At 39.3% G+C, this 54,733-nt stretch overlaps 1 protein-coding gene across 1 annotated transcript; it reads right to left on the reverse strand.

Moving 5' to 3' along the window:
- Nucleotides 1-2,232: 2,232 nt before the first annotated feature.
- Nucleotides 2,233-40,949, reverse strand: rxfp2a (relaxin family peptide receptor 2a). Its single transcript, XM_068716515.1, has 20 exons — nucleotides 40,865-40,949; nucleotides 34,699-34,842; nucleotides 28,751-28,834; nucleotides 28,299-28,404; nucleotides 24,311-24,382; nucleotides 22,170-22,241; nucleotides 21,255-21,326; nucleotides 19,785-19,856; nucleotides 16,199-16,273; nucleotides 15,982-16,053; nucleotides 14,397-14,468; nucleotides 13,250-13,324; nucleotides 10,521-10,592; nucleotides 10,354-10,425; nucleotides 9,948-10,177; nucleotides 7,995-8,140; nucleotides 6,938-7,033; nucleotides 5,150-5,318; nucleotides 3,146-3,364; nucleotides 2,233-2,997 (listed from the first exon to the last, which is right to left on the reverse strand). The coding sequence occupies exons 1-20, from the start codon at nucleotides 40,947-40,949 to the stop codon at nucleotides 2,732-2,734; spliced, it is 2,271 nt and encodes a 756-aa protein (XP_068572616.1). The 3' UTR covers nucleotides 2,233-2,731.
- Between the last annotated feature and the right edge of the window lie 13,784 nt (nucleotides 40,950-54,733).

Consider the following 54,733-nt stretch of genomic DNA (forward strand, 5'->3'; position numbering starts at 1 on the left):
CGACTACAGGATCATATCCGTGGCCCTGGTTCTTTGTTTATGTGATGTATTAATGGCCTGTTTTCATCAATCCGTCTCGTCTCTCTCTCCTCCGGGAGCCGTCCGTGCCGCCCCGGCTGACAGCGCTTACTGCTCGGGATGACAAGGGCCCCGCCCCTAGCAACCAATTAGATGGCGAGGGTCTGGAAACTCACGTTTCCTATTGGTTGAGCGGCGGTGTCCGTCAACGGTGTCGCTAAGGGGCGCGACATGGTCCAAGGGCAGGACACCTGCCACGGAAGGATGCTGAGCGCCGCAGGTGCGGTCAAATCAAGGGACGAGAGGGCTGTAGAAAAAGGAAAAGGATGTAGGTTGTAGAGGAAATAGCCAGTTTCTCTTTGATAATACATTTGTGCTCATCTCTTTATTTTAAATACCAATAAAGAGGCTTAGTCACACATCTAAATAAGAACGTTATTGCATAAGGTGAGCACTCTTATTTTTTTTAAATCAAACGCCACATATTTTTCATACTGTAACTCTCCTACTATGTGTAGCATAGGGGTGTTTTCTTATATGTTTCAAAAGTATTCAAATTGATCAAACCAATTAATTAACACAATGTTACTGATGTTCCTTGATACAACAACATATCTTAATGTGTATTCAGTTATCTATTTAGCAATGTAAACATAAAATTTGCTCATATTCTTAACCAACGATAACTCAGATTAGGTTTCGGTAGCTCATGGGAAATGTAGTGTTGAGTGACAATAAAATAATGAGTTTTATCTGGAGTGAAATGACAGCCAGCTAACTTATTTCTGTCTGCTTTAGTTTGGAATATGAATATAAAACTATTCTATTGTGTTTAAGCTTTGCAGATGAAAAGAACAGGGAAGTGGGTCAGTGCTTCAGCTCTCTATTAGAGCTTTATAATTTTAGAACAGAATTGCTTGCACAGCATATCATATTTAGAACATTGTGTGTGTGCATGCTGGTGTTTCATTTGTCAGCTTGTTCCATTTTGGCGGTGTGACATGTAGCATTAATGAATCGCTTATTGCTCACACAAAGGGGCAAAATGTTCTTCAAGTTTGTTTTCTTTTTTTTTATTATTAATCCAGTCAAAGGGCGATATCTGTGTGGAATCCCATAAACAGGAAATCACCAACCTGACTCCAACAGACACAATACATAACATACACTGACAAGACAGTCTCCTGTACCGAATATTATACAACAAATATAAACCAGCACAGCATAATATGATAGTCCTTATTTTATGAGAGTGAATTGGCAGAAAATATAGAAATCTGTACACCTGTATAACATTCCTCGTCTTGTTCCTCTTTCACCATTATCTGCTTGTTCATTTTCATTGACTCAAAGCAACTGTAAAAAGGCAGCAAAAACAAAAGTATATTGCACAGTTTATCAGTATAAAAAGTATTAATAGAGACATGAACTTAAGTCCAGGTGACGTCTCACAAGCCCATGACAAACAAATCTGAATTGAGCAAAATCCTCAAGTATGGATTAGTGAATTACGTAGCATGCTCTAACCAAACGTTTTAATCCATGTTCCGGTCAGTCACGCAATCAGGAGGGCTGAACAATAAAAGTATGATTTAATGGTATCAGGATGCTGCAGCATATTGGTTCAGGTTTACATTTATTCAAAGCACATAGTGTACTGTATTTTTATTTTTTATTTTTATTGTGCTATGGACCCCCCCATGAGTTGTGTCCTTAATACAGTTTAAATTGAATTGTACATGCAGATGGATTGCACAAAATGTCATGTAACAAAGACAGGAAAAAAATCACATTACACTCATTACATCAGAACAACACAAATGAATATGACAAAAAAATGGGCATCAGTTTACATTCAGTGGGGAGCCAGGAAGCTGCTACACAGAACTGATGCACGACATTCACTGATCGTCGATGGTGGAGACTCTCTCACTCTCACTGCCTGGATTCTCTCATACTTTTAAGTGCCTTACATGTAATTATAATCCTGCCTTAATTCAATAAACTTCACATTGGCAAATACATTTTGACATAATTCAAATGCAGAAGTCCAGTTTACATTGTCATTGTCAAAACACTCATGAAGGGTAAAATTATTTTAAATGTCTTTGTTATTATCAAGTAATATCAAGACTTGTGATTCAAATGGTAATTTAATGTGCTATTGAACATTTAATTTGCAGATTTGTTTCATGAATTATAATTTGTGGAATATATTTAACAATTTTGCATGCAATACTGTATAATCAAGAAAGCTAATCAGGCAATAAAGCACTTCACTCCGTAGAAAATGGAGTCTGTGAGATAGGAGAGATATTTGGCTGCTTTGCTTGTTTTCCAGCTCTCTCTCATGCTCTACCTCGATAATCTGACCAAGGGGTCACTAAAGTACATGTATTCTAGAAAAGTACTATAAGCACTTTCCTTGCTTGATTTAAGACATTTTAAGTTCATCATGATGGTCCTCAGGGTGGCAGTGAGATGTACAGTATCTGCTGTTTATCATCCTCTCATCCATCTTCTTTGTTATTCCTATCGTCGCTGAACCACAAAGTACTGTTCCAGTGTGTATAACGTGTCTTTTTTTAACAAATGTGGAGCACATCAGAGCCTGTGATGGTTAATCTTGTTCCGCCAGTTTCATTAAAGCAGTGCTAGTGAAAAGATAAAAACCAGCAGGTTTGCAAAGCGCCAGGAGAGTCCCTGCCTGGCCTCAGGCGTTGCGGTGATCTGCACCGGTCAGTGACAACTGCTGGAGATAGGCTGGTGGCTGGTAACAAGGAGGCCGAGGCGTCTCCATGAAGATTGTGGAGGAGGTGAGGCTTTTGCGGTCTTTCTTCGAGATGTGTCTTCTCTGCCAACGACAGAGTAAGACTTCCACCTGCTCTCTGAAGAAGCTGGTGGTCAAGGTGTACAGGATGGGGTTCAAGGCGCTGTTGATGGGAAGGATGAAGATGACTATCCAGCTAGAGATGGTGCCTAAAGGAAAACGGGAGCAAAGTCGTCCACATTTTAAAGCAGTAAGTGCCTGTGGATGTTTTTTATTCCATAAAAGTAAAGGGTTCAAACAGTAGATCACTGATGTGTGGCAGCTGTTAAAGTAATGCAACACAGAATCATTTCTTACCAGGTATCTCCACCTCCAATAGTGAGAGGACTTTCACCAAAAATATGGGAATCCAGCAGAGGGCATCAGAGAACACGATGAAGAAAAATCTATTGGCCACAGCCACATCTGTGTGCAGTCTGCTCCTCAAGTCTGTGGCATTGATGCCAGTTTTATAGATGGAGTAGAACATGCTGGAGTAGGAGAGGGCAATCACCAGGAATGCCACCAGGTTTAGACCTAAAGAAATGCACATGCTATTCACACACATAAACGCAGTGGGGGGTATTCACATCCTTTACTTTAGTAAAAGCACCAATATATTAATGTAAAAGTCATTAAAAGTAAACGTCCTGCATTGAAAATCCTGCTTAACTAAAAGTACAAATATTATTATAAAAATATACTTAAGTACACATTCTGCACAAACAAAGCCCCTTCCACTGATATATTAGGATAAATTACACTATTAAATTGTTAATAGTGATGCATCAATGATTGCGCAACATTTGAATGTTGTAGCTGGTGGAGGTCGAGCCAGTTTTGATGACATCATACCAGTTAGATAGTTTAGTCCTATGGTTCCCAGCCTAAGGGTTGAGCCCTCTGCTGTCTCAAAGGTTGTGACATTATTTTATGTTTCAGGGAAAGAAAAACAAACATCTGCTTCACATATTTCTATTGGTTTTTGGACATTTTATTAATCTTAGCTTATTTTGTGACACAGTAAATAATTGTACCCCTTATAGGCCTCAAGCAATTGTATAAATGAAACCATCTGAGATATTTGCTGGATGTATTACGAGAACTGGACACAGCGTCGGAGGCTGCTCCCTGTTCATTCCTGTGAAAACTGCTTATTGGCACATGAAGCAAAAAAAGTTCAACTTCCAAACACATAATTCAGAGGAACCTTCTGTATTATGGGGCCCCGAGGAAGCACACAAGCATTTCTTTAAGCCCCACTTCCCATTGCTCGGTCTAGCCCATAGAGTGTAGCCTCGTTCTCAGGCTCATTCACATGAACGGAGGAAGTAAAGTCGCGTTAATCTGCTTAGATACTCCGCACCACTACATACATGTACATTTTTTCACCCACAGGTTTTTATGTTCATGTACACACACACACACACACACACACACACACACACACACACACACACACACACACACACACACACATATACAGAAAGAAAAGCCAGTGACGATAAACAGCAAACTGGCACCTCATGAATTAATTCACATGATTATAATTTAACAACCTAGTGATGCAAATGCCGGCACCCTTTCGGAGAGAATAGCTCCCGAAATTCATTTAACATTGTTGCCAGACTTCCGCTGGTCCTCAGTGAGAACATTGAGTAATAAGAACCCAGACTAATCATGCATTGCTGATGGAGCGGGTGTTTGCTGTGTAATAGCCAAATCTAACATGCAATGCTGTTCCCTGTTCTGTTAGTTGGTTGGTACACAGCGACATTCTCTCAAATTTCTCATATGTGTTCTCTATATTTTCTTTTAACTGAAAATATGAGCAATGTCAAATCCACATGCACCATCTGCTCTTACACAGGATCTGAATAATGAATCCCACTTGGCCATAAATGGGAGGTATGTGCCAATTGTTTATTCTTGACGTAATGTTCTTCTAACGCTTTTTTATGAGATCAGGTTGCTCTTGAAACTGACAAGATGAAAAAAATAAAAATGCATCATATTCAGCCACATCCTTACAAAATAATAACAATATAGAATGTTTTAGTTTCCATGTCTTCATGATGAGTGAGAGAATGGCTCATTTGATTTAAAGCTCAGTATTTTATCCCAGTGGTGATCACTCTACATTGTCTTTTTCATCTTTGGGGTAAGAATGTTTCATTAGTTTTATTGGTTGGTCCAAATTGAGACTACCAGTTTGTGCCAAACAACCTACCAAGATATTGATTCATAAAATCAGCATTCACTGTATAATGAGTTTACAGGAGAAAAATAAAGAGAAAATAGATTTGTTTTTCTTCAATTTACCCAGGAAAATCCCTGTTGAATATCCTTTGGCGGTAGGTTTTTCTTGCCTGTCAGAGTGCAGGGGAAAGCAGACCCCATTACGTCCATAGTAGTTTCCAAACACATCCTCATTCATCAGGGGCACAGCAGCAATAATGAACCCCAGTAGCCAGATAGAGGCCAGCACCACCTTGCAGCGGGACAACAAACATGCTGTTAGGATTTTACTTCAAAGACCACGATTAAAAAGGATTTAAGCAAATTTCAGTCAGACTTACATCAAGGACGAAAGAGCATTACTAGCAAATGGTTACAGTCACATTAGACTGAAAATGCTCTGCTCTTTGAGGGAGCCCTCAAAGAATCCCCCAAAACAAACAAACATGATATTGATCTTAGATAAATTGACAATAACAGAAATGTAGCACATAAAGAGGAGGCTGGGGTGGTGGAGCTGCAGCAGCAAAAGGCTTTAGCACGATTATATCAGCAAAGTAATGGTGAGAAGTGTTTAAATGGCAAATAACTCTGGATTCGGCTATTAGTGGATTTTACAATTCGTAGGGCCTAATGATTTAAAAAAAAAGAGCTTTTTGTGTGCTCATAATGGGAAGCTTGCCAAAAAACAATTTTCCGCTGAGGTACAGAAGCCTCTTGATCAATGTAAGTCTATGGGGGAAAGTGTTTTTGTATAAAACTGAAATACTGAAGCAAAATAGCAGAAAAAGAAGTAAAGTCGCATTAATCTACTTAGATACTCCGCACCACTGCATATATGTACATTTTTTCACACACAGGTTTTTATGTGCATGTACACACACACACACACACACACACACACACACACACACACAGAAAGAAAAGCCAGTGACGATAAACAGCAAACTGGCACCTCATGAATGAATTCACATGGTCAGCCGGTAACTACACAGCTGTGAGTGAGGCAGTGCTTGAGAAGCATCAATGAAAAAGCTAATATTCTGTTGTTGTTTTTATTTTCTCTACGTTTTTAATATTTGGATTTGTAATCTTTATGTGGCTATTATGTTTTTCAACACAACATTTGAAGAAGTTAAGATAAACTTTGGTGAACCTAGAAGCACTCTAGAAGTAGTTGTTTCCTCCCTGAACAGGTAAAAGTGTCAAAAAGCAACAGTTTTTTGATCTCTTTAATCTTTTAATCTCAATCTTAATAAAGAATTTCTAATTACTTGATTTGAAGGTGAGTCAACTGGCAGCATGTATCTGTGGCTTAGTTGTAATTATTGCTTTGTGACCCAAAGCTGAAAGGCTGCACCTCCACGCGTTGAACATGCTTTCCTGGAGCTCTACTTGGCTGCTCTGCCGAATGATTAGTACATTTCTAAACGTAGCTACAGCAAAGGCTACAAAATGTTTCACACTAAGTGCACTGGCTGAGGACTAAGCAGAATAATAATAATAATAATAGTCATTTTATTTGTATAGCACTTTTCAAGCTGGGAGCACAAAGTGCTTTCCTTAGACAGCAGATCATTGCCCACACACAATATCAAGAAATAAAAACAGCAACATAAAAGCACACAATTAAAAGACCATATAAAATACATTTACAGATGAATCATCCCAAAGCATATAAAGTAGGACAGGTGAAACTATTAAAATAAACTTAATATCAAGTGGTTGCACAACAGAGCTATATTTATGATACAGGACGGCAAATCCAATGCTTTCACACCATAAGGTTGAATGATTATTATACACACTACACTGAAATGTTAAGACACTGAGCAGTCCTTATTTCAGTATTAATATTATAAAGTAGCTCACCACAGTTTGAAGTTTGCCCGGGCGCAGGTTGCTGAAGGGGAAGACAATGACCAGGAATTTCTCCAGAGTCAGGTAGGTCAGGAGGAGAACAGATACCTGAGGGAAAACATTCACTCTAAACCTCAAAGGACCGTGATTTAACTCATAAACCACTTGCAGTAACTTTTCTGACGACCATTTTTCCAAAGCATACCATAAACTTGTAGACTAAATTGAAGAATGCTTAAAACATACTTCAGATTAACATTCATAACTTAATTAATAACATCAATCTGCTTCATTGTTGTCACACGTGTGCTGATGCAGTTTCGAGCAAGGACTTATTGAAAACTCTGTTTGTGCATTCAAGTGCTCTTGTTAAAGCCAAGTAGAGGCAGCTACTGAAAGCAATTTCTTCATTGCAAAATTAACTTTACCCTATAAACAACCTTCATGTTTGTTTACTGACCATGTTCTGTAATTTTCCAACAACTTTGCTCGTGAATTCAAATTTGATTTGATTTATCCACAATAAAAGGTGCCTTGCAGAGTTTTCTGACAAAAATCAAGTTTGCATTCTGTGTTTCTTACCAAAACACTGTGTGTCCTTAAAGTCCTTCCACAGAAAACATTTGCAATCACATTCCTATCGTTGGTGTCACAAAATCAAATTGTCCCTTGGGAAAACTATAATCAGACATGCAATGGCTGGATGCTGAAAAAATGCAGTAGCAACAGCAGTGGCTGATATGGGATCAATGCAAAAGCAGCATCAGCTGAAGAAGAGTAAGTAAGTGCAATCGACAGCTTGAAAAGAATATAGATACTGTATGTACATGTATATATATGTATATATTTCTTGGATATGTACTGTGGTGAATACAACATGTCACAGGCAGTGTTGTAGTCAACCAAGTCTTGACCAAGAGTTTATTGAGAACGAGACTTTCAGGGGTTGAGACCGAGACAAGGCGAAATTGAGGCCTCCAAAAAAAGGTCTTGAGCTTGAGTACTTTAACTCAAGCTTAGGTTCATCTTCACACAGCAGATTAGCGCGTGTGTATCCACAACAACTTACCTCTGAGGAGAGCATGGCCAGGAATCCAATGGTCCGACACTCAACGCTCTCCATCCAGAGCAGGGCGTTACGATTGTACTGCCCGCGGAATTTCACATCAAACACTCCAATGAAGAACAGGTACACACCCATGAGGCAGTCTGCACCTGAACGATAGGAGGTGATGACAAAAGTAAATTTACAGAGGTGCTCTGCGTGGGTTTGTTAGAGGAGTCCATCTGTTAGCTGCTGGCACCGCAGACCCAATGTTTCTCACTAAAATACATTATTTCTACCCTCCAGGGCAGGCAAGACTCATGAGGTGAGTAACTGGGTTCATTAAGACACCATGACTCGATGCTTCAACCGCTTTTTAAACACAACATGGATGAAAATAAGGATTTAAGGAAATAGGGATGACAAGAAAAAAACCCATGTCATGTCCTTTTTGTCCTCAAAAAAAGAAATGCTCTATCCTGAAAAAAAGGTGAGAGAGCAGAGAGAACGGAGTGAAGCCTGGGTTATGAACAAAATGAAGAAAGAGAGGGAGAGTCAGAGTGAAACAAGTAAAAGTGACTGAGGAAACAAATGGTGCACAACAAGAGAGAGAGGTAACGTCAATTAAAAGGCAGCTTGCAGACATTTTAGAGAAGCTCTTTTAAAACCACTTCCATCCCTTTTAAATATTTGAAATGTTTTGGCGTGGTTGTCATTGATGTATAAAGAAAACCTCTGTGCCTTGTTAAAGCTGAATTTGTCAGTTTTTTATGTTTAAACTTACCCAAGATATTAAAAATGAAACTGAGATTGATATTACTTATGGTCCTTGTACAGCAGTGGACAGGCATAAGCAAGCCTGAAGATATTTGCATTTACTGTAAGATCACTCTGTGTTTTGTTAGACGTTACCTCCCTCAATCTTTATTATGAGGTGCGTTACTCCAGGCTTTTTCAAATGTTTATGATGATGTAGATGAGATGTGGGTTAGCTGTATATATAAAACAGCTAACCCACATCTTCCCCTCTGCATTCCATTTTACACTTCTCTATAAAACTAAGAGGATGCACTGTGACAATAAATGTCTCTGGATAAAAACAAAACGAACTGCATGGCAGCCGTAACTATGAAGATCAAGATCACTGCCTTCATCTCAAAGTATCTATTAATGTTAATACTGCTCACAAAATACTGCCTCACAAAGGCTCCTATTTCGTGGAAATTGTCTTCTCTGAGATTTGATACACATGTAAGATTTCACAGGATCTTGATCACATTCAGGATGTTCGACAGACATTACATATTAAATCTTGCCCCAGAAACAGCTGATTGATTTGCCTCGATTTACTGCACTATGACCAGCTCACTCTGCTACCTGTGTGACAGATCATTTGTGCAGTAGTGTGACCACTGCTTACAAAGTCAGGCTTAGATGTCCTCAAGTCACCTATTCCCTTTTTCCAGGCCGGATTATTGCAATATTACAGTAATGCCAAGAACTAGCGCAGCAATGTTTTTAATTATATACAAACACGTGGATAATCTTGCACCAAAGCTGGCCAACAGGACTTTTATTCCTCTATAAACTCCATTAGATCCCTGCTACTGTTTTAGCTACTTCAGGCTGAAGTCGTGACTCTAGAACAGCTTTCCCTTAAATATTAAAGTATTTGCCTCCAGACCTGATTAACAGTCTGAACTGTGATTATGTTTTCAACTCATGAGCTCGTGAGCATTGACTCAGGCTACTTGACTCCATCACTTTTTTCATAAGAACAGATTCACTTTTATAGATCTGCTTTTTTAGTTTCATCCCTGTGATTTTTTAATTCCACATTTACTGTTTACTTTTTACCACTGTTAGGATAAAGTTTACCTCCACCCTTACATGCACAGCCGTATGTTACATTTGTATTTCTGTATCTGCACACTGTAATGTAAGTATACCTGAATGGACAATGGTGTGGTTACTCACAGCAGAGGACCTTGATGCAGGCAGCATGCAGGTTGTTCTCTGCTCGTATCAGTGACCTCATGCCGATGACAAAGAGGTTACCGAAGCAGGTAATGAAGGCCATGACCCAGACAGACACCCGCAGCACCATGTTAGCCAGCAGGTCCTCAAAGGAAGAGATGCCATCTGTGTTGGGCTTACAGGACCTGACATGGGGCGCATAGGAGCAGTACTGGAACGTCTTAAAGTAGCTGGCAGAGAGAAGGAGCGAAGGTGGTAGCAGAAGAAACGAGTGAGAGAGAGACAGAGTTAGACAAGCGATGACACATGAAGGGGGAAAAAAACGATTGAGAGACATCATGTTGGGTTTTTCAGTAGTGACAAGACACATGTAAGGATTGTGATACTTGTGTAAGATGGTACGCACATGTGGGAAAGGTTCTTCATAGGCAGGAACATCTTAGTTTGAACATCTGGGATCTCTATCCCCTCCAGCGCCCTACAAAAAAATAGAGCATATCTCAGCACTGAAGAGAAAGCAGCAAAAGGTTTGTGTGTGCGAGTTTGTGTGTGGGTGTCTCTGTGTGTGCTCACAGAGACTGAAGATGTGTCAGGTGATTGAAGTGGCTGGGGTGAATCCGGAGAAAGGGATTGTGGGAAATATTTCTGAAACAAGAAACAGATTGTAATGAAGTCAGTAAAGCCTGCCTGGGTAATATGTAACGTGTGGCTGAAAGATCCAAATGTCCTTTGTCTTTTGCGAGTATAAGAACAGGCAATCCTGCTCCACACTGCATACAGAATGCATTATGTATTTATGTATTTTTACACTAAAATTACACTATGAAGTTATACCTGTATATTAACCTACGATGAAAATACAAAGTACTTCCATGTTTCATATCCCGTCTCTTCCTCATGTTTCTAAAGTAATTCACACCTGACTATTTTTGAACTGAGAGCATTTGTGCCTCATTGTTATATAGTGCATGCACGGCAATAGAAAACCACAAGGCTTTTAAGCAGGGTTTGTCTGTGTTTGGTTTGACCCCATGGTCGCTTTAATCTATGTTTTTCCCCCAGTTTGGCCACAGATGGACAAACCTTTTTTTATAAATAAGGTGTCATTAAATGTCCCTTTGCAAGACAATATGAACATGCTATTGTTGTTAATGTGGCTTTAGAGACATTCAAACCACAAACTTCTGAAGTGCTGCTGGCATAAACATGACGCCTGCAGACCAAACTGAAACTCAAACCCACATACAACCTTCAAAGACACACGTTATTTTCTTTAATGAATATACCAGAAGATGACTGTACTAAATATCAAAGAAACACTTGTGTTTCAACTGGAGTTTCCCCTTCAGAAATGTCTAGTAACACCAAAATGGGCTTTTCTCTAATGATTATTTCTCACTGTAACATCTCGTTATATTTGTTATATGCTGAGGACACATAACTGCACCTCGAATGGAACGGCCTCTGAGCAGGACTGTTGGATACAAGTTAATAACTAGTAGGGCTAAATGCTTATGCACACACAATCTAACCAACCAAAGTGTATCTGCCTATCTCTCTACTTATTCCTATTTATTTATTCTTTCTTTAAGCATGTTGTAGCCTACTGTGTCAGTCATAATTAGTTGTGATGTTATTGTCATCTTTATTCCCCTTGGGTTATGGATCTTCTATAGTAGTCCTATACCGCTCCAGTAATATCCTGAATGAAACATTATATGATGAGGTGATGTTTGTCACACATAGTGTTAATACTTAGTGCTTTCCTGTGACATTTGTAGCTTACATAACCGCTTTATAATATATTATAGGATGCCTATAGGCTGGAATCTACACCAGTCAGCCAGACAGACAGGTATGCATGCAGAGCTGAGGTGTGTGAGATAGTCATGCAGTGTCCCAGTCAGGATACTTGAACATATCATGCAGCAGGATAAAGAGACACATTTTGAATTTCCACTGCAGTGAATAAAAGATATGGGGTTTGGGGGATCTCCTTCAAGACAATTTCAAGGTATTAAACTTAAGACTATGCCGTTTTACATAATTTCGGACCATTATTAACTGTAAAGCCCAAAAAGCTTTAAGACAAAATCTGCTATAGATGAATAATCATTTTAATATGTACACATAACACAACCTTCATCTGAACATTTGATTCTTCTGGAAATGTTTGCCTTGAGAAAAACATATTCTGTGGATTAAAATGAGCAGATTCAGAAAACTTTTAAATAATGTTTCATAACAGTTCCCAAAAAAGACGTGAACGTCAAACCGATAAATCACAGCAACCTTGTTCTCGCCCCTCTTCCCCCGTAGCGTGCGGTGCGTCGGCTCGTCTAAACGCTCTCCACGTTGATTTTAGTTGCGCAGCAAAAAAACGCTGCTGCTGCTGCGCCGCAGGGAAGAAAGAGTGATGGCAGCTTGTGAGAAGTTCCGGGGCGCAAGAAAAAAAGTCACAATACGCCAAAGAGTAAAATGTAGAAGTGCCGGTATGCGTTCCGGTGAGTACTGAGTACAGCTGTTTCTATTGGAATGAAAATATATTTGTGAACGTATTCTGGGCATCAGTAGCCTACATTACATGACCTGGAAATTTTGACTTTGGCATCTATAAAATTGCTGCACTGCCTGCTGATGTTCCTGAGGCCGTGGTGTGTAATACTATTATTGATGGCTGCAGGTGTGCCATTTCCCAGGTCCTGGTGAACATGCTGGCTAGCTAGTGAGGCTTTACACTTGAGCTTTGCCTGAGGTGAGTGAAAAAAGTCTATTTATATTCAAATGTTGAATCCTTGGTGATGTTTTCCAGACAAGCAAACAATCAAAGTTGTTTTTAACACATTTCTTGTCAAAAACATGTATAGGAGGCTGACATTTCCATCACAGACAGCCATCCATCCACTTTGTTGTCCCTAGTACTGTTTCGAACTACAAGATGCACATCTGCTCTATGTTTGGTATTTCTGTTCATGGCAGCTTATACCTTTAACCAGTGATGGAAGGAGTGTTCAGATCCTTGGCCAATTCTAAATGGGCTTTCAAATGTTTTGCTTTTACAACACCACAATAACATCTCTGACCACAAGACTAAAACTTTATTTGTCTATTTGTACTTTAATTACATCGAGCTTCTTCCCTGTGGGAGGCATTAACAGTAAGATGAAAAGTTGTTCTCTGAATCCAACCTTAAATTTAGAGATCCCCAAAGTGTTTTTACACTTAATATGCCATAATCCCTCTCTATAATCCTCACATAACTACACGCACCTGTCCGCAAAGCCAGACGATGAGTTACTCACAGTTTAAGGAGGGACTTGGAGACGCTCTTAAAGGTGTTTTTTGGCAACTCCCTTATCCTGTTGCTGGACAGATTTCTAGATACAGTGAAAGACAAAATCACATTAAAAAAAAAAGAAAATGCAAATTCCTTATTAAAAAAAAATGAGAAACATGCAAATATACTTATATTTTTTTGTTTACTCATTCATTTCCAAACATTGATTGTAGAAAGTATTGACCAAAGCATAGATAATTCTTGTTTACAGGAAATTGACCAAAGTTAAAAAACAATTAGAATAACTACTGTAGCAGTAATTAAATTAAATTAATGAATACTAACCAATGGAAATAATTTCAGCATTTCATTCCAAAACGTTGTTTCGCAAGGATTAATCAAAACATCTAAAATCTCAGCAGAACAAAACTACATGGTTTCCTAGACTGATTCATTGAATCTCCATCCATTACCTTAACTATAAGACAACACCCATAACCAGGTTTTATAGACCTTTATGTGAATTCTTGCCGTTGCTGAAAAATGTATTCAATGTCTTTTCAATACAAACCATGTTTTGGGTTTGCATTTTATGCAATTCTTGGATGTTATATTTCTCCTCTTATGGTTAATTAATCTTTATTGTTACAGGCTCAGAATCCTAACATTTAAAATGTTTAATTCAAAATTAAATTTTAAATAAATAAAATAAATAAATATTTTTCATGATTGGGTCTTTTGAAAGAAATGTGAACAGCTGATAAAGATCTGCTGATGGGAAATTTATTACATTTGATAAAAAAAATATATCTATCAGCCATAAGAACCTCCACCACCATCAAAGAGTCTCAAAAAAAATAAATTACAGTTTTTTAGCAGACGCTTTTATCCAAAGCCACTTACAATTCAGTATCTATCAATATACCGTAGGCACAGCTACGGGAGAAATTTGGGGTTAAGTGTCTTGCTCAAGGACACATTGACATGAGACTAGCGGAGTAGGGATCGAACCACCTATCCTCTGATTGAAGGACGGCCATGCTCTCCACTTAGCCACGGTCAATACACTTCAATTCCTACTGAAACTCAACAACTGCTTAAACTAAGCTCTTATTATGATTATTGAACGTCAACATTACCATAGAGACACAAACTAATGGGCTGGAACTCACAGTTCAGTCAGTCTCCACAGAGACTGGAATGTGTTTTCAGGAATGCTTCTGATCCGGTTGTCCATCAGTAATCTGAAGAAGACAGAACTGCTGTCAGAAACTGTGTGCAAATTGGTTTTTCAATCTCATTTGTTGCAGTATCCGGACATTGGGCTCCCAAATATCCAATGCATCATTAGTTAACAGTCGATGCTGACTCAAACAGCTCTGCCTGAAAAAACAAACTGGAGTTTCTGCATTATTTATGAAACTTACAGAGCAACACAGACAGACGGCAGATAAATGCCTTGTTCAAGGACAGGGCTAATAAGGCACAAACAAGCATTTACTTCATTGCCGACTGTAATGCAGGATCAAACGAACAAGAGTTAGAATAATCAACATAATACCTGAGAACAAAAAAGTGAATGGATTGACCAATGCATATATTATTCTCATTCTGAGGCAGAGCGTTTCTAATTAGGTTTGAGTATGAGACGTGATAACAAAAACAAAAAACAGCACCGGATGGAATGAAAACTACAAGCAGATTGAGATCCTTATTCGTGGAATTAAACTGTGAATGAATGTTTGCAGGTGGTATGCTCTCAATTGATAGTCCGGCAAAAGCAATCTTCACAAAGGTTTAAAAATACTAATCTGTCATTAACGCTGGAACTCAGTTTGGACATCAAAGCTTGTATTTATGTTTGGCTATTTAGGTAAAACCTGGCGTGTCTGTTAGACATTAATTGCTGGATGTCTTTGTATACCGTCCGTTGAATGATGTCAAATTCTTTGATTTGTTCCTTGTAACACTATCGACAGCCTCAGGTCTAGTCTGGATGCCTTTGTCCCTGTCTGATGACTATTATTTAGGAGTGGGTTTAAGATTTTGACTTTTCATTTGGTGTTCATGTGACAAGGTTGTACAGTCATGTTGAGACATGGTGTTAAAAATCTGGTTACATTGTCATTTGGGGAACTTGAAAACGTCAGAGCAGACTTCCGGCCAGCCAGCATACACTTGAAGCAAACTTTGATTTATGTAATTCTCCTTATTAGTCCAATTGATAGTAACACACAGAAAATCCAGCTGACCAAACTGCATGTTGAAGAATAGTTGTTAAAAGTAAAGTCATTTTTTTGCTTTTCAACTAATTACCTGAATTTAAATTAATACTAAAACTTGTATTGAAAAGTTGATACTACTTTGAGATATATTTAACTTTGATTATCGCACAACCATACAGAGGAGTAAAGAATGTTGTATTGAATGAGGCGGAAGGTAATTGGAAGATTTTGACATAAACCACATTCATGCTCAATTGACGAAGTTTTGTGAAATCATTGATAGATAAAACACAATTGCTGAATAAATGTCTAGTGAAGTATGGATTTCTGATGTAGCTACACTCAGGACACCCATTCATGTAAGTCAGTGAACAGATGGGAATGCACTGAATTTGGAGTTTATGTTTTGGGAAACTTCAAAAGTTCCCTAAATGGAATGGAAACATGCATATGAGTCTATGCTCCAAAAAAAGCATTGTGTTTCCATAATTTTTTACTTTTATTACGTTCAAAAGTGAAGTGGGATACTCACAGAACTTCAAGCCTCCTGCAGGTCTTCAAGATAGAGTAGTCGAGAGTCTGAATCTGGTTTCCCTCAAGATCCCTGATAGCAGAAAAAAAATGGGGAACTTAACCCTCCTGTAATCGTTGTCTACCATCTGTGTTTACGTATGCACACAAGCACAAACACACACATCGGTGATATCTACTGAATCACAAACACAAGTTTACTGTCACAGCAGACTCACAGCCAGTCCAGGACGGGCATGTGTTGACAGAAGCTTGGGTGTGGAAGCTGCTGCAGTGAGGTGCCCACCATGGATCTGAAGATGAGAAGGAAAACATGTTATTGCAAATAAAACATTCAACTCACACACTGCAGGAATTCCCATCGTTACAGAGCGGAGGTGATGCCCGGTTAGAAACAAAACTTTTTTGTGGCTGCCTAAATTAACATCTTGCACTGATGTCTACTCCGGGTAACTTCAAAAGCTGCAAATGTAAATAAATAAATCACTGATATGGAACCATTGCCCTGCAAAAACAGGGCAGCACATCAGTAGTGCATAATTAAGATAATTTCATTAATATCATACATACTAGTTGAATGACTATTACTGCAAAATCTAAACGTTTACTGTGCTCTTGAGTTTTCTTTCTGATGAGATGCCTGAACCACCTCGGATGGCCCCTTTACGACGCAAAGGAGCAGCAACTTTCCTCGGAGCTCCCTCCACATGTCTGAAGTCCTCATCCTATCTCTGAGGCTAAACCCAGCCACCCTAAGAAGGAAGCTAACTTTAGCTGCTTGTAGCCACAATCTCATACTTTCGGTAGCTACCCAAAGCTCATGACCATAGGTGAGGGTCAGAACAAAGGTGGACTGGTAAATCGAGAAATTTGCCTTTTGGCTCAGCTCCTTCTACACCACAACGGTCCGATACAATGCCCATATCACTGGTGACGCTGCACTCATGAACAAGACCCCGAGATACTTGTGCTTCCGTGCTTGGGGCAGTGCCTTCAGCATCTCAGAGCGAATCTCATCCACCCCTGGCACCTTGCTACTGGGGAGCTTTTGACTAACTCAGCGACCTCTGCCGGGTTATGAATGAGTCCCCCCCCCCCCCTCAAGTCTTCACACTCTGCCTCCTCAGGGAGAACATGTTGGTGGGGTTCAGGAGTTCCTCAAAGTGATTTTTCCACCACTCGACAATATCCTCAATCCGACTCCACAGTTCTCCCTGGCTGAACACAGCCTGAGCCAAGCCCTGCAAAACTACATTCAAATATCTTCCACCATTGCTATGCTTCTCATACTTTCCCTCAGGTTTCTCAGGAAGAACTTTTCCCCTTAGTCACTTAGATCAGTGCCTTTGCCTGTGCCCGCCTCCCAATGCACCGGACCACAATGTCTATCCCTACGAGTGGAGGGCCCACAGGGCGGCGGCTCCATGTAGACTTTTCCCCATGTGTCAGGATAGAGCTTATCCTGACACCTCTCCCAGGTCTGGCTCCAGAAGGCCCTGGTTTCCCTTTTCTGGGCAAGTTTCTACAACTCTTTTCTTGCAGATCCATGTAGGGTCAGTGAATCACTCTTAGTCTGGCCCCTCTCCTGCTATTGCCCCTAACAACACAGCTCCCATGGGTCACTGGGGCACACAAACCCCTCCACCATGTTGAGGTGGCAATTCATTGGAGAGGAAGTCACCATGTTATGATGTCTGTTACACTTATTTATCCATCTAGTTTTTTTTAATTTAATTATGTGTTTTAAACCATTCTGTAAAGCAAAAAAGGCATTACCTGTTGTTTTAATTGTGCTAAATATATCATTATATTTGACATGACTTAATTTGTCACAAGGACATTGTAGTCTCTTTGTTGTTTTGCCCGGCCTAGCTCTCTGGCCCTTGATGCTTTCAGACTCTCTTGCCAGTTCTGCTCCCCTGACATACTCTCCCACACACTAACCTGGGCTGCAAGGATAAAGGCTTGTTGAATTCTCTAAATGCTCAAGGTTTTTTTTCCTTTCTTATCTCCTTTGGTATTGGACTATCCTTTATGAAAGCAAAGAAGAGAATGATGTTCCACAGTTAATTGCGGCAGCACTACGGCAGACCCACAACAATAACATCCGCTGTCGCATGATTAAAAAGCCTAGTGTAAGTGCAGTCAGATTCTCTAGCACAGTTGTTATGAAATTCTCCTTCACATCTTTTCTTGACCGTATGGCATTTTCCAAGGGGGTGAAGGAAAAGTGGTAGGGAAAAGGCATAGGATGTAATTTTTTTACTATTCAACTCATCAGCCCGGCCGTTTAAAACTGAAGCAGAGACTAGGGACAAGGGACTCCACAGATGAATGGAGAAACCAGAGGGACATGTGGTCACTTCTGGCTAAGAGTAACTACCGAAAAGTACAAACATTCTTTGAAGAGGCAGACAGAGTGCATTTATAAAAGGCTTTTATCTTTCAACCATAAACATCAAAAGGACATTTATTGAAGTGGATACCTGTTGTGGATAGAAAAGCAAACAGAGAGAGATTGAGTCAAGTGGAAAGATGAATTGTGGGTTGACAGGTTTGAAGCAGAGGACAGCAGTCTTTCAGTGAACAAAGACTGGGGTAACAAAATTGTAACCTTGTGTGGTAGTGGGCATGGTCTGTGCTCAGCTGCAGGGGGGAGATCTGTGGGAGTGGTTTAGGGGAACAGTGCCAGGATTAATTGGCACAGCTGTAACCTGTTGCTAATTATCCCTCATTCTTTTAAGCAGTAGCAGGCTGAGCTCTGGGGGCCGGTGACACACTTATAGGTGTGTCTCAATTCAGGGGTTGCATCCTTCGGAGGCTGCATTTGTAGACCGGTTACGTCACAGCGGTTGCGACTAGGCTGTCCCATTTTGCATGTTTTCGAAGACTCCTTCGAATGCAACCGACGAATGCAGCCTTCTGGTCCCAGATTTGGAGGACACAACTGATGTATCCTTCATGGCCCACCATATCCCGAGATCTTGGGGCGGGCAGGTCACTACCGGCTGTTTATTCCCAACTTTGCGGACCTAACCAGCGCCCCTGACCGACCTGACCCGAAAGGGTGCCTCAGATCCGGTCCAGTGGCCACGGTCGCCCCACAATCTCCACAATCACAATTTCCTTTACCACTGGACCAACCTTTATGAAAGTAAAGGAGATATTGTGTCTGACAATTAATTTTAATTGCTGTGTTGTCTGTGTTTCCTCATGTCTGTTACTTGTAACTTGGCTGCTGAATATTATTACCACCTGCCTGTTTGAACCTCTGCCTTTTGACTTTTGACTTCATTGCCTGCCCCTCGTCGGATTTGTTTGGATTGCCTTCCTGGTGTCGATCCTTGCCTGTCGCACAGTTTTGTAAGCCTTCTCCTAATAAAACCTTGGAATTTAACAGTCAGTCTGCATTTTGAACATATAAATTGCCAGGAGTGATTACACTTTGACACCCTTTTTAAGACTCCACTAACTCCATTCATTCTTGTCCACCTTCATAATACAAAGACTGAGCATGAGGCGTGTAATCATAGAGTACAACTAAGCAGACATTTGACAAGCATGAAAGCTCTTGATCACCTCATGTGGAAAATGATAATTTCCCATATGGAGTTCTTCAGCTTAGCAATTACTCTCAAAGAGTAGGCGTTGGTTTTATGTACTGTACATACAAACATGTATATGCACAACTGATATCCAATGCATTTCTCATCTCAGACTCAAATGTTGGAATCACTTTGAGATTAGAACTCAGTCAACAAACACTAAAACATAAGATTTTTAAGAGAAAACCATGCAACTCACAGGTACATGAGAGACTGGAGCCCAATGAAAGTGTCCTGGGACAAGCTGCTTAGCGGGTTATGATCCAACATCCTGGCACAAAGAAACATTATTTATTGTTTTCAAAAGAATAACTCAGCATTTTGGGAAATACACTTAATTGCCGTCTTACAAAGAATAAGACAAGACAATCAATGTCTGTACACTAAATATGCATCCAGCAGGGATTTACTTTCGAGCATAAAGACAGGAAAAGCTACAGAAGCTGAGAAATCTTCCTACCAGCACCTCTAAATTTGACCAATGAACACATTGTATCTCGTTAGTGTAATGCAGACTCTAGCTTAACCTTTAGCATGTAGACATGACAGTGGTATCAATATAACCCTCGGCAAGACTCAAACTTCCCAAAATGTCAATCTATTTTAAGTATTACAATGTTACCATACACTCACTGACACTATATTCCAACTTTTTCTGAGGAGTACTAGTGTGAGGTCACTAGATGAACCTCACAAAAATCCTTCTATATCAAGACCTGATGCGATGAATGCAGAAGACCTATAGGCCTAACAACAGGCCTAACAAAAGATGCAGTTTAAACTCTGGACCAATTACAAAATAATCCACTTCCACAAAACTTGGGAGTATTTCTGTTTCCTCTCAACAGCTCTCAACATGTTGACGGCGAGAGAGGGTGGGCGCTACGCCTCAGCATCGACTGCGTCTGTCTGGACGGCATCATCAGCTGTAACCTCCATATGAGGGCAGTGCAGAGCAGCGGCTGTCAGCCAGCCAGTCGGGGCAGAAACATGCACGAACATGCACTAAAAGCATGCGCGGTGGGCTCGGCTATGTACACAAAGCAAGAAGATGCTCAGATAACTACAAACACAGAGGGAGAGTGACTTCATTCTCTACTCAGGTAGACATTACTGTACCTTTATATAGCAAATAGTTGTTTGATGCTTTATTAATGTTTACAATGTTAAATACAGCTCCTTTAAACTCTTAATTAACAGAAATTCTCTTTTGTTTATTGGTGACTCAAAATCTTTTTCACAGGGAAAATAAGACACACAGCTGTACAAAATGTATGACCCCTATGGTCACTAACTACTCTCCCAGCTCACAAAAATAAATTCAACTCCCCCAGCTTTCAATACTGCAATCCAGATGATATCAAGCACGTAGAGAAGATTTGTTTTCAGGACCCTAAACCACGAAACCAAATCTGAAAATAAATTCCAGACACCTACAAGGATACCCATGTGTGGATATATCCACTTTAATAAAACCAGGCAACACAAAACAGAGCATGAGTACCCCATACAGACACATAAAGACTGCCACAAGTGTGTATGAATATACATTACACAGTGTCCCTTCAACTAAACTAATATGAAACCACAGTGGAGTTCACAACACAATAACTTCCTCATGTGTAGGTGCGTGTGTGTGTGTGCGTGTGTGTGTGTTTGTGTTACTCACAGCCACACTAACTGATGGAGATCCCTGAACACACCAGGACTAAGGGAAGATATCAAGTTTTCGCTGAGAAACCTGAGAGACAGAGTGAGAAGCAGAGAAAGAGGAGGTGATCGTAGTTTCTCTGACTCTCAAATATAATATAATATTTCCCGCAAAAATAGTCAGTTCGTCAAATGTGAGGATTTGCTGCTTGTCTTTGTCATACATCATAGCAAACTGAATATCTTTGGGTTTTGGTGAGATAAAACAAGCTGTGATGACCATTGTTGACATTTCATAGACTAAACGACTAATTGATTAAGTAGAAAAAATAACCAGGAGATAAATTGATAACGAAAAAATATGTCCAATTCTAGAACACAGTTACAGACTACAACATAAAACCTGTAAAACTTCATTGACAGTTATGCTTTCTGACCTTAATATACTTTTTGAGTAAATCTGAACTACTTGCGATGCCTGGCTTCCTCCTGACATTGACCATATTCCTTTTCTTTGCTGTGTGTGCTGTCTCACATTTGCACAGGGTCAGAGGAGCCTTTTTCAATACCGTCAGTATAAAGAACTGCTCAGTGGAAGATGGTCACCCCATGAATTTAAAGTGTTTGCAAGAGTTTAAACGTTGATAACTATTCGTGCCAGAGTTCAGGGTTTCATATATTTTTCACTTTTTATTCGTTCTGTGAAAATCCTTGAATTCCAACCTTTATAAAAAGGCTAATTGAGTTGATAAATACTACAAACAAAACATATCGATTTATTATTTCCTGCCCTTTAGTTCTTCATTTGATACCTGATATAAGAGATGTGCTCATCAAAGCTCATCAATGTGAAGATAAGGGAAAAAGACAATAAAACCCATGTAGATATTTCAGGAGAGATTACCGTCATTAATGAAGTGAGCAGGGTACTTACAACTTCTTTAAACTGTGCAGGCCGCTGAAAGCATGTTTGGATATGAACTGGAGGCTGTTGTTTTGCAGAAACCTGGGAACAGAGAGACAAAAAAATCATCAGAGACTCTACATCTCTGACTGTTCATCTCTCTTATGCATGTAATCACTCACAAATGCCATTGACTTCATTAGAATGTAAAAGAGATTAGAGTAATCATCATTACCATCTGCTGCACTATCATCCATTTCCCTTTTACACTTCAGTAAGAATGACAGGATAATACTCTAATCAGCATATTCTCCACATCAACTCAGAGGACAGTCAACTGCAGGGAACAATCATTTGCTCAGATGCAAATTATGACCAGACACACTAATAACAAGCCAGCAATTACTGACCTTTAGTCCGTGAATATGTTTGTGAAGGTGTGTGTTCCCTACCAATTACATTCTGCAGGCGAGACCAGCTTCATGAAAACTATAATTATAAGTCATTATTCATTTTGGTAATACATGCAGGACAGGAGGACAAAAACCTCAGATATAGAGGTACTGGACTGGAGTGAATGTTGTGTGCTTGCCTTGTGCTAACCATTACAATTCTTTAGTCTATTTACGGTTTGCCATTTGAGTCTCAAAACTAAACAAATACATTACGTAATTTCTTGTTAACCTATGTTGTGCATCGCTCTATCTTGTTATGTTATGGATCTTGAAGAACAACAATGCCAGTTTGCGAGTGTATTACATTATATGGGAAATTAAATCTAATTGAATTCAGCTTGACGGTTATAAAAACGTCAAATGTCTTTCGTCCATTATTGCACCTTTTTCAGCACCATTCCAAATTCCCAACAAGACTTTAGTTCTTCACCAACAATAACTTCTTCACCAACGTCTTAAACTGATACAGCATATTGTTAGACACTCTGTATCCGCCTCTTATGATACCAGGAAACAAAGGATGATTGTTTGTAGTGTGAAGTCACAGTCTGTGATTTAAGCCTGGTATAAGCCTAAGTTCAAATGTGAAGTTTAAACTAAGCAGCAAAAAGTTTGGCACCTGAATCCATATACAGGATAATATCAGATATGAAAGCAGGATGATAAAACAGCATGAATAAAAAGCATTTGCAAAATGTGTCTTTTTTTGTCAGAGGTATTAAGTCAACTTGATTTCTGAGGCTTTGGTTTGTAGTTCTGGTAAATAACTATTACGTTAAATGTCTTTATGTCAGTGTGGGCGAGGGTCTAGTTTTTTCAGGTGGCCTGTGCTTACTTAAGTATTCGTCATGATGATTTATGAGGCCCGTCTTCCTGTGTTTTCAAAAGTAACATGATGCAACTCACAAAGGCATAAATGGAACCAGAGATGATTCAGAGGAAATAATAAAAGCTGCATTAGCAAAGAGCTTCTGTGGCTCTCATACAGCTTACAAAACAATCATAATGTGCATTTATGGAGCATAATCTTTAAATTATTATTTGAGCAACCACTAGATAAAACTGACCCTCTGGTTGCCAGCATTACATTATTTACTAAGGCTTTGTCTCACATAATTTTATCAATGCAATGTAATATAATTGATTTAATAAAATGACATCAGCTTCAGTTCAGTCTGCAGAGACATACAGTAACTTTTACAACAACAACATAACCACAAATTATTTTTCAAAGTACAAATGTCAGAAAGAGATTTACTGTGGCACAGTGAAATCATGTCTTGCACAAAGCATTAATACTGTCAACTAGTCAACAAATCATTCATTAATGTTTTCTTTTCTGTTGTGAGACTGATGTTTTATCCTCTAACACATTCTGAGGATATAGCCACATTACATTACATTACGGTCATTTAGCAGATGCTTTTATCCAAAGCGACTTACAATTCAGTATCTATCTACACCGTAGACGCAGCTACGGGAGCAATTTTGGGGTTAAGTGTCTTGCTCAAGGACACATTGACACGAGACTAGCGGAGAAGGAGCCGGGGATCGAACCGCTGACCCTCTGATTGAAAGGCGGCCCTGCTCTCCACTTAGCCACGGTCAGCCACATTTACTGTGCTTCCACACTAAATGCATTAACATAAATAATGAGTAAACCAACCAAAAGCATATATTGTGAGGATGTGGAAAGCAGCATAAATAATTACTCACAGTTTCCCGAGGGAAGAGTATTCTGAGAAAACTAAATCGGACAACACTCGGATCTCATTGCTCTTCAGCGACCTGTAACAGAAGCCATGACATGCCGCAGTTAGAAAAACACAACACCTGATTCACACAAATAGAGTGCAGATAGAGGTAGAGAGAGGACAAAGTGTCTGAAGCATTAGGATTTATGAACAGTCACATAAAGACATTACTGCTGCCATTTTATCCAGACATTGCTTTGAAAGAGCTGGAGTCACACTCCCACATACTAGAAGCACCATTAGTTAGACTAAAGACTTGAAAAGGTTCACTGCTATTTAATCTGAAAAGGTTAATACAAGGGACATAAAAGTAGCAGAGCACAAATATATTTACTATCTACCCACCCCCACACACACACACACACACACACACACACACACACACACACACACACACACACACACACACACACACACACTGTTAGCGCCTGACATCTCAAGAGGAGTTAAGGTCTTAGCAGTAAAAAAAGAATTATATTAGAATTCAAGTAAACCTTTTTTGACTGAATCCCCAATGGGAATTAACTTGTTTTCAGGTCACACCATTCGTAGCAAAATAACTTATTTAACCAAAATATAACTTACGTATGCCTTAATTATACACACACCCACACACCATTTGATAAACAATAAAACACATTGGTAATAAAATCTAAAGCGCCTTTTATTTGCACAATACAGAAGAGGGCAACACAACTGAAACACTAAATCAATGCCCATATATATATATATATATATATATATATATATATATATATATATATATATGTATATATGTATATATTATTGTATCTTTATTTGTTTTCTTCAGAGGCCAAGTTGTGTGGTTAAAGTGTTGCTCCGGCTGAGAAAGTAATGACATGTATTATTCTGACATCACCAGCTCGGTGGTGAATCAGACTTTGTTTTAAACGGATTAAGCAGGAAAGATGGTAAAGGCAGAGAAGATAGATGGAAATGGGGAAACAACATTTTTAATAGGACTACAGATATTTTGAAACAATAACCTTTTAATGGACATGATCATCATCTCTCCATCTACTGCATTCGCAGGTGGTGGAATCATCTCATTTCAGCTGCCAGACTGAGTTCAGGCAAATGATGCAATAGCCATTATACTGTACACAGCCATAAAATGGTTATATATTATAAAAACAAAGGAACTTTGTGTTTTCTTCTGATCAAGAGAGATTATTAAAGTTCAAAAAGGCTTAAACTTGGTAATTACTAATGCAGATGTGTATGTCTCATAGATCAACACCTAAACCACACAAGTTTAAGCAGGTGGTGTGGAGCTGAAATGAAAAAATCGTGTCCACTTTAACAATAACAACTTCATATTTTCATCACAGTCATCGTCATGCACAAATACTGAAACAGTTGACCTATTGAAGGGGCACTCCAGCAATGTTATATTGCACTGTTGGGGGACTTGTGAATCTATTAGATTTGTTGAAATCGATTCTAACTTTTTAAAATTAATCATCTCCAAACGCGACGCCTCGCTGGCTGTCAGAGTAGACAAAGCCTCTCCAGAGACACAAGACCGCCGAACTGATTTTGATGTGAAAAATCTGTAAAGTGATGGCAATACTTTACAAAGTGCTTCATATTCGCATCCACTGAGAATAAATGACAATTAGACTCAAATAAGTTGCTCACCAACTAAGAAAAAGCTGAATAACAGAAAAAACGAAATCTACGGGAATAAGATTAAGCATCAAACAAATAAATGTTAACTAAACAGAAAATAAACACAAGTTATGTGCTCAACGCATGTGAGAAACTAACTGCAAATAAGAGTGTCAACTACAACACACACATCTACTGTGTATACAGTATATCTGATTTTATCTTGCTGGTGCAACTATGTGTGTGCAATCATGGCAAAGAACCTTTTGTGTTTGGATGTCAGATATTCAAGTAGTGGGCTTAGTCACAGTTCAATTTAAAATCAAAATCGAAGCTAGGCCAGAAAATGGCTTAAAAGTTAAACTGTGGAACTGATTCTGTACCTACTGGAACTTGGAAACTGATTTCTGGCCGGGGCGAGAAAAGCATTTTTTATATAAGAATTTAGAAACTGCATGACAACGCATGACATCTGGCAGAAAGAACACAACTAAATGCTCCAAAACATCCTAATATTAGCTTGTGATTGTCTATCAGTTACAACGTCGAATCTAGACGACCACAACAAGTCTGGAGAGTTTGTTAGTGAGCTCTGGCAGTACAAGCTGATTAATCAGTACAGAGAGAACAGGATATAGTTTTACTTTCTGAGAAACCAAATTGAAAAGGAATGAATTATTCAATGAAGCAATCAGGCCACAAATTAGAACCAGTCTTCAGACGCAGAGAAGCTGAGACTGAGATGAATGTGGGGACACTGCAGTATATGAACATGTCAAAAATAAAATGTATACACTCATCCATCTCTGTGACTCTACAAGTGGGTGTAGATAATGATTGATGGACGCAAATAAATCATGGATGCTCTTGTAGTCGGAGTTCAATCAATGATTATTTAGTCAAAAGTGGTGTCACTTCTTTTTGTTCAGGGAGTCCTCTTTACTCAGAGGAAAAGAGAAACGCCAGAGGCTGCTGCTGGAAAATGTACTTTCAACTATTCACACTAAATAAAAGAGATAAGTGAGACAATGAATGCATTAAACAACAACACTAAATAAGTGATTAAACAAGTTATATAATGAAATACGTTTACTGCTGGAATGCTGAAATCAGATTAGTCCTGAAATTGGCAACCAAAATAGGCTAATTAGCATTTTAATTGATGAAAGGAGAGAAGCGAGTTTAAGTGAATAGTTTGAGTAGCATAACAACTGGAAACTGCTATGCTACTATGCGGTCACCAGAGCTCAGAAAAAAGAGACATTTTTCACAGCAGACATTTGGCTTGTCATGGCGTGAAATGCAAATTGGTGTAATCTATAACATTGAGAACAACTGCAGTCTATATAGGAGAGCTAAAGATTTAGGAGAGCCGTGCTGGCTCACTGGCTGTAGTTTCAAACCACATACTTCTTCTTTCATTGCACCGTAAACTATGACCCTCTTGCTCATATAGCCGCTGCACAGAGAATTGAGGGTCAGAACAGCCAGAAAAGCATGTTTGCTTGCACACTGCAAAATGCGACCGAATGTAGTAGAACATTGTTGTATTTTTGTCATACTGCATTTGAAATACTATGTATTTGGACATACTAAATATCTTTCTGGCATATCACATTGTATGACTAGTCTGGACATTGGAACATGTCTGCCATGGAAAAAGGTTTATAAGCACTTTGTATCTTGATTTATCAGAATACAAAATCAGGTCAATGGAGTATTGCAGCTGCGGAGACACTGACCAGCAGAGTGTCTGACTTTCTTTACTAAGTGTACTGGGGAAAAAAATCACTTAACTCTATTGTTTTCAGCAGATGAACACCAGCAAGGCCAGGGAAGATGGTGTCAAAGCAAAACATTTTTTTCTGTTTGTGTTTCTCGTGTGATCTTGTGATATCGTGAAAAGCCAGCTGCCATGCGAGGGAAGCCATCAGTCAAAAATAAGGAGGATGGTTGAAAATCCTAAAATGGCTAAGCATTTAAATATAGCTGCAAAGTCTAACAAAGGGCAAAGGAAACTTTGGAAATAATTTCAAGAACAGCCTCGGTAATTGGTTTGGGCTTTTTTCCGTCTGTTCAGCAAGCCCTTTTATAAGCAACACACTGATTCAGCACATCTAATTACCACTTACAGTTATCATCTTGGTGATTTCAAATTGATTTGTGTTTATTTGATTTATCAAACAGGATTCAATGTTCTGACCATCAAAGCCTCTACATCTCCCAGAACAGAAACAACGACCTGAAAACAGCATCGTCTAACCCATAACAGCTTCTTTAAGAAATGAGGGAATGAAGACTTCTCACTTTGAACTTACAGAGAGGTAACATTTGGAGAGAGAAGTGGAACATCCTGCAGGTTGACCTCCACACACACCACATCCATCTGTATGCAGTCACAACTCTCTGGATACTCCTGCAAGACTGTACACACACACACACACACACTCATGAATTCTAACTATAGAGGCTTATTACAGAATAATAACAATTGATAGTAGTCCTTTGGGACACAACATGAATCCTTTGGTGGCTATTAAGGTTACAGTTAATGATTATTATCCATTATCGAACAACTGTTGAAATTAAAAATGCCGGTCACAATTTCCCAGCACTCAACAGTGATTAAATTAACGATGATTCTCTCATAATGATCCTCATCTCATTAATGTCTGAACACACAAATATACTGTACACACACACACATGCTAAAAGTAAATACTACTTATACACAAATACAATACACACACGCACACGCACACACACTTACAGCACTCATTCCGGAAGTAGTTGTCCACATCATTGGCATCTTGTAGTGTTTTACCAATTAAGTCGGCCCATCCGATGTTGTCCCCTGCAAAGCCAGACAACAAACAATAGTTATCTGTACAACACAGAAATGACCATGAACAGCACGTTAAAATGTTGCTGAATGTAATAATATATCATGAGGCTATTGGTATGTCTACTGCAAAACAGATATATTATACTTACAAAGTTTTGACTAAGCAACTGTCATATATGTCAAAATGAAGCACTCACCACCTTACCGGTTTGAGTCACTTTTATGTCTATAACCAAGCAACCTAACGATGGCAATAAACTAGACTACACACTCATGTTTTAACTCAACAAGAGGGGATCATAACCCATCCATCCATTATCTTCATCCTGTTCAGAGTCATGGGGGGACTGGAGCCAATCCCAGCTAGCATTGGGTGAAGGCGAAGGCAGGGTTCACCCTGGACAGGTAGGGTGGAGTACTTTGTTAAATAAGATGCAATTGAGAAAGTTCTCTTCTTCACTTCCCTGGAGTAACACGAGCTGATAGACAACTCAAAGCAGAATGAAACCAGAGTGTATTTCAGTAATGTTTCCCACTTAAGTGTGTTTATACCCCCTGAATGAGACTGTGTTTTCACGGCTTGTGACTTGAATTCTAACTTACAACGCTAATAAGGTACCTTCCAGTGAAATATCTCCGCTTAGTAAATCCATGCTCTTCTTTATACCTGCAGTGGTTGTGTCAAAGCAACAAAGTTATAATACGCCTGTTTGGAAATTACCAATGTTAGTGTAATGTTTCTGTCTCAGGTGTGTTTTTTGAGGGGTGGATTTAGTGATTAGAGGGCACCAGGCCAACACTGTCTTCTTTGAGTTTTCAACCTTCCTCTAACTGGGAATGTTGGCATTGGCAATAGTAGAAGAAGTACTCTAAACTATTACCTATTAATGATAAAACTATTAATACTGCACAATGAAAGTCCTGCATTCAAATGTTAACTTCAAGTGAAGAGCCTTTTATTAGTTATTAGTCCAGGTACATTTTTTAAATCTCAGCATCATAATAAATGTCAACCTGTTAGAGACCCTTAAAGTTGGGCCCGCAGGCGGTAACTGGTGAAGTCTGCCCCTGATGATTTTTCTTGAACCAAAGTGAAATTCACTGACCCTGAAGAAGTCACGACTTGGGTGTGTGACGAACAGGTGTATTGCTTTTGGCTATAGAAAGTGCAGTGTTGAGCATAAAGGTGTTTGTACTAACGTTTTTTGAGGAAGCCGCAAGCAGCAACACCACAGGCCAAGAATTCAGTTTGTTCTGAAGAGGCATGTGTTGAACTGGAACTGCACTACACACCAGTGACGTGCGGTGAGGTTCGTGGTTGGTGAGGCACTGACTCTTTCAGAGTCAGATTACAAATATATGAACCCAATAGAGCAGCTTAAATCACCAATCAATTGGCAGCTTGCACATTGACTACTGGTTGTTTTTCATATTTCATATCAGCATTCTTTACACACACATAGGTAAGGTACATATTTGATTCCACCGAAGCGCGTGCACCGTGATCCGGCTGCACATGGTGTTTTATTTTGAAAAATCACCGGATGCTCTATCCCTTATCGGTGTTTGACTTCCTCTCTGGGTCGATCTGCTCTGTGTAGATTGATGCGACAAACCCGACCCGTGGGCTCTCGCACGCCCCCTTCAGTGAGGCAGAGATACTGTTTGCCTCTGTGCTTTTTCACTGTGATTTAATGTCAGATCAGCAACACTAAATATGTTCTACACAAACGTGAAATACATTACCTATTCTATGTAAAGAAAGGACATATAATAAAAGTGTCTACAGATATTACCATGGTGACAAACAATGAGAAAGCAAAAGGCATGCGCTCTACCCAGTTAGTGAGGGATTCACAATCTGAGGTGAGGAACAGCTCGTCACTGCCTCACCTCACTGTCTCCTCTGTTTGAACAGGACATGCGCTAATTCAGAGATTTTGATCATAAAAATGCTTGAAATGATTGGAATCATACAGAAATTACATTTATAGCACAGATCAGTAGAGAAATATTAATATTTATTTGATCATTATTTGCTTTTTACTTTTCATGATGGCAGGTGAGGCTCAGCCTCCCCTGACCACACGTCCCTGCTACAAACATCTCAACGAGGCTCCGTCGATGTCTTTTAATGAAAGTCAAATTTGCACCGGCAGAATAAATCAGAGCCGATTGGAGCTGTCAGACATGTATGTTGTCTTTGACAGGAAGCCAGCACATTCTGTGTGCACACCAACCACAGTTTACAGTCAGCTAACATTTAGTGAACGTAGATAAGAAACAGATTTGAAGAGTCACAGCTGATTATGAGCAGATGTGATGGAGGGATATTTGTCTTTGCTTAAGGAAAGCCATCTTTTTAATAAACCCTCGGACTAAACCTTTTGTGTAGTTCACTACTATGCAAGTGACATTTATCCTTTTAAGTAGTGAAATGTGCCAGGAGTTAGGTAAGCACTGCTATTGAAGCTCAGTGCTGATGTAAAATGATGTTTTGACAGATCAGTCGGCCCCGCAGCTGATGTCAGCCTTGGCTGTCATAAAATCTACTGAGCTCTCGTGAGACCATTCTCAAACCGCATCTCTTTAAGCTTCACTTTCAATTAAGTTTCCAGATTGAAGCGTTGCCAAGTTGCTTTTCCACAGTTGTTGCTTGAGGAGCTGGCTGACCCGTAGAAGAGCAGCGCACTCCACTTCAACAGCTAATCATAAATGTCACCTAGAAACTGTAGTTTAACAGCAACAACAAGGCCGTCCTTTACCATCTGATATTGACACTGATCTGACTCAAATCCATCCAGCACATTGGTATAAACAAAGCTATGGCATTACCTGTGTGTATTACTGTTTAAATATGCCTTAGACTGTCTTTGAGCCATTCATTGTCCATTGATCATCTGATACCTGGTCTGCAACTTCTCATTCCCACTGACAGGGTTGTTCACTCCAGCTTTCAGAGCACGCTGTAGTCATGGCAGCTCCTGGAGGACTGAATGTAACAATCTATAAAAGCGGAAATATTCACACTTAAATCTACACCTGTGATTAAAATATAAGACATCTCACTGGAAGGAGCTTGGATTAAAGAACAAATTGCAGGTGCAGCTGCTAACCAGTCCTGCAGTTTTACAGACTACACGCTGAGCAACTTGCTTTTATGAAAGACATTCAATTAAATGAAATTCCCTTATGCAGGTTTATGCAGGTGTTACCGAAATCAAAAAGGCATTCATTTAAAATAACTGCCTACTCAAAGATACAAGTGCATGCTTTCAGACTTTCATACTTTCAAGCTGAATGCTGAACTCTGATAAAGATGTTTGCGTACAGATAGATCAATGCTCAAGTATCTGCCGTTTTGGCGTCTGACTAGATAAGTGCCCTTTTTGCAAGACATTTTATTCTATTTTTCTAACTGTAGATTTAGTTTTTACATTCGGCATCAATCCTCAATTAAAAGTGTGTTATAATGCCCGACAACTGCATTTGAGTTGTTATTCAGCAAAACACAGCCAGCTAACACAGTCAATGCATGCAAATTGAGCATCATAGAGGCAGAGCGCAATAGAGTCCCGCTCCCAACAGAGAGAAAAAATGGGAAACTGTGACCCTGACACTCAATAACTCAATTGACAGTGTGCAACTTCTGTTAAATGTGGATAGCGTTACAACAGAAAGCTATGCAGTTGTATATCTTGCCCAACAATTATCTACTTAGGTTAACAACAAGCAAGCTAGTCCAACATAAAATTGTGCTGTCAATGAAAAAGAGTGAAATCTGGTAGGCTAGCTACTTCCTTTGTCGGGCAACTGAAACAGGCAAAGATGCATTAGGTGGTTAATACACAGCTACTTTTGTGTGTGGACTTTTTGTGTCAATCATTAGGCATTATATTCACACTGTGTATATTTTAGGCAGGTGTTGGAAGGAGAGAGAGCATAGCAGCTGTGCTCAATGTGAATCTCAAAAGTAACCGCCTGGGGAGATGTCCAAAGAGGACTACAGGTGTGATGTGTGGAGAGGAGAGGAAAAGAGAGGAGAGAAAAGGAGAGAAGAACAAAGTGAGGAGAGGAGGACAGTCTAGGAGAACTAAATGAGACCAGTAGAGAACAGTTGATTTAATTTATTCTATAAATGTGTTGATTTGAGTGGTTATTTATTTCATAGATCTGTATGAGTGAAATAAATATAAGTACAACATGTTCTACAGTATGTAACTTAATTTTTTAGAAATAATTAAAGAATGCTCTGTTTTTGTTCCCCACAATGGCTGTGAAGATGGTGCCCATTAGGTGAGTCTCTCTTTTCAACTTCTTGTCACTATGGCAATGTTGGAAAAGAGAAGTAATACAGCAGAGAGTGGGTTTGTGGTTGTTGACTGGATGGCACTACTGACACTAATTTGTGCATCCTCTTGATCTAGCTGACAGGAGAAAATATATTTTTAACCCGCAGCAATTAAATTGTTTTTCAAAATTCCAACTCTTAGACAGAGGAAATTAGTCTGATCTAGCCTCCAGTGATGGATGATGAAACACGTGGTGTAAGCAGTTCTATTAATTGAAAATGGCTCTTTTTGATTAACTTGACTATTGTGTATTCAATCTTAGTGTTACTCTGACCTCATACTTAACAGTCTCTTCTCCTATACAGTTAGTTAGACATTGTAGAGGATAAAGATGGTGAGGAGGTTTGTCCAGTGGTTCATCCAGATGAGCACGGAGCTGGAGACGTTACAGGAGAGCAAGGCTCCAGTTGGTCTGGAAGCCTGTCATCTGTTTTCTTTTTACCATAGTAAGAGAACCGTGTTTGCTCTCAAAAAATAGTTGCATACATCACATGAAGTATTGCTCAAATTAACTTACAATATGTGGTCGCATGAAAATGACTTTCAAAGCTCTGGCTCAAACTATTTAATGAAATCTTTCAACAAACAATATCAAAATGAAACAGTCTTTGCTTTTCAAAATGAAGACATGTGGAGTATCATGATCATGAGGTTACTGTTACCATTCAAACCTCAGTAGAAAGTGAACTGGCATTTAATACTGAGCCAAGTGAAAATCTGAAACTTTTTCCTTTCCTGCTTGGCTGAATCTAGCAAGACACAATGTCTGTAGCGAGCACATGCTCAGTGGATAATGATTGCATGCTCACGCCTTTGATTAATAAACAAGCATGTCATCCTCAATTCCTAATATTGTTTAACATTTAAAATGGGAGCTATTTGGAAAACTTCAAATAATTACTTGATCACCTCCTCTTATCGGCTCACTTGCAAACGACAGTATAATAATAATACAAATTAACTTTATTTATATATTTATTATAAGCACCTTTAAAGAGTTTACAAAGTGCAAGGCAATAATAACAATAACAGAAAGCTCAGTGAGATACATTACGATTGAAATAAACTGAGAAATGAATAAAATAAAATAATAATAATTTAGTAAAATAATTTAGTAAAATCAACAAATAAAAATAAAACAGAAAAGTGACGACATCACATAAAAGCCAGTCTATAAAAATGTGTTTTAAGAAGTGATTTAAAAGTATCAACTCTCTTCCAATGGTGCACATATTTTCTTGGCGTTTTTTGCTTCGTGCTGATCCCTAAAACATTTTCTGGAAAGAACCGAGGCCACAATGTGGTTGAGACTCAAAACTTATTTGAGGCGGCAATTATATTTTAAACCTTCATCCTTTGCCCTGCACAGTTAAATGACGATTTCTACTTTTGTAGCCGTAATGACGTTAGACAAATATAACGTCTTTCACTTGTGTGGATGCACAAATTCGAACTTGCCCACATTGTGAAGCGGTGCATTTGTCATATGAAGCTGCTATGACTTTATATACACACACTTACCACAGCGCTGCTCGTCAGCTCCATTGGGGCAGTCTTTGTGTCCGTTACACTGCAAAGCCTGTGGGAGGCACTCACTTATGTTCCCACAAGGAAACTGGCCGAGGGGACATCTAGCGTCTACTTCCAGCCTACTGGCCAGCAGCGCTGAGGGAGGAATGCAGGAAAGAGAGTGAGATCACATGGACCATTCTCAAAATTAGCACCAAATTTCAGCCGTCAACATTTTTCTTTGGCCTGACATATCAGGGGAAAGGGTCACTTGGCAAAAAGCCTGTCACATTATTAACAAATGTTAATGTTTTTTTGCAAGTTAAAGCAGGTAGTTGAAATGGGAGGATTATTAGACTAACAGTTAACAATGAAGCTACTGCTGTTGTGTCACACGTGTAGATGCGCAGCTTTGGAGACATTCATAGCTGCAGGTATTGAATAAATTCAGAGACTCAAACGACGTTTTGGCAAAACCCGGATTACATTCAGTGGCATGAGGAGATATTATTTGTGATACTCATCAATCTGACCTGTTACTGACTCTGCCTTCATTGCATTTAAAGTTATATCTTTATGGACATTTCAATTTCTAAAGCTCATCAAACTGTTTCTTTTGCGCTCTCTTTCGAATACAGTCTGATTCCCACAGCCGAAACACCCCATCTCTCCCAAACAGATGGGAAAATGACCCGTTAAGCTTGTCTGGTATACCTAGTCCCCTTCAATACAGATAATCCATCAAAGCCGTCATGTCTTGAAACCAAAAAACTTCACCTTTTTTACTCTTACTGCACTATTACTTTCACCTCTGTGCCACCATTTAACACATGACCCATATCTTGAAGCATGCGGAGCTTGAAAACGAGGGTGACCGAACAGATGATTGATTTATCTCAAAGTAATTTCAGGTTTCATTTCAAAAGCTATCATATAGCACAGCTTTGTTATTTAAGACCAAAATACGAGTTAGTCACCAGACACTTAAGCTGTCATAAAGACTTTTTTCGGCTGTGCACTAACTCCAACCTGTCATGTCTCTGGCTTGAAAAACAAGCCAGGAACAAATCTGTCATTAATGCCTGCCAGATAAAATAAATGCACAACTCACATCTGCAATACTGCACATGAAGTATTTCTCTTTTCTTACTGACACCCAAAATAAAAGACCTAAAAAGCTCTTTCTTGTACTTGTCGTACATAATCAGCAAACAACATTGTGTTGTAAATTAGCTGTTTTTTAGTGATATCACAAAGGGAAACACAAGTTTTAGATGCTGAAATGAAAGAAAAACAAGAAGATCAAAAGTTTGTTGATTGACATGCTTAATTTGTTTGTAATATCTTTGTACACTAGGACCTGGTTAATTCACTGGAGAATGATTATTATAATTCTTTGTATTGTGATATTAGGGAGGAAGAGCTGATTCACAATGTAATTCAGAGCATTTTTTATTCCCATAGAAGTACTCACACTGTCACGTTTTCTCTTTTTATAAATCCCAACCTCTGTGTGGAAAATGTACATCTTTAAGCACAGTTAAAGCTGCCATTTTTGCATGTGTAACATTTGAATCTGCATTTATAAACTTGCCCTACGAGGCACAAACGTTGCAAGAAATCCCACTAAACCGCATCCCAATCAAGACCAATCAGCACCACTGTTCAGTTTATTGAGGAATCCCCGGGAAGATTCAGAAAAGCAAACACAGGGAACATGTTCTCAGGTGAACAGCACTATCAGGAATGGCTACAACTGGGAAGGGTCACTGCTGAATAAGAGAGGTGTGCAGAACAGGGCAGCTCGCTGAAGGTGAGGAACACAGCATTTTGTTTGTGGCCGTTGTATACATGTTAACATTAATGTTTCATGAGGCAATTTTGGTATATTATTTGTCTCGTGAGAATAATTTTCAGAGGTGGTCATTAAATAATATTTCCTTCACTAAATTATTAAATTGCATTTATGCCAACTGCTTACAGTCCTGTAAAAACACTTAATCGGAAAAATCAGTAGCATAACAGGATTTAAATGAGTCATCCGTTTTTAAATTGTGGCAACACCGCACTATCAGACTTTGGAATAAGGATCAAGGTTTTATCAAATCAACACTAAAAATGAGGAGGACAATTATCAAGGTTATCAAAGCAGGGCTTCGCCTCCCCAAACCCATTTAATATTCATTGAGAAAGCTTTTAAGAGATTTGAAAGGGCTCTTGTTCCTCCTTAACATCTGTTGTGCTGGCATCATGGTGAGGAAGAGAAAACATACTTTATCCAGAACTGTCATGTGTTGAGAGTAAACATACAATTGGATGAATGGGAGACAGACAGTGTGAATACCAAAAATCCATTACAACACTATTTAAGTAAGCAATGTTCTGTCTTTCATGTTTTGTCTCTGATTTATGTGACCTCAGTGGACAGTGGTTATTGCAGTACCTTCTGTCAGGTGTCGCAGCGAATGTTCCCCTGAACACAAAGCCCTCATGAAATTTCATGACATTACCTGAGCAGTGCCATCTAAATCAAACTACATTCTAACACACACATGTTGAGTCACACAGCAAGTTTAACAATTACCTGTCTAGATTGTCTTGGCACAGCATTGCATTCACAGTGTAACCTTTGAATCCATTCACACGAACACACACTCAAATTCAGAACATTGAGATTTGCCCTGAGATGTGCCTGGAGGACTATAAAGCTATAAAAAGAGACGACATGCCATGTCAAAACAGACACAGCAGGAAAGTACAGTGATGTTGAGAAGTGATTTATTGTTTAACTTTTTAATAATCTAAATGGAAGTCAAGAGTGCATGTGCAAACACACACTACATCATTTATTAACTCGTAGAATTTAATAAACCTATTAATATTAAGGCATTTTAAGACCATACTTGGCAACTTCATTTTCTGAAGTGCCCATTTTGGCATAGTGATTGAAAGTACAACGCAAACTACTTCATGGGCATTTAGACAACATAATGAATTTTAAATTGAACACAGAGTACGAGGTCAAAGATCAACTAAAATGGACGTAAACATCCTCAGAACTGAGAGTCAGCACGTCTCCTCTACAATCAATGTTTTATTTCAAACCCAATGTCTTGGAATCAATTAATTAGTTTGTTTTTATGAGCTGTGTCAGCAAGAGCCGCTGTGCTGAACAGACAATACATCGGAACTAAATAAACCTCAGCAAACACTGTTTGCCTGAAATGAAAGTTGACCCACGATCTACGAACAGACTGAAATAATAAAAACAGGCCGAGAACTGATCCGCCTCAGGCAATATTTTTTCCCCTGGACACATAGGTGTCTCTCAATTATTTGTTTGCGTGTTTTGTCTTTCTGGTTGGCAAGTGGTTCTATTTAGTGAAATATATACAACGCCTGCAATTTTTACTACAGCGCTGTCATTGAACACAACTTTGAGCTCAGTTTAATAAAGTTTCAAAAGAAGCTTCCTGTTAAGACCGGTTCTTCTATGTTTAGAAAAATAAATACATTAATCTACAAAGTCTTCAAATACTACTGTTGGTTCATTACAGACAGATGCTGAATTGTATTTTTATTTCAAATCTAAAGGTGCCCTGTGGAGTTTTTGACCACTGGTAGCACTATGGAGCTGTGATTTTACAAGTGAGGCCGTGTGTCGTTTGTATTGTGCACACAGGTGCATGAAGTGTCACACTCTTCTGCTGATTGACAGCTGGTGTCAACAACGTGCCAAAAAGTGAAGGCAGTGAACAAGACTTCTTGCAAGAAAACATGGATGTAAATGGTGCCCCACTTTTAAAAAATTGCTTTGCAAATATAACACATTTGTTAGACCTCAAGGACACATTACTCACCATGTGTTTTAGTGAGACAACCTGAACGTTTACAATAAAACTCCACAGGGTACCTTAAATATGCACTGGAGGTGAGTGTTTGCTATTCATCATCTGATTTTAGCAAGCAGGTGGTTAAATGTGATGAATGTAAAAACATCAGAAAACAGCAACTATTGGAATGTGTTGAAACCATGTTGCTTGTAATGACCATGACTGAACATCTACTCCTGCAGCCTACTGAAGTCAATTAGTGGATTTGTCAGGTGCTAAATATTCTATTTATTTTCTCTTATATATATATATATATATATATATATATATATATATATATATATATATATATATATATATATATATAGAAACAAATAAAATCTGTAACCAACCAAAGGAAATATTAAATACAGTATATTAAGAACCTCTGGCAAAGCTCCCCTACTCTGAGGCAATGGTAGAAAATACAAGAAGCGGGCCCAGTTTGACACAGCACCTCTCCCAGAGGCAGGGAACCTTCACACATGGAGACTAAAGCAAAGAAATGACAAAAACTGACATCATTCCACCTCTGTGGCGTCCAGTCTGAAAGATGCTCGTACCACATCTGGGTGTTCACTTCAACTGTATCTATTCAGTGACCAACGGGACAAATATATGTGTACTGAATACATTTGGAGACTACCAGCGGCAACCAGAGAACCAGAGAACCTCTAATAATGTTGATGGTTGACTGAATCCTAAATCCTCGCTCCACGGTCTCTGCTCCACTGGAATCTCTACTCAAGGTTCAAAAATGGAAATTGCCTGTTGGTGCGCCAACTGCCCCCTCTCCCTAAAGACAGAAAAGACTCGATCTGACAGATGCCAGCAATTATCGGTGTAATTTTCTGTTATCTGACAGGAATTCACTGTTTGAATGCTTTGTAATTGTCTAAGGGATGATTGTCTGAAGACTGAATGTCTTCCTCATTTCCATTCCTCCGCAAGTCCCAGAACATTTGATATAATTGGTGACCGATAGCTCTGTGAAGGATACAACGTCCCTGACCCTGAAGCTCTGCAGCCCTAGTGGAAAAGTTTGATTCATTGCTTGTCAATTTCTCTCAGAAAAATATGGAGTCAATTCTGACTGCTCCTGACTGAGGTAATAGGATGCAGTAGAGAGACACTGAATTGTTTGTCGTGTGGTTGTTGAAATCATCCACTGTCTGCAGTTTACAGCTGATGCCGGTTTTGTAGATTTTGCTCTGTCCCATGTGATACATTTTTTTTTGTTATAATCTTTTATACTTCTTGAATGTTCATTGTAACTGTCAAGTGGTATTAAAAAGCAATAACCCCGGTAATATCAATTGGCAAATTGAACAAAATCAAAAACATGTGTGGAGTGATCATTTTTGCATCTCATTGTGCCAGCTATCACAAGTAATTTCACAGTTTGCAACCAAACAACAGCATCATATGTGTCCCGGCTCATCACTTGCACACACACACACACACACACACACACACACACACACACACACACACACACACACACACACACACACACACACACACACACACACACGCACACATCATGCCAGAACTCATGCAAATATTTGGACACAATAAAAGATCCGAAGATGAGTCGCAGACTGGGAGGTGGAGGTAGTGTGAGTGGGCATGCATGCATAAGACGTGATCCGGATATTTAATTGTCTGATCTTTAACAGCTCAACCTCCCACTATAAAATCCCCCATAATACCAAATGACCAACCATCTGACTGATTGAGATGTGACAGTTTAGAGAAGAAAAAAATGTTTGTATAATTTACTATGTCAAATTCCCTGACTATTTTCACCTATATTATTGATTATGAATCTAAGTAATACTCTTTAAGCACAAGGAAAAAAGCATCCTTAATTTTAGGATTCTTTCCTTGTGAGGACAGTGGTCAATCGTGAAGCCTATTTCATGCCTTTTCGCCTCCATCTGCAAAACAGTGAAGACAATTCCCCAAAGAAACACGATTTATATCCAAATCATATAACTGCAGGCTTTATTTGGTGTTTAAAAAACCCGTTTCCTGCCCAGATAAGTATTTTTAAAACAGGACAAGCCCACAGCTTACGGTGGAGATAACATTGATTCATTATGTGTCACTCATGAACTGTCTCTTCAACTGTGGATGTCAATGTTCATTCACAAAAGCACCCTGAACAACTTGTGATGAAAGCAAATGTGAGAGGGAAATATAACAATTAGAAGGCTAAGAGAAATTATGAGAAACACGGCAAAGAGACTCCAATCAATAAAACAATAGTCATGTAACCTTCTCCTCCCTCCATGTTTCTTTACCTCTAATCTCAGTATGAGTCAGGTGGATGAGCAAAATGATGACAGGCACGTCCATCCTGAGGCTCAAAAGTTTTCCTGCGCTCATGTCGCTCAGCTGTAGAGCTTCACATCAATTAACGATAGGTTGAAAAAAAAAACTGCCAGACGACAGATAAGTGAGCCGAAGTCGCAGTCAGTCCGAATGTTAGAGCGTGTCCGACATTTAAAAACGACCGAAAGGGCGAACTAAGCCATTGGAAGGATATGTAGAAGTAGCTACGCGGTGTGCAAAAACATCCAGAGATGACAGAGACATTCTCTCCATGCTGTCGGCACCGTGTGTCTCTCTCTCTCTCTCTCTCTCTCTCTCTCTCTCTCCCTCTCTCTCTCTCTCTCTCTCTTTCACACATGCACGTGGGCGCACACACACGCAATCACAAGCACCCGTTGACATGGTCTCGAGGTGCGCAAACGCTTCCACCGCTCATCGCTCTCTTTCTCTCTCTCTCTCTCTCTCTCTCTCTCTCTCTCTCTCTCTCTGTCTCTCTCTCTCTGTCTTTCTCTCTCTCCCTAAAAAAACATCTGTTCTTTACCTGCAGAAGCTCATTTCCTGTCACTTGTGCCAAGCAGCACAAAGTGTGAAATGTGGAGGTGCAGCAGCCATGTTACATGGACCTCCTCAGGTCTGAGGATCCAGGCTACACATGAGTTTAGTTAGTGGAGCTGATAGCAGTAGGGGTTTCACTGTGATTTATGTCTGTTATACTTGCTAATTGTAGAGCGAATGATTTTGTTTTTCCCAGCGTGAGATGGTCCACATCTTTTGTTTTGCAAATAAAGGACCAGAACTCATTAAAAAAAAACAGCTTAGACTCCAAGAAATCACTGCATCCAGCACATAACTCCTGCAAAATAACTTGCCTTTTACACTTTGTTTTTAGTACTGACAACATACTATAATATACTATATATAATAAGATACTATAATATGTGAATTAGTTAGGTTAGAGGTGCTGTGAATTGGATTTTTTTTAAAGTTGCTGAAAGTTTCATTACTGTATTTCAATCACTTTACGTTGGATGGTCTGATATGCAGATAGGGCTGAGTTCAACAGAGGAGAGTTTTGAAATAGTCAAAGAATCATCCAAAGCAGCAGGGAAGGCGTTTTCTCAACAGAGGTTTTCATGCACTCTCTGTCAAAGTAGGATATGAAGCAGCAGCCTGGCAGCAGCAGCAGCAGCATGCCATTATAGACGCTGAGCACATGTTTCAGTGCTGCTCTTTGTTTTGCATGAAAAACCCAGAATCGTACCATTTAGGCAACATGCCCATGTTTACACCCGTGAACTGTGCCCTTACCTATCAGCCGCCAGGAGAGAGCAGCAATTTTCTTGTTTGGCAACAAAGAACGACAGAGTTAAGGTTACAAATCTTTCTTTTGATCTTGGTTTTATTGGCTAATATGTCCCTTTGAAGCTCATCTACCTCTAGTTAGAGCCTTATCTGGAAATAGATCACAAGCTTCTGTCTTTCTTTATTAACAAGGACATTAATTAACATTGATTATGGATTACGCAAAAGGCTATTTATTTTATTATAAGAATAAGAATTCTAATTCTAATAAATAATAAAGAATATAAGATTGAAATTAAAATGGCACACATAACACACACATAATACACATAAGAAAAGGGAATATTAATGTAAGCAAAGATATTATAAAGGTCGATGCTGTGTTTGTCCTTGTTTTTGCAACCTTCCATTGAATTATAGATCATCTGAAATGGAAAACTTATTTTAAAAAATTCACACTAACTGAATTCACAATTACTGGTAATGTTTGGTTTTGTTATGTAGTTGTTATGGAAAAAGGCTGAAAACTCAGAGTCAGCCCCAAGACAGCCTCATCGACTGATACTGATGCTTCTGAACCGACAGCTGTGTGTGAGTCTAAGATGGTCTTACACAGATAAGATGGTCTAGATCATCTACGATGGTCCCAGTGAGCTACGAAACATTTTCACGACATTTATTTTCTTTTTGAAGTGGATGATTCAAAGAATCCAAAAGTAACTCAAAAAACTTCACAATTATACTTAGAAAAACCAATAATGAGATGATGAGATAGCATGTCCACTTTCTATAATTTCATTAGAAAAACATTACCCGAGGAGGGCTTTTTTTTCTGGAATACATTTTGTTGTTTCATCAGATAACATGGCAGCTTACGCTCCACCAAAAGCATATGGTGACATTGAATTTGATTGCCATTGTCATTTAATTTATCAAAATTACAGCTGCTGTTTTGATGCAAAACAGAGTCCCAAAGAATTCAAAATATAGACGAAGAAAATGAGAGACTCAATGTCCCTGAAAAAAAGCCTTCAAGTTACTTCTTAGGAGATCGTGTGTGTGATCCAGAAGTTAAATTGGCCTGGTGCAGTAGTTCCCTGCCATGTTCCTGTCTGGAGCAACAGTTGTTGTTTTTCCCGTCACAGCATGAGCCCTGGAGATACAAATGAACCTCATGACATCTTTGATCTCACACATTTTGCAACAGTTCAAATTAACGCATTGCATTTGATGATGCTATGCAAAAGATGATTGCTTTGGACTTAATCCATGACATGCTTTTTGACCACAACAACAACGTTATCACCTTTGAAATGTTATAGTGCAATCGTGTCTTCAAACAGTCATACATTTACACACCCAGCAGGCAAACAGAGTAACATTCATTGCGTGTTTGCTTTTGCTTTGTATATATATATATATATATATATATATATATTTTTTTTTCACCAGTAACTTTCATCAAGGTATAAAATCATTGATTAAGCTTCCATTCACTCAGTCTGCAAAAATACAGAGAGGGGAGCAGTGAAAATGAGAACACACTAAAGGCAATTGGTTTGCACTGACTAGCCTGAAAGCAAAAACCGACTGTATTTAATAGCATTGTTACAAAGTTGTCTCTTTTTCATTCACAATATTTATATAAGACAGTCTTGAACTTATCTTAATAGAAAATTCACTTAACCTTGTCATCCCCCTATACACACAAATATATTGGCCCACACACCAATCCATCATCTGAGGAACATCTCATTAATGCACAAGCTAGATGTTTTCAAATGTAGCCATACCAGTGTGTCATAGAACACGACACATGGAGTTACACATTGAAAAGGGTTTATCCCAAAGGGGAAGTAAATGTTTCATAGCAATCTGTAGATATTTGTGGTAGTCGTTGTTTAAAAGTTGATATAACGGAGTTAGGGTGTCCAAAATGTAGAGGGTTGATCCTCTGAGGAGTATGAATCTGCTAAGAAAATTAGATTACATTTAACCTATTAGATTTGAATGTTTCTTGTGTACAAATAGGTGGTGGAACACACGGGAAAGGTCAGGGAGGCCCCAAAAACCCCCCTCTAATCTGGGCATCAGTCAAGATGTCTTGTAATGGAATGAATGAGGCGTTGGTCAAGAGCTAGACAATAGATCAGGGGGTTATAAATCATCCTCTGGGGACCATGAACAAACACAATTTCATCACAATCTTGCCAATGGTTGTGATAATTTCATGTTGTGATTAATCACAATTTCCAAATTGATCAAGTATTTCAATGCAAATCTATTCCAAAAGGATAGCAGTGCTTTGTGTAGGAAGTGTCATGTGAGATGGAGTCTCCACTCTTGCCAAGGATGCTCATGTCCATAGAAAAGCACTTGATCTCAAATGTCAGATCCAGTCAGTTATGCTGCATTAGTTTGTACATCCCTTCATATTCTTCACCACTATGTCCTGAATTTTAAGTGTCTCTGTTGAACTTGCTACGTGGTACACACCTCTGGATGCAGGTGAATGTTTTGCAGTGATTAGTGATGATGGAGATGGTTTGAAGTCAGGGAATTGGCTGATGACGGCGGAGGGAAGAGGGGGGATTGGGGAGTGGCAGGCAGAGGAGGCAAGCATTAATACATGGTGCAAGAACCTGAGGAAAATTATTTTTTAAAATTCAAGAGCTGGAGGCCTGAGAGTACCACTGTAGCTGAGTCAATGATCTAGTGGTGACGAGCAGGAGAATAGCCGGGCTTGATATGCAGGAGAGGTGATGAGCAGATTTTAACTAAGTATGTGGTGAGCTGAAGTGGGAGCGGTGATGTCCGATTGCAAACAGGTTTGCTGTTAGGCAGAGTCCAAGTGATTGGCAGGACGAAAACAATACACACACACAAACACACATGCACAGAGACAAGCCGTGGACATGGAAGACACAAGAAGAGTGAGAAACGAATGCATTCATGCATTAAAAAAACATTGCATTTGATCAGTACCAGTTAAAGCATTCAACGGCTCAGAGACAATAAAGAGACCAGAGATATCACAAAAGGCCCCGGGTGTCTGCTCAGAAGGGAGCGAAAACAACCAAATTAACTTATACCAGGCATCAACCCTCACCATCTGCAGTGCAGTCCTACATTTGGAAGGACGAATGTGCACAAACACACAAATACACACACAGACTAAAACACAGACAAACACAGCGACTCTTTTCACTCACAGCATCACAAAGGTGTTTAAGGATTAAAAAAAGCTAATGTTTATGCATGAGGAGTTTGAGAGCAGCTGGGAGGGCAAACCATTTGGCTTTCAGTTAAGAGACACAGTTGCAGTAATCAACATTTATGAACTTCATAGAGCTGAAAACAGAAACCATCTCATCTTATTCATCATCATGATTTAATAATTTCTGTCATCTTTTCAGTGTTTTATTGTTACTGTTACAAAAACAATTCAAAGTTGTTTTTTATATGAATATTCATATAAATGTAGTTATTAAAGATTGAAAAATAATAACCTAAGTCATTTACAATATGCTTATTTCATTATGGTTTTCATCACCAGGTTTGTGTAGTATGGAGCCTTGAAACTGACAGAAATATAAAGGAATATAGCAATAAATAATACTATAAGATACATTATTCAAAACAAAGCCTGGGAATTTTTCTTTGACCAATAAGCTACTATTTATTTATTATTTTGTTCCTTCAGCACTAGTCAGTTGATAAAATGAATGTAATCTACATTTATGTCATCCTTCTAATCTAGGCCTATTTGTCTTTCAAAAGCTTGTTTTATTTTCATCTTCTTGTTATTTTCTCATTTTGGGTTCCTGGATCAGGGTCTGTCTTTACCATAAAAGGCACACCCAACTCCTATTTGGAAAACTAGAAATGTGGTGATTAAAATAAGAAACGTTGCTTGGGGGATATGGGAAATAGATAAATGATTAAGAATGTATTCACACTCGTTTTAACCATTGATTTTTCAACAGGTTCAGTTTGTTTGGGGATATGTGAACACAGTAATTACTTTTGAATACAAGGCAATTGTCGTGAGAGTGTGTGGTTGTATGCACCCGTCAGAGCCTCTCTCTGATGGAGAACTCTTGAAGTGGCACGTCTTTTAATAGGACACATCTGAATAGTTCTTTGAACCACAAAAAGGCAATCTACTATCTTTGAGTTTTTTTGTTTATTTTGTCTTTAACAGTGTGAAATACCTTTACATTTTTCTTTCAACTACATGCTTTAAAATTGTATTTCTTTAACTTATTTGTGATTTGGGGAAAAAACAAACTGGTTCTCAGCATAACGTATTAGTTGTCTGAAAAAAATCAACATAGATACAGGTCAAAGTGCTACTTTAAGAACTTTCTCTCACACAAAGCAGTCCAGTTTCACTACACTTGTTGGGAACTTGAGTACATTCCCTCCCTCACCTGTGCATTTCACTCAAAGGTCAAACTAGCTCGAGGGACAAACTTTCTCTGATAATGTGACAGGAATTTGATGAAACTATTTTTTTGTTAGTTTCAAACTACCAAAAAAACTCCTTCAGAAGAGTTTAAGTTGTCAGAATAAATCTTTTATCTTATTAATGTATTCAAACTAAATTAGTCTAACTCATCAGATGTTGTTAAAATTGAAACTTTGGTTTCAGCTCCACAATGGCACATTTTGCCTCCCACCAGGAATAGAATAAACCTATCGCCTTGCCTTTCAGCAAGCCCCCTTCTCTGCATGTGCAGAGATGTGTGTCAATGGCACTGAGGTGGAGCAAGTGAACAGTTTAATTAAAGTTCCTGACAATCAGCATCACTTGATGCGATCATCAAACATCTCCATCCTTGTGAAAAAAGCTCTTGAATGGCTTTATTTATTGAGGAAACTTAAGAAGGGAAAATTCCTGTGCAAAGTATTCGTTTAACATGGAGCAATAGCAAGCATCATGACTGGAAACATTACAAACTGGCATGGCATGTGCACGGCCCAGGACAGGAGCGCTCTACAGTGTGTGATTAAAACCGCCCAGAACATCATTGGTAGCCATCTATTCAGCATCAATGATACTGGTGAGAAGAGGAGCCTGTGAAGAGCCCAAAAGATACTAAGAGACACTACCCAGCCCAGCAACAGCCTGGTTCCCCTGCTGACCTCTGACAACAGATACAGAAGTTTCATCTGCAGCACCACCAGACTTCAAAGCAGCTTCTTTTCTCAGGCTGTGAGACTTCTAAATTCATCCTCCACCCTCCATCACCATATTATAGTTTTGCTTTTTATGTGTGTTTTTCTTGTGTGGCAAAATGGATCTACAACTACATTTCAATGCTCAACCCTATAGTACAATGACAATAAATTACACTTAAACCTTGATTTTATGTGTCTCTCTGTTGTGCCCCCCACTGGCTAGCTGACGGTGACTGCTCTGCACTGCGCTCATGCGGCGGTTACTGCTAATAACTCCGTCCAAGCCCAGGGCATTGTCAGGGAAGCGTCGCACCCACTGTTCAGTTCCTCCTCAGGTAAGCACTGTAAGCTCAGAATCAGAACCGTTTATTTGCCAGGGTATGTTGCACATACAAGGAATTTGACATGGTGGGTGGAGCATAACATTAAACAATCAACACAGTGCAAAAATAGAAACATATTAAAATATATATATATATATAACATTTACAATAAAATATAAAATATAGTGCACAAACAAACATATACCAGTACTTTAAACAAGTATAATGTAAGTGTAATGTAAAAGTGTCAAGTGTATTTAAATATAGAAACATAGAGGGGATGTGCAGGAGGGGAGTGTACCGGTAGGAAATTGTCCTGGGGATGGCAGAGTCAGTGGGGGTCCCTGTCAGTCCCTGTCAGCACTGTTGCCGTTGTTTGCACTGTTTGCACCGTGAGCTGCAAGCAGTGTGGAGGCAATAGATATGCTTTGAGAAATTCCCCTGAACATGAAATACATCCATCCATCCATTTTCCTCCACTTATCCGGGGTCGGGTCGCAGTGGCAGCAGGCCAAGCAGGCTGACCCACACTTCCCTCTCTCTCATTTTCCAGCTCATACTGGGGGATCCCGAGGTGTTCCCAGGCCAGCTCGGAGATATAATCCCTCCAGTGTGTTCTGGGTCTACCCCGGGGTCTCCTCCCAGTTGAGCGTGCCCGGAAAACCTCCAGTGTGAAGGGCCCGGGAGGCATCCTAATTAGATGCCCGAACCACCTCAGCTGACTCCTTTTGACGCGAAGGAGTAGCGGCTCAACTCCAAGTTCCCTCCTGATGTCCGAGCTCCTTACCCTATCTCTAAGGCTGAGCCCGGCCACCCTACGGAAGAAACTCATTCCGGCCGCTTGTAGCCGCGACCTTGTCCTTTCGGTCACGACCCGGAGTTCGTGACCATAGGTGAGGGTAAGAACGTAGACCGACCAGTAAATTGAGAGCTTCACCTTCTGGCTCAGCTCCCTCTTCACCAAGACGGTCTGGTGCAGCGCCTGCTTTACTGTCCTGGCCCCACAGTGGTGGAATGAACTCCCCACTGACGTCAAGACAGCAGAGTCGCTGGCCGTTTTTCGGCGCAGGCTGAAAACTCACCTCTTCAAGAAGTACTACCCTGAGCCTTCCACTCAGCACTTATTGTATTTATACTGGTTTGTTGTACTTATTGTATTCATATTGTTATGTTGCACTTGTTGAACGTTCGGGGGTGATATGGGTAATTCAACAAAGGGCATATCCGTGCCATCCAAAGAGTAAAGACAGTAATTCCATGGGACTATCTGCCCCTCTGCTCGTCCGCCCCATTAAAAAAGGTATTAAATTGGGAGTTGTAAGAGAAAAAAAGTGGAGGTAGAAGAATGTGGAGGATGTGCAGATAAATGAATGGGCTCAGTTGCAGTGTCCACTCACAGTTTCCATCCAAAATTTGAACCAAATTTCCATGAAATATTTGCAAAAGAAAATTCTTAATTAATGCGTGATTCCATTCACAACTGTTAACAGTAAATATTAAACGTTAGTTAATCAAGATCAAACTGATGATGCTAATTCTCCAATTGAGGGCCATTAAACCATTGATGAAGGCAGGCGTGCAACAAGAAGAAGTCAAATCTCAAATGAATTAAAACAATAAGGAAACGTGACAGAAATATGGCATTTATGTTTATCTTATGTATTCATTTGAGACACTTCCTGTTTTGATTACAAACAGGGAGCCAACAACAAACAGTCCACTTTATTACGCTTCAAATAAACTATCAGCCTCCCACTTTACTGTCCACAGAAATGTGTTTGACCAGGTAGGATGATTCCGCAAAGTGCAGTCCCATTACTCCTGCAGCCAGGCAGAATCCACATAGATGACGTGAGTCAAAGTCTTTAAGGGTTCAGTGCTGATAGCTTAGAGGGAACATTAGTACTGGGTCCTAGACTGCCCCAATGTGTTGTTCACACATTATGATCTCATCCTCCAAGCATGCTTTGGAGAAGGTGAGCTGTGACTCACTGACCAGAGTTTAACTAGCACACAGGTCCCAAGAATTAGCAGGAGAATAGGCCAAGAAAAGTCAGACGACGCTGTAGCTCTGCAGAAATGATTTGCAATCAGACAGTGGGCAGTGACATTATTCTAGCCACGGTAGGGGTGTGGCTCTATTGACTGCAATGTCGGTAGGTAGCATCACTTTGATCCAGACTGAAATATCTCAGCAGCTATTCAAAAGATTGCTATGATTTTTTTGAGGATGAATTGTAATAACTTTGGTGATCCCCTGACTGGGGACTTGCCACCAGCAAGTAGACATTTTTAGTCTTGTGTGAAATATCTCAACAACTATTGGATGGATTGTCATGAAATTTGGTACAAACAATCATCTCTCCCTCATGATGAAATGTAATAAATTTGGTGATCTCCTGCCTTTTCATTTAGCACCACTGTCCAGTCAAAGTTTCAATTTATCCAACACTTCAGCATGTTAGCACGTTGAGGTTAGCATTAGTTCAAAGGACTGCAGGAGTAAAGCATCACAAAATGTGGTTCCTTAAACATCACCTGATATGTATCATTCCCATTAAATACCATTTAATCTTTTCCCAGGCTTGTGCAGGTGCAGTTTGACGCATTATAATACCAAACTTGGAAAATAGCTGTGAGACAAAAACAGAGGAGCAGACAAAGGCGGGAGGAGAGAAACAGAGAGAGATACTGTAGATGTATTATGTCTGTGCAGCAGACCAGCATTTTATGAGGAACTCTGGGTTCCCTCTCGTTCACATCACAGCATGAATTCATAATACAATGGGCTAAACCCTCTGGTCTCATTCTATATGTCACAGGCAGGTCAGGCAGAGAGCTCTGAGATACATTCAAATAGACATTTTTACTCTCAAACCTCACATTCATTTATCACACGAGTGGCACTAATGCTTCTCTGCATCTGCTGTGTTCATGTCAGGAGAAAGTAATCAATTCTTTGGAGTAACCTTGTTCTACTTCAGTAAGTGAATGAAAATGTAATCTCACTTAACTTCTCCTCCAACCCATTCTCACTCCCAACTCGACAAAAATCTACACTTGGTCAGTGCCCCTCTGTAAAACAAACTGCTATAAAACAAAGCATTATCATTATTATTAATCAAATTTTCTATGGATATCGCTACCAATGATATCATTGCAATTAATTAGTTTGGCCGCAATAATCTTGTAGTAAAAATTTGATGATGTGACAGCCCTGTAGGGACACTGACCAAGCATTGGTAATTGACGAAATGGTAGTGTTGTAACGACTCCTCATAAGAAAAGTGGAAGTAATGTAGAAGTCTGAGTTGGTTCTAAAGCTCAATATCAGCAACAATCATTCAGCTAAAATGACAGACAGTGTTTTTAATTTGTTACATCGCCTTTATTTAACCAGGCAAGTCATTAAGAACAACAATGCCTGGCAATTGCTGGTTCTAGCTTATTATTATTCTCATTAATATAACGAGCATTTTTAAATACTTTATAAAATTGTATTGATGAAAATAATTGGCAGATTTATCATAATGAAAAAAATTGTCAGTCACAGCGCTACGGTATTGTATCTTCATCTTTTTGTGAACCTAAACAATCTAAGTGGACGGCTGTTCGAGGGGAACTGGACTGATTTTACACATGAAAGTGTGTTTCCAGGTTGGGTAGTACTGCTGTATATGTGAAAAGCATTGTAAAAAGGCTTTTGATGATCTTACCAGACATCTTTAGCCCGCTCCACATCTGTGTTTTGTGGCTAGCGGCTCAAGGCTACATTAGTCATTCCTAGCATAACACACCCAAATCTCCAACTAAAATGTTGGTAGTCAAGTTGCATTTTGGGTAATGTAGGTGGCAGGTTTTGACGAGGAAGAATGCATTGAATAATAAAGACGATGCCTTGGGTTCTGGTGCCAAACACATGTCATAAAAAAAATACAAATCCCTGCATATCTGTCATACTGCACCTTTACTGGACATTTGCTGCTGCTGTTTTGCACACTCATTAGTTGAATGTTATTGTATTTATATTACTTTTTTCTGCACTCTTTTTTTGGCTGATATCATCTCATTTGTGCCTTATTTATTGTTTGTAAATATGTGTTAAGTTTTGAATCTTGAATCAACTATCTTTTTTTATAACTGTCAATTGTGAAACAAAGGTAAAGGAGAGCTGTGCTACTTCGGTGGAGTTCTCTTCTTCACAATAGAAGAGGACTGGATCAGACTGGTGTGTGTTGGCCCAACCAGCCGACCAGCACAGCGAGGGAATAGGCGGAGTGATTTTGGAAAGTTAGTCGAGAACACAGTGTTTCAGATAAGGGCTATAAATCCTTTTCTTGTTGAGTGGTAATCGAGGAGTTCAGGTTATGTTGTGGCCCGTTTGGAGACAGTACTGCACAGCCATAAGGCTTAGTGGTAATTAAACCCCCCTAGCCTAAACAACAAAACATTTTCTCAGTACTACCTGCCCCGTGACAGTTCTAGCAGAGCTCCCAAATCCTGGTGGAGATAGAATTACTCTTCAAGGCTGAAAAAGTTGAGTGCTTTGCTTTTACTCAGACCAAATGTACCTTATACTATGAGGTCTGTCAGGACCAATTTCCAACAACGAGATGAGATAAATGCAGGTGCATGCAGACGCAAATGTGTTGCAAACAGCGAAATATCTTGCTAAATATGTAATTGCATTCTAGTCTTGTGAGGAGACTTTTGTTTGTAACAAATGCTTTATATCTAATTGACCGAAAAGTCATAATTACATTAATTAAGATCACCGCACTCAAGACACAATGCTCTCAAAAAAAACAACTTTTTTTAAAGAACGACATGGAGGGCTGCTGTGTTCACATGAAGCCTCACTTTCTCGGTCAAAGAAAACAAAGCTCAGGATTTATTTTAAATTGTGTCATACATGCGTAGCTAACCTGAGCTAACAGTCATGCCTCAGGCTAAGTGCATGTAACGTTAACGTACGTTACTCCCGTTACTGGGAGCTTATAACGTCACGTTTGTTAAAATGATCGGTTAAGTTACGTGACATTTGTAGCTGACAAGCTAACTAACGTTAGCGGCAGCTTGTCTGCCTGCATCCGACTGTAGTTGGCCTTGGAAAGTAACTTTTAATGCCTTCACTTTTAAACTTCAGAGGTTGACTAATATCTTAATGAGGTTGTGACGATTTTACAAATAAATTATACTTCCATAAACGAACCAACAGGAGCTCAGGTAGACCGGTTATGAACCTGAAATATCACTTTAAGTCCATTAACGTTGCAAAAGTTGAGATTAATTACACGGATAAACTAAATTTGAGTATTTTGCTCCTTTTGTTTTGTGAAATAAAACTAACTCTACATTTTGTTTTGTTGGTAGCCAGGAGCAAACGGCTCAGTTCATCAAGCTGAGGGGGAGAACGACGGCCTCTTCACCGGGGCCAAACATTCAGCAACCGTAGCTTGGAATTAAGACATAAGTCCTTTTGTAATATCTCCATTTGACCATCCTGTACTTAAGGTTACAAGTACATTAGCTCTCATCCAATACAAAGCCTTTACTAGTAGGACAAACAGTAGAGAGGACAATACACCTCTGATGTGTTATTGTTGCTGTCACACAGATGACAGTTGTGACAGTCACATTTTTCTTTTATTTATTTAAACCCACAATAAGACCATGTAAAAAATAAAAAAAAAGGGTCTACTTATAGAAATATATATAAGTATATATATATATATATATATATATATATATATATATATATATATATATATATATATATATATGGGGCGGCAGCTGGTGACGCAAACAGGAAGTCCTCCCACCAATAGAAACTCCTGGCTCATTCAGCAGCTCATTCAGCCAACCCACTACATCCAAACTCAACTCGTAGGTTTTCATTTTGAGAGCAACAATTTTTTTTTTGAGAGCAAAGACTTTTGATTTGCAGCCAAAAATTCTAGTTTCATAAGCAAAACTAACAAATAATTTATTCTCAGTTTATATATTTTTACTTACAAACTTGATTTTTGATTGCAGTGCAAGAAATTTGCTCTCAAAACATTTTTTTTGTTTGCGTAATAAAGACACAAATATACCTTCATACCAGTCCTTCCGTCTTTAGATTTTCACCTGGGCTAGAGTGGCCAAGAAATCTCAGATCTTATAAAGTCATCAAATAAAGCGCACCCAGGCTAAAATCTAATAAAATTAATAGAGATACGTATGAGAAGTAGTATGAGGGAAGAAACTGGAACAACTGTAAACTGCATCTATAGTTATATTGCTCATATCAAAGTCCACATTTAAACCAACAGGACGTAGTGATCAGTGTCTGCTATCATATTTCATATCAACAAGGGATGAAATTACTATGCAGAACCTGAAAGTGGTCGTATATTGTGACAAACCCACGGAGAATGAGTTCTCCTCAGCTCTACGGACCACTCCAGTGTCTTCCAGCTCAATGTCTTGGTTTTACATCCTGCAACATATTGTTTTGGTTCAGTACCATGGCTCTTGTCATCGTTGTTTCCACATAAAGCTCTATAAACCCTCTGTACACTGCCTACCCTGTCATGAACGGGTTGGAAATTTTCATGTTTCATTTCATTTTCCTACAACCAAAACCTGCTCATTAGTATTTCCTTTACTGCTGTCAATTTTAATTGTGCCCTTTCAGGTTGTATTGGGGTCCTAGAGTAATGTCTAGACTGCTGAGTATTGCCTGCTGGGGAGTTCTATTGGTTGTAGAGAACTACAGAGATGGGCTTCTCTTTTATGAATCCCCAGCAAAATCAGACAGTGACATTAACAACAAGGCCACAGGAGCTGTATGGAGACAGTGTGTGTGTGTGTGTGTGTGTGTGTGTGTGTGTGTGTGTGTGTGTATGTGTGTGTGTGTGTGTGTGTGTGTGTATCTGTCTGTGTACAATGTGTATGACGAGCACATAATTCCCATTCTCACACTAGTTCTGAAAAAAAGACATAAATGGCGGCAGGGTAATTGGACTCAGGTGGGGCACCGAAGTG

The sequence above is a fragment of the Cebidichthys violaceus genome, unplaced genomic scaffold (genome assembly GCF_023349555.1).
Source record: "Cebidichthys violaceus isolate CVI_PGR_0920_01 unplaced genomic scaffold, fCebVio1.0.p SCAF_20, whole genome shotgun sequence".
Taxonomy (NCBI): Eukaryota; Metazoa; Chordata; class Actinopteri; order Perciformes; family Stichaeidae; genus Cebidichthys; species Cebidichthys violaceus.

Bases quoted from the DNA above. Each gene is read 5' to 3' on its own strand.
- rxfp2a (XM_068716515.1), bottom strand. From the start codon at position 40,949: ATGAGCGCAGGAAAACTTTTGAGCCTCAGGATGGACGTGCCTGTCATC. The intron at 34,843-40,864 runs GTAAAGAAACAT...TTCCTCCCTCAG, and splicing joins GACTCATACTGAGATTAGAG to CGCTGCTGGCCAGTAGGCTG. The intron at 10,593-13,249 runs GTGAGTAACTCA...TTCTTGTTTCAG, and splicing joins TCCAAGTCCCTCCTTAAACT to AAATATTTCCCACAATCCCT.